Below are 72089 nucleotides of genomic sequence, written 5' to 3'. Positions count from 1 at the left end.
AACTTAATTTCTGATAAATAGAACAGTAGGTATTACTTGACCCAGTCCATCCCCAAGTATCAAAGTCAACTTCACTTGAAACAAACTCTTCCACACATACTGTTTTTTAGCAAATTTCTAAAAATCTAAATTACATTCTTGGGCTACTACAGTCACCAGATCCTTCAAATCTCATTCAATCATCCTTTCATCTTGGCATTAAGCAATTTGTTGAACAAGAGAGTAGAAAACAAGTGCACAACCCATGGAGAAAATGGGGAGAATCTCTCAATAAGATCCCCAAAAGCACAAGCCCTGGTAATTAGAATTCGTAAAAATCACCAATCACCCTATGCAAGTACAGTCTTTATTATCCACCAACATTCTGAAAATTCCAAATAAACTTGTTTATTTTTATAGTACTAGGAATTGAACCAGGAATATTCTACCACTGCTGAGCAGTTATAGTCTTTCTTTCTTTTTTTTGTTAGACAGGTCTTGCTAATTTAGTTGCCTAGACTGAATCTCAAACTTGCCATCCTCCTGCCTCAGCCTCCTAAGTATCTGAGAATACAGGCATGTGCCACCTCACATAGCTGGGCTTTTATATTTTAAGTATCAATTTCCCAGTAACACAATGATATTAAATGCAAATGAAATTAAAACAGCTATAGACATTAGCATTTATATCCCTTAAGTATTAGCAATTCCTTTAAGGATATCTGGACTTAGTTAATAACCTCATTATATAAGTGACTGGTTACTATGCTTTCCTTCTTATACAACTACCAGACCCCTCTAGGCCAGCAGTCTCCTAGCTGGGTACCCTTACCCCTGCAAATACAATAGACCAATAGGTCCTCTTAAAACAAAGATCCTCTTAAAGCAATCAATTTACAGATTCTACCTCTTTGTATATTGTTTCCTGAAATTAATCTCCTAGAGTGCTATGCCCATAATCAAGGTCTCACAATCAAAATCATTACATATTACCTGAAGGTATTTTCAACACATGATGAAAACTGAATGATTCTAATATTTACTTTTGCAAGTCAAGTGATTCCCAATTCTTTTATCAAAACTGTAGAATGTTCTAATAATTTTAAATAGACCATGTAATTTTTTGTGAGTAACTCATGAGTCGAAGATCTGATACTTGCTTAACTAAACTCCATTCTACTTCCTTATGTGACTAAAGTTTCTCAGAGTTTACATTCATTAAAAATATAGAATTAATGCCAGATGTTTTCTCATTCTAAAGTTAACATTCCTAATGATATATGAAGTAACTGGGGTAAGATTAAAAAATTAAAATTTACTTGAATACTTAAAACTAACACATATCTCAACCCACAAGAAATTTTAAAACTTAAAAACTTATAGGACATTAAAAATAAGTGCAAATACAGACATACTTTTCCTGCAAAATGTACTACAAAAACAGGAACAATACAAAATTTCCATTTATAAAAAGTTTTTTCATTGAATGTTTTAAGGTTGGCAATGGAAGGACATTACATCTCTGCTATTTAGATTCTACCAGATCTACTTTTTAAAGTAATATAATTTAATGTAATTAAAACACCATCATGTGCTGGAAATTTGTCTCTTGCAACTGATAAACTTTTTAGAAGAAAATTTTAAAATTTTTAAATTGTGCAAAGTAGGACACAGTTAAAAAAAAGAAAGAACTATGACAGTGCAAAGACTATACAGATCTAGGTAGATATAAATCACTAATAAGGTACATATATATCATCTTGGGATCCTGAGGCTGGCTACTGGATGTGGTTCTGAAACCAGCAACATTCAAATCACCTAGAAGCTAATTAGAAATGCAGAATACAATGCCCCATCCAGATATCCATATCAGAGGCTGCATTTAACAACACCTATACTCAAGCTGTTTAATCAGCAACAATCCCTGGCAACTAGCCCAGAAAACTAACAAAATACACTTTCCTTCAGATATTCTTTGTTCATCTAAAGGAATATTATGCTCAGGTTATCTCAGTGGTTAGAAGTGAATGCTCTAAAATCAGATAGACATGATTCCTGATAGCAATACTTAGGAGTATAAATTTGTGAAACTCAGTTTCTTCATATTCAAATGCCTAGCACATAAATTTACTGAGGATTAACTGAGATCATCAAATAAAAAGATAGAGTGAAAATTTTTTAAATGGGAGCTAAACTCTAGGATTCTTCATTGAAATAACTCATACCTATTCCAAACTGAGAATATTGGTTACTTTTGGTATATCTTAATCCAAAAATTTCTGGATTGTACAGAAAAACAGCCACCTTTTCATCTGATAAATATCACTTGACCAGCAAGATTCATTGCAGTGATATCTCGGGTGGCAAACTAAACAAGAAAGACAAATGCCAAAGTGAGTTTGGAATTAATCCTAGGAGCCAAGGAATCACTGCCAAAGGAGAAAGAAGGCTGGGATAAGAAAGACATTTTGACGCAATAAAGAAAGTGTTGTTTCAAACGTATCCCTGGGGTTATACCACCCAACATGGCAATTACAAATAACTGATTCTTGTATATATCTTTAAGGAATTTATCCTGTAGAAAATTTTGCTTGATTTGCATTAGATAAGAATGAGGGAAAATATTATTTTTTTTGAAAGCTATGTGCTTCTCAAAAGAAGAGACTATATCTTCTTCATGTGTAAGTCCCCAATATTTAGACTTTATATTACATATTAATGCTCAGAAAGCACTGCTGAAAAAAAATGTGGCTGCAACATAATATAGACTATACATTAATTCAAAAGAAAAGGATTCTAAAAGAAAAAAGAATATTTCTTATGATTCCCTTTCTGCTTACAGTCAAAACAAGAAAACAACTTATATATTCTTAAAAACTAAACCAGCATGGTTCATTTTGTATACATACTGAATCTACTTCCTTGCACTAAAGTTAAAATGGTTCTGTTATTTTACTTACCTACAGTTTCTAAATGCTTCTGAAGCCAAGGAAAATACATTCCTGTACCAGTGAGCACAGATGTTTCCACCTGGTCATCCTCTGAAATGGTCTATGTCAGTTCTTCACTGAAATCACTCATAACTATTCCAAACTGAGAATATCAGTTACTTTTGGTATATCTTAATCCATAAGTTTCTGAATTGTACAGAAAAACAGCCAATAATAAATATCACTTGAGCAGCAAGATCCATTGCATTGTAGGTTTTTTAAATTATATATATTTTTAGTTGTAGATGGACACAATACCTTTATTTATTTATTTATTTATTTATTTTTATGTGATGCTAAGGATTGAACCCAGTGCCTCACACATGCACTCTACCCATTTAACAACAACTCCAACCTGTATCTGGCAGTTCTTTTAAAGTAAAGAATGAATTTGTCAAGGCCTGTAATCCCAGCAGCTCAGTTCAGCTCAGTAGGCTAAAGCCAGGTGGATCACAGTTCAGAGCTAGCCTCAGCAACTTAGCAGGGCCCCAAGCAACTCAGTAAGACCCTGTCTCTAAATAAAATACAAAATAAGGCTGGGGAAGTGGCTCAGTGGTTAAATGCCCCTGGGTTCAACAGGGTACCCCCCACACACACCCAAAAAGCATTTAATTATGTCAGAAACAGCCAAAATAAATAATCCATTACTCAACTATTACTATGTTCCAAGCACATAAAGATATTTCCCCTTAGTTTTAAAAAATTCAAGCCTAGAGAAAGAAACAACAAAATGCAAATAACAAATACAGTACAAATAGTAGCTAATATTTATTGAATCTTTACTACATACCTGGTCTATTATTTAATTTGGGGCTAGGGATGTAACTCAGTGGTAAAGTGCATGACTAGTGTGCATGAGGCCCTAGGTTATCCCTCCCACACAGCATCACACACACTCACACTACATACTAATCCCCACAACAACCCAGAGGGGGGCACTATTGTTCCATATTATGTTGAATAAAACTAAGGGAGTGAAATTATGAAACTTGTCACATACACACATACCCACACACAAAATGAGGACAAGGAAATTCAGAGAACACAAAACTACTAGGCATGACTAGAACTAGGACAAGGGATAGGTAGGAGGCAATGATATCTCAAGTGGCAAACGAAACTAGAAATACAAATGCCAAAGCGAGTTAGGAATTAATCCTCAAGAGGCTCAGTGTCTCTCTCTCTCTCTCATTTCCCACATCGACCCAAGCAAAGCATTAAAGCTTTTGATCCTACCTCCTAGAATTTCTACAATACTTCCTCTTCTCTGGAATTCTACAACACCCTGAAATTGTGTTAATCACTGCATTAGCTTTCTAACTAGTTACCCTGCCTAAAATACTGCTTTTCCACATTACTACCAGAATTAAGTCTTTTAAAGTCAATTTCCGTGGTTAAACACCTGATGTGACTCTGAATGCGACCCAGCATGTACTTTGAGGAGTTATAACACAATTTCTCTCTTTTCAAATCCTCAAAAACCAGAATCGGTAACACATGGTTGCCACAGTAACCAAAGCTTCTCCACCTTGCTCTCATTTCCCAGAACCCAAGGTTTTAGAGCATTAGGGAAAAAAAACTGGGAAGGAAAACACGGGTATATCCAAGCACACCCTTTCTGTCTTCTTCTAAACACAGAAGCTCACAATCATATCCGCAGCACTTACCCAGCTACCAGAGCGGCTCCACAGTAAACCGCCTCCCACTCCAGAAGAAAGCTCTCACCGGAAATTGTTAGCCTGGCTTGCTCTGAGCATGCCCAAAAACCTGCCTTCGGAGCATGCGCAAAACCTAGCCCCGCCCCAACTCCTCCTTTGATGGTGAAAATGGAGTTGCCCGCCCCTTGAGCGGGTACCGGCTAACAGAAGTGAACCAGGAATTTATAGGCTGCTGCCTTCCCATTTGTTTGGCCAGAGATTTACATCATTCTGTCCCATCCAGAAGGTGTAAGATTTCCATTGCAAATAGAGATTGTGGAGAGGGGACGGCGGCTGGACTAGGGGAGTAAGATGTCACTTTAACCAAAGGTCTTTTGGATTTTGCTTCGCTTTCCGACGCCCTGTGCAAACGGAAGCATGGCTGATGGTTCTTACAAGAAAAATACATGCATAGTCTTTTAATTGGTTCCTTGATCATTCTTTTCTCTTTTATTACAATTTTAGCTTTTAAGTGACTCTGCTGCCTTCTCTAATATTTGGTCATGAATTTCTTTTTTTTCTTCTCAACAAGGATTGTTCTGGGGACCCAAGTGCTGTCAGCTTTTATAAGGAATGTTGATTACTTTATATGAAATAGGATGGAAGGAGGTTGATTAAACCCTGTGAAATGAGAGACAGTTGAGGAATTCTGGGAAAGATGGCCGTGGACAAGGATTTGTGGGATCATAATGAACTTCTACAATATTTGTGAAAGGGATGTGTGAGATAAGGATCAGATTTTTTTTTAATAGCATCAGGTAACAAAACCAGCACTAATGAGTGAAAGCAAAAGGGAGGCAGCTTGAAAGTCGTCACAAGAAAGAATTTTTGTTCATAACTAGGTCTTCACAAATAATGACTCTCCCAGGATTCTCTGAATTTCCCCTCTGAGAGTGGACCATTTGAGTAGAACCAGAGTATCAAAGAAGAAATTTTAAAGTCTAGTAAAAGTTTATATGTGGATTTTTCAAAATGCTACAAATAGTTGATTCTTTGCTGTCTTTAAACAATATACAGTAATCACAAGAAAAGTTCCTTCTGTTCTTTGTGTCATTAGTTCTTGGCCTCACTCAAACCTAAATGATGATGTGGAGGAAGAGAGCACACAAAATAACATGGTTATTAGCTTCTAGTTTAGAGGCTTGACCTGGCGAACATTTCTTCCCTTTTCATGAGGTATAAAAATATAAACAAAACCCATGAGGACAGATTTTATATGGCTAAAAATTCATGCTCTCATGAAAATAGGGAAGAGCTTTTCTGATTTTTCTAAAGTTCTCAAACACATCTAAATAGCAGATAGAAAAGACAGTGGAATGAGATTACCATCATTACCCTAAGTACACATATAAAGACACAACTAGGGGCTGGGGATGTGGCTGAAGCAGTAGCACGCTCACCTGGCATGCTCAGGGGTTCCATGCTCAGCACCACATACAAAAAAAAAAAAAGATGCTGTGTCCGCCGAACTAAAAAATAAATATTTAAAAATTCTCTCTCTCTCTCTCTCTCTCTCTCTTTCTCTCTTAAAAAAAGACACAACTGATGTGACTATACTTTGTGTACAACCAGAGATATGAAAAATTGTGTTCCATATGTGTAATATGAATTGTAATGCATTCTCCTGTCATATATAACAAATTAGAATTAAAAAAATAAATTTTTAAAAAAGGTAAAAAAATGAGAAAATCAGAAACTAATATCGTTCCATGCTGTACATATCACTTCCCTTTCTCAAGTACAATCTGGCACAAAATGTGTTGAGAAGAGATTCCCCTCCAAAAAAAAAAAAATCCACTGGGGCTGGGGATATAGCTCAGTTGGAAGAGTACTTGCCTCACATGCACAAGGCTCTGGATTCAATCCCCAGCACCACCCCAAAAAAAAAAAAAATATATATATATATATATATATATATAATATTACATCCAATGGCATGAACAAGATTTAAAAAGTCACATAACCATAATGAAAGCACAAAGGCTTTCTAGATTCCAATCTAGAAAAAAAAAACATATCCCAAGGGAGGAGAACAATGTTCTTGCAATTACTTTTCTCTAAGGAGTATCTTAGTATGGTGATGAATGACCTTTTTTCCCCCCAGCACTGCTCTACCACTGAGCTACATCTGCAGTCATTTAATGTTTGTTTGTTTTTGTTTTTTTTGAGACAGAGTCTCACCAAGTTGCCCAGGCTCTCCTCAAACTTACCATTCTCCTACCTCAACCTCCTGAGTAGCTAGGATTATAGGCATTCACTATTGTACTGGCTACAAATTATATGTTTTTAAATCAGGAAATTGTCATTTAGATAATATTATTCCCATGAGTCCTTTCTGTATAAATTATTATAGAGCAAGCTTCACACAACCAATTGAAGAGACATTATCATTAATAGATTATCCTATATTGTAGTTAATTGTATGGGAAAGAAACAATATAGCAAAAATGAAATCATAAAAACAAAGACATTTCACATAGTGATGTAGATTAAAATGTCATCCAACTATAAATTCCCCCAAAATGCATGGACCAAGATCCTACCCAAGATTGAGACTTGAGGAAGGACTGACTGTATCCTTTAAAGGCACAAACTCATTTTTTCTTCTCTTTGGTACCCTGTGCCACACTGTAAAGAAGCCCAGGCTATCTTGCTGGAGGGAGAGTCCATATGAAGAAAGCCCCTGACATATGAAAGACCACATGGAAAGGGAGACTACATGAAGCCAACAGTCAGCACCTTAGTTCCGGACATACAAAGCCATCTCAGACCTTGTAGTCTAAATCAGGTGTTTGCTGTATGAGTGAGCCTAGGTGACACTAGAGCTGAACCTTGGTTAAAGTCTTGACTTAAAAAATTATGAGAAATAAAATGGTTGTTTGTTTGGTAGTGGGGATTGAATTCAGAGGCTCTCGACTACTGACCCATATCCCTAGCCCTATTTTGTATTTTATTTAGAGACAGGGTGTCACTGAGTTGCTTAGTGCTTCGCCATTACTGAGGCTGGCTTTTAAATCATGATCCTCCTACCTCAGCCTCCGGAGCCACTGGAATTATAGGTGTGTGCCACCACTCCCAGCAAATGGTTATTTTTTAAAGCCACTGAATTTTGGAATTTTTTAAAATATAGCAATAGATAACTAAAACACTGTTTATTGATGATTTGCAGGGCTTTCATTTAATGACCATTTTTATTAAAGAATACCCCAGTTTTTCTACTGTGATCAGGAAACAAACTGTGAAATTCAATATTTAAATTTTTTTTGAAACTGATTATTTTGCCAAGAATAATCTTGCAAATTTCCATGAGGACTAGAAAAGAATATATATTCTGGAGTTGTTGGGCATTGTCTGTCAATGTCAATAAGGTTAAGGTGGTTGATAGTTTTGTTCAGACTCTTGTGTATCATTAGTGATTTTTTATAGTGTTACTATCAGTTATTAAAAGGGTGTTAAAAATTCAAAGTATGGATTTGTCTCTTCAGTTTTGTCAGCTTTTTTATATTTGGAGCATATAAATGTTTGGTTGTATGATGTTATGGTTCTGTGTTCTTAAAAAACACACATTATGGTATTATGAGATGTCTTTCTTATCTCTTATAAAACTCTTTATCTTGAATTTAAATTCATCTGATGTTAGTATAGCCTCTGCATTCTTCTTGGCTTACTATTCATGATGTATTTTTATCTATTATCTATTTCTTGTTTTCGTTCTATTCATATTTTTATTTAGTGTAATTAAATAAAATTCCATTAAATAAAAATTAAATTTTATTTAATTTATCATTAACTTTTAGCTGTATTGCTATACATTATTGTTTTAGCAATGTTTCCAGGAATTATGAAATGCATTCTTTAATTTATCACAGTTTTAATAGTTTAAATTGTGATACTTTCTCACATCTCCCCAAGTCTTTTGTGCTTTGTTTTCATACATATTACAGCTGTATACATTATGTTTTTTACCTTAGTCATGTTTCCAAGAAATTAAAAGAATAAATATGTATACATATTGCCTTTTATATTTACCTACATTTTATTATTTCTAGTACTTTTCATTTCTGTTTATGGTGCATTGTCTTTAAAAATATCTAGCCCAAATTCTTCACATTCCTGTATCATGTTGCTTCTCATTATGAAGTAATATCTATTTTCCCACCCTCTGAGTCCGGGCTGGTCTTTTGCCTTGTTTTAATGAACAAAATATATTTTCAGTGAAAGTGATGCCATGCCAATCCTAACCTAACACCTTGGGAAGGTGTATACCTTCTACTTTTATCCTCTAGTTATCTCGTCAACAAATAAAAAAATTTAGAATGACTGAATGACTAAAAGCATTTGAGGAGATAAGGCTGACCCAACCAGTTGAGCTAGCAGACATGTAAAGGAAGCTATTTTGTCAGTTCTACCTTTGGTTAAACAATCCCTGCTAAAGGAAACCACATAAGCAGTAATAAATACCTAGAGCAAAGGACCCATCAGGTTATGTAAAACCAAATCATAGAATAAGGAGAAATAACAAAGAATTTTTATTTTAAACCATTAAGTTTATTACACAGTAAACTAAAACACACAGTGCATCTGTTTCTACCTGATGGATCATCTCCTTTTATCCTGAAGAGGTTCTTTTAGCATTGTTCATAGTAGAGATCTATTGGTATTGAATTTTCTTACTTTTTATTTATTTGAAAATGTCTATTCTGCTTTCAATTTTGAAGAGTATTTATCCTGGATTAGCGGTGTTTGTCTTCTAGCACCTTAAACCTTTCCGTTAACTTTAACCTCTCATTTCTGATAAGAAGTCAGCTATCATTTTAGTCATTTTTACCAATGCATAGCACACCACTTTTTTCTAATTGCCTTCAAGACCTTTTTCCTCCTAATTGATTATTTACAGTTGACTCTGATGTATCTAGATGTGATTTGCTTTGTAACTAACCTTAGTATTCATTGAGTTTCCTAAATCTGTTAACATCTTTTTTGTTAATTTGGGATAATTTTAGCCATCATTGTCTTAAATATTTTTTTCTGTACAATTTATGCCTCTATTCTTCTAGAAATCTAATTATATGTATGTTAGGTCACTTTGTACTGATAGTAACCAAGTCTCTATTTTTTTCTTTCTGATTTTTAGACCAGATAATTTTTATTGGTCTATCTCCAAGTTAACTTTTTGCTGTTTTTGCACTATACAATCTGATGATAGATTTGTTTCATGAATTTTTTATTTCAAATACTATACTTTTTATTTCTTTTAAAAGAAATTTTTCCTTTATATGTTGACACCCATATCTACTTATTCATTATGATTAAGCTTTTCTTTAACTCCTTGAAATTAGTTATAAAAACTATTTAATTTTTTTTTTGCTAATCCTAACATCTGGGTCAGCTCACGGAACTTTTTTTATATGTGATATTTTCTTTTGTGGTTCTCATTTTTCTATCTGCTTTGCATTCTGGCAAAATTTAATGATATTCTACATGCCTATAATTCCAGCAACTCAGGAGGCTAAGGCAGGAGGATCAAGAGTTCAAAGCTAGCCTCTGCAACTAAGGGATGCACTTAGCAACTCAATGAGACCCTGTATCTAAATAAAATGCAAAAAAGGGCTGAGGTTCTGGCTCAATGGTTAAGCACCCCTGGGTTCAATCCCTGATAGCAAAAAAAAATTTTAATTATATTCTGGTCATTTATAGATGATACATCATAGGAAGTCTGGATTATGTTGTCTTCCTATAAAGGATATTCTGTTTTATGTGTCATGCAGGCTAATTACTGGTGAATTGTTTTGATCATATTAGATTTGGTATTATTATTATTATTATTATTATTATTATTATTATTATTATTATTTGGTACCAGAGATTGAACTCAGGGTACTCAATTACTGAGCCATATCCCCAGACCTATTTTGAATTTTGAGAGACAGGGTCTTGCTGAGCTGCTTTAGCACCTCGATTTACTAAGGCTGGCTTTGAGCTCATGATCCTCTTGCTTCAACCACCTGAGTCACTGGGATTATAGGCATATTCCACCGCGCCTGGCTAGGTTTGGTATTTTTCTTTTTTTCCTTATTTCATGGTGCATTATACTTGTACATAATGGTGGGATTTGTTGTTATGTTTTAATACATATGTACAATATAGTGATAAAACTTAGCCAATATCATTCTCGAGTATTTCTCTTTTACCTGCTTTCCTCTCTCCCCTGATCCCTCTCCTCTATTCTACTGATCTCCCTTTGATTGTTGTGAGATTCCTTTCACACACACACACACCTTTCTTTTCCTTTTTCCTTTCTGGCTGCCACATACATTTTTAGCATGAATCAATTTTGGTTTCAAATGTAGGTCTACCATTTTCCCTTTACTCTTTTGTGTGTGGTTCTTTTTGCTAAGGCTTATTTCTGAACTCTTAATTAATTACCTGATATATTAGTGAAGCTGCTGCAACCTGACTCTGCTGGAAACCTAATTTCTTCCAACATTGCCATTTAGCATCATCTTCAGTCTTTATAGCAGTCAAACTCTGCTAAGCCTTAAAGAGTCTCATCTGGTACATTCCTATCAAAAATGCATTTCCTCCAGGCTTTTAGTGTTCTCTCTCTAACACACACACATAATCACATTGCACCCACCATACATAACTCAGACATTCTTGTCCACAAAATTCCAACCACTATGATAATCTTGCACTTTGATAATTTTCTCCTTAACTCAGTATGACCACCATCTTACTTGAGCTTCTTCTCCCTGTATAAGTGTTTTGTGCACCAGGCCTACAGTCATGTCTGAAATTAATACCTGAAAATGTTTAGTTTTTTTAGTTTTATACTCTTTTTTGTCAGGAAAACAACTCCAGTACAGTAGATCTATAACAGTTTCAAGTAAAAGTACTAAATTACTTATATCCTTGCCCATCAATAGTGGTAGAGGCACTTAGGTGAACTTACATAGAAACTGCAACATCTTACATACTCCACAACAATTTCATTGCCCATGGAACCCAAAATTAATTGAAAGAGTAAACCCCAAAATGGATATCTGAAAAATAAACTGGTCAAAATTAGTAAGGCAGTCAGACTTAAGTAATCATATATTTTACCAACAGCACTAGCTTAAAAGTATGGATCTACATTAACTAGAAAAATACAAGTTAATGTCTAGAGTCATAAAAGTTTCTATTACAATCCAATAGGTAGTCTCCTATGATGCTTTAATATTATATGATAGTTGTGAAATGATTACAAACTAATAATGAACATAATCTATTTGCAGATTAAAATGTTCTTCCCTGTATTATCTACAAAGTTTAGATACACCTCAAAATGTCCTGGAAAAGAAATTTCTTAACTCTCATCAAAATGAACTGCCAGGTTTTTTCCTACATTTGACATGACACAGTGTCAAGATTTCTAGTCCTGAATACACACTTTCTATAAGGAAGAGGCATTTATCTTGGCAATTAACAGATCATTTATCTCATTTCATACAGCCAATTTTCTTCATAAGAAAAGAAATGTTTATGTATTTATTCTGCTGACTTTAATTTATAATCTAATCAGGGATCAACAAACTTTTCCTGAAAAGAGACTGATAATAAATATATTAGACTTTGTAGGCAAGTGTTCATTGCTACTCAAGTGCCAGTGTAGCACAAAAACAGCCTAGACTGTGGGTAAATAATATAAGCTAATGTGTTCTAATAAAACTTTGTTTACAAAAGCAAGTGTTATTGTTGGACACCGTGGTGTGCTCCAACAGTCGCAACTACTCAGAAAGCTGAGGCAGGAAGATTACTTGAGCCTAGGAGTTCAGGCCAGCCTGGGAAATATGAAAGAAAGAGAGAGAGAGGGAGGGAGGGAGGGAGGGAGGGTGAGAGAGAAGAATAAAAAAAGAAAGAGAAAAAAGGAAAAAAAGAGAACAATTTAAAAAAACAGTGTCAGGCTGACAGCTATGATTTGCTCATCACTGTTCCAGAGTATTAATTAATGTTTATGCTCACAACAAATGTTTGACTAAGCTGTGTATATACATACATACATACATGAAAGCAATTTTGTTCTTTTTGTTTGCTTTCTTTTATTTTTTCCATTTTTTTGGTGATACATTATAGTCGTAAATCATGGCAGTATTTGTCGTTACATATTTCCACATGCACAATATAACACTACAGTTTGGCCAATATCATTCCCCAGTATTTTCCCTTCACTCCTCCCTCTCCTGGTCCCTTTCCTACACTCTACTGATCTCCTTTTGATTTTCACTTTTCTTTTCCTTTTTCCTCTCTTGCTTTTACATACGAGAGAAAACATATGCTCCCTTGACCTTATGAGTTTAGCTTATTTTGTGTAACAGAATGTTCTCAAGTTTCATCCGTTTTCCAGCAAATGACATAATTCACCTTCATGGCTGAATAAAGCTCCATTGTGTGTATATGCCACATTTTCTTTATTTATTCATCCTTGATAAGCACCTAGTTTGGTTCCATAGTGAACTGTGCTGCTATAAACATGGGTACGCATGTACTACTCTAGTATTATGACTTTAATTCTTTAGCATAAACATTGATTAGTTGTATAGCTGGGTTATATGGTGGTTTCCTGCCTAGTCTGTTGAGGAACCTCCATACTGATCTCAATAGTGATTATATTCATTTAAAATCCTATCAACAGAGAAAAAAGTGTCCCTTCTTCTCCACATTCTCTCTAGCATTTATTATTGTTCATATTCTTTTTTTTAAGTAGTTGGACACAATACCTTTATTTTTATTTATTTATTTTTCATGTGGTGCTGAGGATCGAACCCAGAGCCTCACATGTGCTGGACAAGCGATCTGCTGCTGAGCCACAACCCCAGCCCCATATCTTTTGCATTCTTGATGGCTGCTATTCTGACTAGAGTGAGATGAAAGCTCACTGTAGTTTTGATTTGCATTTCCCTAATTGCTAATGATGTTGAACATTTTTATAGATTTGTTGCCCATTTTTATTTCTTCTTTTGAGAAGTATCTGTTTAATTCATTTGCCCAATTAAGCTAGGTTATTTGAGGTTTTGATGTTAAGTTTTTTAAAGTTTTTTATATAGTCTGGATATTAATCCTGTGTCAAAAGAGTAGTTAGCAGGGCTGGGGATGTGACTCAAGTGGTAGCGCGCTTGCCTGGCATGCATGCAGTCCAGGTTCGATCCTCAGCACCACATACAAACAAAGATGTTGTGTCTGCCAAAAACTAAAAAATAAATACTAAAAAATTCTCTCTCTCTTTAAAAAAAAAGAGTAGTTAGCAAATATTTTCTCCCATTCTGTAGGTTCTTTCTTCATGTTACTAATTGTTTCCTTTGCTGTGCAGAAGCTTTTTAATTTGATGCCATTCTGTTTATTAACTTTTGACATTATTTTCTGAGCTTTAGGAGTTCTAATAAGAAAGTCATTGCCTGTACCTATATGCTGGAGTCTCAAACCTATATTTTCTTCCAAGGATTTGCATAGTTTCTGGTCTAATTCCTGGGCTTTTGATCTCTTTCAAGTTTGTACAGGGTCTAGTCTTATTTGTCTACCAATTTTCCTGGCACCATTTGTTTAAAAGCCTGTCTTTTCTCCCAATATGTTTTGGCACCTTTGTCAAGGATCAGATGACTATGGACTGTGTTGGATCTTTTTCTGTGTCTTCTCTTCTCTCCCATTGGTCTATGTATCTGGTTTTATGTCGGAGCCATGCAATGGTTATTTCAATAGCTTTGTAGTATAATTTGAAGTCAGGTGTTGTGATGATGCCTCCAGCTTGCTTTATTGACTTAGAATCATTTTGGCTATTCTGAATATTTTATTCTTCCAAATGGATTTCAGGACTGTTTTTTCTAGTTCTGGAAAAATGACATTTATTATTATTATTATTATTATTATTATTATTATTATTATTTTAAATATATATATGACAACAACAGAATGCATTACAATTCATATTACATATATAGAGCACAGTTTTTCATATCTCTGGTTGTATACAAAGTATGTTCACACCAATTTGTGGGTATTTTGATGGGAATTGCATCAAATCTGTATGTTGCTCATAAAACCAATTTCAAACATATACAATCATATTAGTAGTGATTTTAGTGTCCAAAAAGAGATCTACTAAACAATAATTACTGGGCTGGTTTGGTGACTTGTAGTCCTAACTACTCAGAAGGCCAAGCCAGGAGGATTGCTTGAGTCCAGGAGTCGAAGATCAGGTTAGGCAACATAGCAATACCCCCATCTTAAAAATAATAATAATTACTGATGTCAAAACACATCTCAATCATTATGATAGTCACTAACTCTTCAGTGTTTTCCTTGAAACTCTAATATACAATTAGTGAATGTCAATTTAGGACTAATTGTGCTGTTTTATAGAGGATAAAGTTGATTACAATGGTAAATGAAATCAGCTATCATGAACTGATTTGTGTTTATTTAATTACAATTATCATGCTGATGACTCTACATATTAAGTCTCCACCTATAGTCCCTTAGGTGCTAATTTTAAAAACATGAGTTTTCATTAAAAATAAGAAAATAAACCCCTCCATATGCATTTCAATAATTCAAATTGTATCATAATTTGACTATTAACACAAAGGAAAATCAATTCAACTAATTCAGATTTAAATTTAAGATTACACAGTGCAAAAGAGGGAATAGTCTTGGAAAGGGAAGTAGAAAAATGTAAGATCCCTCTTAGATGTCAGAAAAAATAAATTCAAAAATGTGATTTTTTTTAAAGGTAGTGTTAACTTGAAGTGGAAAACAAAAAGCAAAAAACCTTTGAAGCAAAGTCAGTCATGTTTACAAGGGCCTTTGGGTTTCTTCGATGTTTTAGTGCTTCTGGTTTTTAAAATGTTGATTTGTGGAGGATGGGCACAGGGGATTGAATCTAGGTGCTTAACCACTGATCCACATCACCAGCCCTTTTTTACATTTTTTTTTTATTTTGAGATAGGGAATCCATAATTACTAAAGGCCTTGCTAAATTGCTGAGGGTGACTTTGAACTCAAGATCCTCCTGCCTCAGCCTCCAGAGCCACTGGGATTACAGTGTGCATCATGAAGCCTGGCCTTAAATGTTGATTTTTATAATCCTTTCTTTTTAGCTGATAAGAGAAATTACAAAACACAGAATACTTGCAAACTACAAAATAAAGGATACTTACAACTAAAGGTGCTTTGTTAAATGATCAGAGTTTAACTTAAGTTTCAAGCAGTGACTCTCAAACTGGGAGAGTGATACTATCTTATCAAGAGAAGTTTAGAAATGCCTGGGGGCATTTTGTTGTTGTTTCACCATGACTGAGGAAACTAGTAACATTTTTTGGCCAGGCCCATAGATAGTATATAACCTTGAGCTAGAAGGAAGAGTCCAAACCAAAGTACCAATAGAGTTCTGTCAAGAAACCCTGGTGCAAAGAAGTAATCTACCAAGGTCTCTTCCTTAACTGCAAGGAAAACACAGTTGCAGTTAAGTAGGAGAACAGAGCAGGTGCCGGGTGCAGTACTGCATGCCTGTAATCCCAGTGGCTCTGGAGCCTGAGGCAGGAGGATCCTGAGTTCAAAGCTAGCCTCAGCAAAAGTAAGGCCCTAAACAATTCAGTGAGACCCTATCTCTAAATAAAATACAAAATAGGGCTGGAGATGTGGCTCAGTGGTCTAGAGCCCTTGAGTTCAGTCCCTGTTACCAAAGAAAAATAGACCACCCAGGTGACTTGTTTGTACCAGTACGTCTACCTAAAATGAAAAGGGATTATATGCAGTCAAATTGTTTTATTATCCATTTAAATATAATTCTTTATTTCTTTATGTTTGTCAAGAAGTAAATATATTTAAGATAAAAATGAAAAATAATAAAAGAATGACAAGTGTAGGAACCTAATGATGATTTACACTTTTTGATTACAGACTTGAGATTCATCTTGAATGACAATGCAATCCCTAGCTATTGCAACAGAAATCTTAACCTCTGAGTGAAAAAAAAAAAAAAAAGAGGGATGTTGAGATACCTTCAATCATCTTTTCTCACTTCTGCGTCAGTATCAAGAGAGGTTGGCCAAAAATATTTTAAAACCTAAAACATACGTTTAAACTTGGCTTTTCTTTAAAATAAGTGCAAATGTATGATATGGCCTAGTGTTAATTTACAATCCCTACTTTCTTATGCTGCGACTGTCTTTAAATGTGCCCAGTTTGAACTGAGATGTGCCATAAGTCAGATATCAAAGACTTATTATGAAGAGTGTAAAATAACAGTTATATTTTTATTTTGATTACAAGTTAAAAGGATGACATTTTGAATATATTGAATTATGTAAAATGTATTATTAAATGAAGCTCATCTGTCTTACTTTTTAAAATATGACTTCTAGAAAATTTAATTTACATGTAGAGTTAATATTATATTTCTATTGGTGGTTCTAAGGGATCAGTGAGAAATAAGAGAAAGATCATGTTCAGATTCTCTATTTCATCATTTGGGTTTGATGTTATTCACTGATCCTCTTATGTATTCCAAACCATTTCAAAGTCCATGTGGATTTGGGTAAGACTGAGCTTTCATACTAATCGCAGAGAACTTACTTTCCCATATATGTTTGATCAGTGTCCCCCAGTGAGTATAGTCTTCATAATAGTGTTTATGATCCTGTTTATAATTTTATACTGCATGCATCAGTTAAAATGCTGAAGATTCAGGAGGGCTTGCTTTGCTTCAATGTATGCTCTGGTAGACTATATGTTATCCCAAAGAACATATTTTCTCCTCCACTCTCCCTGTCTCCTCCAAGAGGTGCTTGTGATCATCCAAGCACACTTTGGGAGGATGTTATCAGCCTTACTTATTTCAGTGAGAAGAGAACAGTTTCCAGAGTAGGCACTATCTAAAAATGGCTCCTTAGTGATGAAAGCATTTATTGCCAAGACTTTTGTTGCTTTGTCAATTGTCTATATTGGCTGTAACAGCCAGGATTTTGCTGTTTAATTATTTAAACCACATAAATGGGCAATCTTTCATATATTATCTCATTTTCTTCTTAAATAATGAACTATACAATTTTAACTTTGACCCATATTTGTATAGATGAAATATCTGAGACTCAGAAAAGTTAATGATTTGCCTATAGTCACACAATTAGACTTCTGACTCTTACTACAATCCTTTGGGCTATATTCCTTACCTCTGCTATTGTTCTGGTAAGGAAGTAATTTATATTTCTGAAAACTAAATGGATCAAGCCAAACAGTGCAGGGCTGGGGATGTGGCTCAAGTGGTACTGTGCTCGCCTGGCATGCGTGCGGCCCGGGTTCGATCCTCGGCACCACATACAAACAAAGATGTTGTGTCTGCTGAAAACTAAAAAATAAATATTAAAAAAAAGCCAAACAGTGCACTGTGGAAATTGAGATGTATAGGCCACATGTCCCCATTATCTGTTCTGCATTTATTTCAACACACCAAATATTTGACCTCCATGAAAAGAATGCCAAGGTAAATTAGGCAGAACCAGAAACAGGAACTCATATACATGCCATATATTAGTGGCAATTTCAGATGTTTGAGTTTCTTTCTTTGTACAGTTGAAAGTGGAATAATATTTGTCAGGGCTAGACAAACAGTAGATGCTGGCAGAAGACCTTGCCTTGTATATGACTCACTCCCATTAGTACAGTACACTTCGATATGACTTTTTAATTGTGGGGAATGCCTCAGCCCTACTGGTCATGTCCAGCCTAAAACTCCATCTTCCCTGGATTTAAGGACAAGATACTTGTTTAAACTCCACTTAAGTTATATGATCCCTTTACTTAAAATATAATATTTTCTGCATTTTTATTCTATTAAGTCTAAATCCTTATGCTTGATTTTCAAGGAATTTCATAATCTGACCTAAGCACACAAATATGTCATCCTTTATAGAATTCTTTCCTCTTAGCAAAATGAGGTGTCTTTACTGTCCTTTAAACATATTTCTTTCTGCTGAGTCTTTCTTATGCTGTTTAATTCACTTGCCTTTTATTCTCTTTTTAGAATCTGAATCCTATGTACTTATCCAGGTCTAACTCAAATCCCAAGACTCATCTCTTACTTTTAACTCTTTAGTGTTTACAATTTGTACCAAAATACATTTTTGCATTTATTTTGTGGCAGGGTAGGGCCCTTGCCACCCTCCCACTACACTAACTCTTACCAAAGAGGAAACTGGTGTTACCAAGAAAGACCTGTTTATTTTTTAGGAGTTCCCACTCTTGAGATTATAATGAGGATCTAGAGTCACCTCCACCCTTGGAGATAGATCCAAGATTGGGGTCCTTAGGCACAGGTGTAAAGGTTGATCCATTGCCTAAACCTCTTACACTGGCACAGAAGATGATGTACACACACACACACACTCCAAAACTCAGAAAGGAAGGAAGGGAGGGAGGGAGGGAGGGAGGGAGGGCAAGGAAAGAAGGAAGGAGACCCTTTGAAATCTATTGAGAAATGATATTGTTCTGGTCAACCTGAAAGAAAATGGATATTTGTTGTCATTTTCTGACTTACAATATTGTGACCAAGCATAGTGCTCTTATTTTTATTAATTTTTTACTAAGACCTTTACTAGGATTCACCTGGTTTATAACTTTCTACCTTTAAATATAACTGAATCTGCTGGGAGGTGGTGGCAGAGTCTGTAATCCCAGATATTTAGGAGGCTGAGGCTGGAGGATCGCAAGTTTGAGGTAAACTTGGGGAACTGAGCCAGACTCTGTTTCAAAATAAAAACTAAACTGGGCATGGTGGCACACACCTGTAATCCCAGTGGCTCAGAATGGTGAAACAGGAGAATTGGGAGTTCAAAGCCAACCTTAGCAACTTAACGAGGCCCTGAGTAACTCAGTGGGACCTATCTCTAAATAAAATACAAAAGAGGGCTGGGGATGTGGCTCAGTGGTTGAATTCCCAAGAGTTCCATCTCTGATAGCAAAAAATAATAATAGTAATAATAATAATAATAATAATAATAATAATAATAATAATAATAATAAATGAATAAATAAAATAAAAAAGGGGCTGGGGATGTAGCTCAGCAGTAGAGCACCCTTGGATATTTGTACTAGGAAGTACAAAAAAAACAAATTTTTCAATGCATAATACTTTTTTCCTAGTTTATTTCATTCAGAATCTCCCTGTTTTTGCTATTATCAATAGTTCTTTATTCTTGCTAAGTATGTTTCCAAAATTTATTATCTATTTTCCTATTGATATACATTGGGGATTTTTTTTAAGGAAACCAGGTTATATTTATACAGTGGAAAATTATTAAGCAATGAAAATAAGAAGTACATTCACATTCAACAACTTGGATAAATCTTATAAAAATACATATGGAGCTAAAAAAGCCACACACCAAAGAACACATGTGTATGATTACACTGAATAAAGTAACAAAACAGGCAAAACTAATCCTTGTTATTAGAAGTTAAAATAGTGCCTAACTCTGGGGGAGTGGAGGGAATAATTAGGGGAGCAATGAGAGAGGGCTCATGAAGGTGCATTTGATGTCCAATTTCTTGACCTGGGTTAGGGTTTAGTGGATATGTTTACATTGTGATAATTCATTGTGCTATATGTGATTTTCTTTTGGCTGTTATATTTAATAAAAGAGAAGTTCTATTAACAGTAAAAAAAAAATCAATCTCTACATCCATGGAATAGTTAGTAATCAAATGTCTACTATATGGTTAATATGAGTATAAGGGTTCTGAGGCATGACATGTTCCCACAGTCCAACATTGGGGATTTTTTGACTATTACAAATAAAACCACCATGAATAGTTGTGCACAAGTCTCAGTGTGGATGTATGCTTTTATTTCTCTGGAGTAAATATCTCGACAGATGTGATTTAATTTTTAAAGCAACTGCCAAACAGTTTTCTAACAGTTTGTGCCATTGTTTGTACTACATGTTATAGTCTGCAGTTCTAAGAGAGATACCATTGTCTTCATCTTTGTCAACATTTGTTATGATCAGTCTTAAATTTTGTCCATCCTACTGTATGTGTAATAACACTGCAGTTTTGATTTACATTTCAAATTATGTTGGATATCCTTTCATGTGCACATTCACCATATTTGTATCTACTTTGGTGAAGAAAAAAATCTTCTGCCCATCCTTTCAAATTGGGTCATTTTTCTTATTAGTAAGTTGCAAGAATCATTTGTGTATCCTAGATATCATTCTCTTGAGAGATATATGTTTTGCCAATACTTTGTCCTAGTCTGTCAGCTTACCTTTGCATTTCCATAACAATGAATATAGAATAGACAGTTTGTTGTTGTTGTTGTTTTTAGTACTGGGGATTGAACTCAGGGGCATACCACCACTGAGCCACATCCCCAGTCCTATTTTCTATTTTATTTAGAGACAGGGTCTCACTGAGTTGCTTAGTGCCTCACTTTTGCTGAGGCTGGCTTTGAATTTGCAATCCCCCTGCCTCAGCCTCTTGAGCCACTGGTATTACAGGTATGTACCACCACGCCCAGCATGAGACAAAGTTTTTAAGTCTGATCTATTTCTGAGAGGAGAGAGAGAAAAAAGAGAGAGCATGAGGCTGAGAGAGTCTCTGCCAAGCAGCTTTTTATATTTTCTTCCAGAAGTTGTAGAGGTTTAGCTGCTACATTTAGGTCTGTAGTCTATCCCTACCAGTAGTGTGTGAGGGCTCCCATTGATCCACATCCTTGCCAACTTATTATTACCTTTTTGATTATAACCATCTTAATAGATGTGAAGTAGTATCTCACTGAGGTTGTACATTTCCCTAATGGTGCTGGGTATCCTTTCATTTGCTTATTGGCTTTTGCTTATTTTCTTGGGAGAAATGTCTATTCTAATTTCTTGCCATTTGTCTTTTCATATTGAACAATAAGAATTGCTTATATATTCTAGGTAGTTATATTCTAACTACATGAATTGTAAATATTTTCTTCTATGATTGTATTTTCACTTTCTTCGATGGTAGCCTTTAAAAGTTTTAAATTTGATGAAGTTTATTACTTTATTATTTTTTCTTTTGTTGCTTGGGCCTTTGGTGTCTTAACTACGAAGTCATTGTCTACTCCAAGATTTACTTATGCTTTCTTACATTTGGTTTTGGTTCTTACATATATATGTGTTGTCCATTTTGAGTTCTTACATTTATGTTTGTGGTCCATTTTGAGGTAATTTTTATGTGGGGTAGGGTTCAACTTAATTCTTTTGCATTAAAGACTACATCATTTTGAAATATATTTTCATTTGGAATGCAATTCTAGGATGTCAGTGTTTTTTTCTTTCAGCACTTGAAAATATTGATGTACTGTTTTCTGGTTTGCATGGTTCATGAATGAATTTTGAGATTTTACTCTCACTCCTTTGTACATAATGGTATCTGTTTTCTGTAGATGCTTTTCAATTTTTTCTTAGCACTGGTTTTAAGCATTTAGTGTATATTTGTGTCATCTTTATCATTTTTCTTGTTCATTGAGCTTTGTGAATCTGAGTGTTCATCAGATATGGAACATTTTTATTTATTATTTCTTCAAATGTGTTTTTCTCACCTCTTTTAGGAACTACCATAACACATATATTGGACTGGTTGAAGCTGTGCATACTGATGCTCTGTTCAGTTCAGTCTCTTTCTCCGTGTTTCATTTTGGAGAGTCTTTATCACTGCATATTCAGTTTGCTGATATTGACTTCTTCAATGTAGAATTTGCTGTTAATCTCATTCAGTGTAATTTTCACCTTAGCCATTGTTTTATCTGAGTTTGAATTAGATCACTTTTATATCTTCTTTTTTCTCCTTTACATGCTTATGCTTTTCCATAGCATCTTGAACATATGGTATACAACTGTATTAATGTCCTTGTATAATAACTCTATCACAATGTAATTAATGATCATTTCTATTAATTTTCTTTTCAACATGGGTTATATTTTCCTACCTCTTTGCATGCCTCATACATTTTTATTGGATTCCAAACATTGTGAATTTACCTTGTTGAGTATTGGATATTTTGTATTCTTTTAAATATTCTTGAGCTGTGTACAGCTTTTTACTGAACTATCTTGGAAACATATTTTGTATTCTTTTAAATATTCTTGAGCTGTGTACAGCTTTTTTCTGAACTATCTTGGAAACATTTTTATCTTTTTAAGATTCTGCTAGACAGGAATTACCTTCAATTTTGGGCTAATTTTTGCCTTTTACTGACTGTGTTACTTGATGCCCTTTTATTATAGATTTTTCATTCCAGCTGGTGATTACAAAAATTGATCTCCATGCCAACAATCACCACCACCTTCTATCCTGTTCCTTTCTGAAGATTCTTTCTCTGGCCTTACATGTGTGCCCATTGTTGCTTAGCCACAGACTTCAGGGGAACTCTCCATAGATGTCTAGAGAGCTAGTACATGTACACACTCTCTCTCCCTCTGCAGTTCTCTACTCTCTCCTTTACTCTGATCTGTGACTTCTAGCTGCATCAGTCTCTTCAGACTTTAAAATCCATCTCTTCAACTCAGGAGATTTTCTATTTGAGTTTCCCTTCTCTGAATGTGGCCTGAAAAATTCTTTCCAGGGAGTAAATTGGGATAATCCTAGCACTCATCTCTCATGCTTAACTTTATCTTAGAGGTCACTCTTATGCTGCTTATTATCTAATATCTGAGAACTGTTGTTGTTTGTATTTTGTCCACTTTTTTCCAATGTTTCATATGCGAGGATAAATCTGTTGCCCCTCTTGGAGAGATTTAGTCCTCCATAATGTTTAACACTATTCTCTGGCACATCATTTACAATAGATGAGGTTCTTCCTGGTAACGGCAGTGTTAGGCCTTCTGAATGCTCCTAGGCAAGTGCCTTCACAAGTTTCCAATGGTATATGTTATTATGCGGCCAATTAATTGTTTCAGATATGTTTTTCTTGTCTCATTTAGATTGTACTCTGACATTAGGAACCCTTTATACTTACAATTTTATGTCCCCTCCACCCAAACTGGATACATTTACCTTTAACAATTACTCAACCCTTACCCCGTAAGAATTCCCTTTAAGGTATTAAAGAATAATGCACTTGAGATTATTTATCTCCATGCCAAGAATCACCACCACATTCTATCCTGTTACTTTTCTGAAGGTTTTTAACATAACCTTATATTAAATATCAATGCCACATATTTAAATGCTATGAGTAAAAGTGAATGCTGATTCATCCACTAATTGTATGTATCCTGGTAGAAAGAACTCCCACTACCTTATTGTGGCCAGTTGAGAAATTTTCTTCTCATTATCCACCAGACTAGTTAATATGTCTTTAAAGCAATAAGTTTAAAAAATGATACTGATAAATCAAAATATTGAAAACTCTACAAACTAAGCAGCTAGTTATTCAGTAACTGGAAGCACTAACTATGCATATAAAATTATATCTGATTATGAGTCAAAGTAAATATCAAGAAGGTAATATGCAATTAGATCATTTTGCTATTCCGATTTTTCCACCAATGAATTATCATTAATCTCTATTTTATAATAAGAAAAATTCTACAACATACCATATTCTATAATAAGAAAAATAAGAAAAATTTAAAACTAGTTTTTAAAGAACTGCTTAAATATTCCAGTATCATGTAACCAAACAACTACCCTCCACAACAACTATGTTTTTATTCAACACAAACATTCAGGGGTACATTCCTGGAGTTGAGGATGCATGCTGCTGAGAGGTGGACCTTAAATGCCTTGTTCCCATAGCTTATGTCCTCTCAGTACTATTTATATATGGGGGCTTAATAGTTAATATATGTGTTTAGGTTAATAGTGTAGTATATTTATAATATCATTGGAACCATGAGTTTATCCAACAAATCATTTGTTAACTCTCTCATACATTCTAGGCATTTCCCTAGTCACTGATGTAACAGTAGTGAACAAAACAACTAATTTCCTGCTCGTGTTGGAAATTGTGTTTGAGGTTGGGTTGGAGCAGTCAAGTAGATAAACAAATGTAAGGCAAGTAGTAAGAGAAGTCTAAAGTGGTAAGGCAAGTCTGAAGAGAAAGAAAGGCAGGGTGATGGGCTTGGTAGTCATGGCAAGAGGCTCTATTTTGTGTAGGGTGGCCAGGGAAGGCCTTTATCACATGAAATGCCACTGTTACAAAGACATGATAAAGTGAGGGGGTAGTTAGCTAGTCAGATGATTTGGGGAGTTAAGGTTGAGGCAAAGTTGCAAGTGTAAATGCTCTGAAGCAGGGGTGGGCTTGGTGTATTTAAATGGAACTAACAGCAAGAGAAGAATGTTAGGAAATGGGGAGAAAAGGATGAGGGGAGTCACATTGATTAAGAGCAGTCCATAATAAGGCAGGGCAGTCCATAATAAGGTCATGGATTTTTTTTCCTTTTTTTTTTCCTGATACCAGAGATTGAACCCCCAGAGGCACTTAAACACTGAGCAACACCCACAGTCTTTTTTAAAATATTTTATTTAGAGATAGGGTCTCACTGAGTTGCTTAGGGAATCACTACATTTCTGAGGCTGGCATTGAACTCAGGATCCTCCTGACAGCCTCCTGAGCTTCTGGGATTACAGATGAGTACAACCAGGCCTGGCTAAATTCATTGCCTTTTATTTGGAAATGGGAAGCTACAGGAAGATTTTGAAGAGAGAGAGAGAGACAATCAAATTTATATTTAAAAATATCACTCTAGTTGCCATCAGGACAATAGATATTGGGGGAAAATGAGGGCAGAAGCAAGGACAGAAGAAGGCTATGGAAATCATTCAGGTAACTTATGATGTGGGTTTAGCCTGTATATTGGCTTAGCAGATGCAGAGGAGTGGTCAGATTCTGGGCCTGTTTCAAATGCTTATTTGGAAAGAAGGAAGTCAGAAAAATAAATAAATAAAATGCTGTATAATTTATATCAAATTCTAGAAAATGCAAAACAATCTATAATGACAGGAGATGTTTGGAGACAGCCATAAAAGGAGAGGGGAGGGATTACAAAGAAGGATGAAAGACTCTTTTGATTTTGGTGATAGTCTCATGGGTATATTCATGTCAAAACTTATCAAATTGTACACCTTAAACATTTGCAATTTACTGTAGGTCAACTATATCTCAATAAAATTATAAAAATAAAGACATAATATTGTCTAATGGACTGGAGTTGGAATGTGAGAGAAAAGAGATCAAAGATGGTTTGTAAGTTTTGGGCTTTGAGCACCTGGATAATGGGAATTAAATTGTCATTCTTATTTCTGAGATACGGAAGACTGAAAGGAGCAGATTTTGAGAGAAAAATGAGTTCAGTTTTCAACATGTTGTTAGAGATGCCTACTAGATACATTTTATAACATAATAAATACATGGTAGAAAAGAAATGAAGAATGACTCAGTTCCTCTCTATGATCCACTGGTTCTCCAGAAAGCACAGAAGTACACTGGACCAACGGGGACTTCTCATGGCCCCTGTAGACAAATGTTTGTGCACACCTTTTTTCCATTGTTTTCTTTATTTAACATTATGAACATGGTGGACTACATTCTTTTCTCTAAGTTTTAAAGATTCAGTTAATTTGGGGAAACAACTGATGGGTTCATTTTTGCAGGTTGATGAATAACTTTAGCAGAGACTATAGTAACAAGCCCTTGGTCACAGACAAATGAGAATGGCTCCACCAAGGATGGGAGCATTGCAGACACTCTTCCTTGGGCTGGCTAGCTTGTGCCTTTCCCCCTCTTAACTGTACATATCAGTAATTCAGCTATATTATGATTTAAATCAGATTTTGCTCCTTTTGTCAGAAAGTACAACATTTGCTTGTTAGTTGATGGGTTGTGATGAAATGGAGTCTACTCCTTGGGTTTGAAACTTAGCTCCATTACTCACTGGATGTGTGACTGCCTCAATTTACTCTAAAATAAGTATTGGAATAGGACCTACTACTACTGTAAGGTACTATTGTTATGAAGATTAAATGAATTGATATGTATAAAACCTTCAGAATAACAACTGGAGATAAAGAAAGTGTTCAAGAAATGTTAGCTAATAGCTTTCTTCTCTGACACTCCGTTTTGACAGTTGGTTCCCACTAAGTTGTGGACTTTTTCGGACCAGGACCAGATATCTTGTCTTTTGATTTTCATCCACTCCCACACCATGCTAGGGCTTTGTCCAGCATCTGGCAAGAATGGTAGCACAAAATGAAAGTTAAAAATATGCTGTTGAATTAAATGATTTCTTCCCTTATGGATAAAGATAAGAATCTCAAGATCTTAGCCCGAAGACTACTGTCCATCTCTCTGCCCTCACTTGTCCCCGCCTTAAAAAAAGCAGGCCATAGTCTCCAGTTTACACCCTCACTCACAGTTCCATTCACTTTCCCACTTTCCCCTTTCCTAATCAGAGGGATCTTGGGGTGGGGCTTCAAGGAACCTCTAGGAGTTTGAAGGGGAGGGAGCTTGGAACCATAGACTGGCTCTCACAAGTCATGGGTGGGATTTGGTAGTTCAGAAAAGGAGGTACCAGACCTGGAATGGGGGATGGGAGTGATGGTGAAGTGGAGTAGGCTAGTTCAGGATGGACCAGAAATGAGACGTTGAGGAAAGCCAGAAAGGACCAGTTGGCGGAGTGGCGGGGGATGGGTGGGTGACAAATGGAATCACGCAGAGGGTGGCTTCTGAGGGCACAGAAGCAAAGGCAGGTGATTGGACGAGAAAGAGTCCTAGTTGCCACGGCAGCGACTAGAGGAGAAGGTCTTCAGTTGAGGAGAAGGTCTCCACTAGAGAAGGACGGGGAGCTCTGGCTCCGTGCGTTCCCCTGTAGAGCCAGTGCATCGACCCCCATATATCCCTGCTGACGTGTCAACCGGGAAAGGCTGAGGCCTTCCCGGGCACCGCCCCTCCGCGCCTCGCTACCCAACCGCCCCCTGAGCCCCGACGCCCGCAGCAGCCTACTCCACAGCGTCACCGGCTCCCCGATGTGACCACAACATGGCTGCAGCACCGGGGCTGCTCTTCTGGCTGTTCGTGCTCTGTCCGACCTGGCGAGTGCTGGGCCAACTGGACCCGAGCACCGGCCAGTGCTTCTGGAAGCACAAATTCTGTGCAGACGACGAATGCAGCAGTGAGTGCGCAGGCGGGCGGGCGGCCTGGGGTTTCCGCGGTGGCTCTTCGGGGCTGCATGGGGCTCCGATCCCCCCCAGTCCCCAGCCCCGCAGGCTGGGCTAGGGGGTCGCAGGACGATGGGTGGGGCGCAGGAGTGACAAGAGCCTCGGGACCCTGAGTGTGTCCCCTCCGACTCTGCCGGCACCCCGGCCAGCCCGCTCGGGTTGCGGGGGCTTCGACTCCCACTTGTTGCCAGCGTTTTATTTTTCTCTACTGACTGAGGCGGGGTTGGGAAACAGGATTCCCCAGGGACAGCTCTCAGTTTATTGCCTTCCAGGATTCGCCTAGGATCTCAGTGGGTGATGGGGTTGCGCGCCACGCGCCTGGGGCTCCCCACGCTGTAGCAGAGCGCTTTTCTGCCCCCGCCACAGGGACCTGGGCCGGTGCAGTATCAGGGCAGATGCTCTCCAGGGCTCGGTGGCCCTAATCCCAGTGGCAGGTTGATGGTGGGGCTCCTTGGGAAAGGCTCACTGGCCCCTTTGTCCTTTTGCTGCACTGGGGATTGGGCTGGTTTTGCCTTTTAACAGGGACTAGAGTTTAGGCTTGGGAAGAGCACTGAGTCCAGGCACGCATTGTGTTCCGAGGTCTCGGCCCCGACTCTGCTTCAATCCTGTCATTTCTGTGCATAGAAGCCTCCCTTCATATTTGAGGTAGGGTAGCAGGTGGGCCAGTAATCTTTTGCTTTTGAAAGAGGCCAAGGATCTGCACTGGCCACCTGGGAACTGCAGCCTTTTCTGTGCGCAGGAAGTGGACAGAATTTCTTCCCAGTCCTGGATTGGAGGTGGGCAGTGGGGAGGATGTAGCCATTCAGATTCAGATGAAGAGGTTTGTTGCAATAACAATAATAAATACTCCAAGATTTTTATAAGCCAATTCAGTTTTAGACTCAGTCGCTAGTGTTGTTGGAACCTCTTTCCTCTATATATTTACTGGTCCAGAATACTTCTTATGGCCTCCCGCTTGGTTTCTAGTAACCTTGTAACTTGATGACCGTGTTGTCCATAAATTGTAAGCAGTACATATTTTAAAATATTCATGCTAAAAAGGTCAAGAAGTTTACCATTGAGCTCTTTATGCCTAAATTGGTGTGACCAAAAACAAATTTTATAATTTGAATTGTTTGTTCCACTCCAATAAAGAAAAAAGATGTCTCCAATATATGTTAAGCAGTTCCTAGAGGTAACCCTAAGGCTGGAGTAAATAAACACTCAGAAAAGCAAAGCAGCTGCCATGATATTTCCTTTCAGTTTTGGGTGAACAAAATCAGGCTTCCAGCATGGTAGAATGTTTGCTATTCTTGGCTATCAAGCGCTATCCTACGTGGGCTACCTGGACAATCTCATCACTGATGCTTCCTCGGTACTAAGACATGGTGTTGGTAAGGTTCAGTGGGGTAACATAACTTGAGAAATGGCCTGTGTCCAAACAGATGTGACCAAACACAACAGGTGGGTCTGTTGTGTTGTAGGAAGTAGTGAGGTGTGTATGTCAGGTGTCCTTGTGTGCCTTCCAAATAAGTGCTCCAAAAAAAAAATAACTAAATAGGTGCTCCATAGTATGCATTATGTTGTCACCTAATATATTACTGATTTGTAAATCCTCTATGACCTAAGGGGGAACAAGAGAAACATTGCCATTTCCACTTGTGATGAGAATTCCCCACCTTAAAGTGTCTCTCACCTTCAAGTTGGCCTCTTAATTATATATGAATTAGGATGCTGACAGTTTTGAAAATAGTCCTATTTTAGCTTCAAAATAACAAGTTACCCTCTCCAAATCTGTGTTTGTTCCTCAGACATATATTTTTATAAAACACACATTCTTGTGTATTTTACTGCTAATTGGCCTTTAGAAAAAGTGTTATTTCCATTTCTTCTTTGTGCTTTGTACATACATCTATTGTCCATTTCATCTTAAATCAGAAACTGTGTATTTGGTCAACCAAAAGAAAAATGTTGCTTCTACCAGTTTCTAGATCAATTGTGATTCTAGTCCTGCATTTTAAGCATGAAGGTATTGCCTGACCTTTTCTCATGGTTAAACTTGTTCCTTGTCAGATAGGATACCCACTTTTGATTTTGTTTATTAAAAAAAAATACGAATGAGGATGTTTTGAAACAATCTTAATGTTGGATATAGTCAACAATATTTGCTCAGAGAAAATACATTTCCTGGTAATTTACCCAGATCCTGAACACAGAGACAGCAACTCTGCTGCAAATGAAATTGACAGTGTTTATGGCTGCATGGTAGCACTTGCAGCCACTTAAAGGTAATGTCTTTTAGCGGTTAGTTCAAGTTAATTAACCCCTTGGGGGTTCCTGGATATTCTTCCCTCTTCCCTCCCTATTACCTCTGCATGAAGCCATACTTAAGCCTGTCCGTGTCTACACTTGGATTTACATATTTGCAAAATGAAGCTTTTTATGATTATGAATCAGAAAAAAATTGAGGCCTGCAAGAACCAAGAGTTTCACTGAAACCAGCCATGATTGGTGGTAGCCACATTGCTTTTTATTTCTCAGCACAGAGAAAAATAGAGAAGCTTCCTTTTCCCTTGTCTAATTGCAGGGAATATTGTATTTTATAGCAATAAAAATCTCGAAGAATTTTAGATACTTTGAGCAGGTGAATTAAAAGTGATTCCAGTACTGGAAAAACTTGATTTTTGTTCATAGTGGGATTCATATTTCCTGATGGGTCAATGTGGATTGTGAAAAATCAAATTCTAATGTTTGTTTTCCTTTTTTCAATGTTCATATACAGTGTTAATGTACCGAGGTGAAGCTCTTGAAGATTTCAGAGGCCCAGATTGTCGTTTTGTGAATTTTAAAAAAGGTGACCCTGTATATGTCTACTATAAACTGGCAGAGGTATCACCAGAACTTTGGGCCAGAAGTGTAAGTAAAAGTTTGACAGGTGTTATATTCTTACTTTTGATGGGTTTTTCAGCAGTGTAGATTTAAATGACTGATTTCTTGGCGTCTTTGTAGAGTTAACCTAACCTCTCTGCCAGGCCCTGTGCTCCTAACATGCCTTAGGCCTGGCACAGCATAGAAAGTCAGTAGACTTTCTGAAACAGAACTGAACTGGTTGTGGTTGCTACCCCTCACATCAAGTTTCAGAAGGCTCTACACATCATAAAGGTTGTCATGGTGAAAACCTGACAATTCTTAGCTTTGTTGCTTCAAAAAGGAAGGATTCAAGGACATTAGAGTTAATCCTGTAAATTAAGTCTGAGATAGTAACTCAGGCATGCATATTTAAAGTTGATTTTTTGTGTATTTTACCTAATCATTTGTGCTGTTTTTACTCTAAAAAAGCAGAATATTATGTTCATTATGTGCTTTTTTTTTCTTTTTTGCAACTTCTGGGTCATCCATTTCCTGCTTTTCCTATAATCTATGCCTGAAGGTTCCCCCAGGGGTTCTACTTCTAGCCAGTTGTATGGATCTTCTGATGAAAGACATGACATTGTTTATATCATGCTTTGATATTTTAAATGGGGAGATTCACTAGGAGTGACCTCATTGAAAGACTTATGAGTATTGTCCTTTTCATTTAAATGTGATATGTGGATTGTTTACTTAAAATAGTAGCAAGGGTCTTTGATGACTGTAGGAATGTTCCAGTTTAGAGACATTCCCGGTTACATCCCTGAAAGTTCTCACCCTAAATAAAATACCACACAGCAGAAAATAAGAGTAATCCCTATGGGAAAACTAGTTTCATTTTGTTGCCATTTCTGATTCTTAGGGAATGATCTTGAAACTTGGTGCCTTTAGGTACAAACTTTATATTTAGACAGAGTCCCAGTTGCAGTACTCCATATAAAGAACCATCTATTGTTTCTTTCAAGTATACCAAATAGGATTCGTAATCTTTAAACTTGGAACTGTTTTTCCATGTACCTAAGTGGCATTTTTCATATAGTAGTCGTCTTTCTCCCCTTCTTTGAACTTTTGGATAAATGGGCTTGATTTACATTTTCTCCTTTCACATTGTAGCCTGTTAACTATGTTCATCCCTAGGACTCTTGCCATTCTGGGTGGCAGCACTCATCCTGTCTTCCTGAGGAGCCCTGCTTTCAGCACCTGACCAGAAAGGATCTTTGCCGAATGATGAGTGTTTGGGTGGCACTTTCTTTGCATTGCTCCTGTGGCATTCATTTGTCTTCTTTGCCTTCAGTCAGGTTGTGTTTTATCTTAGCTCCCTATAAAGTGAAAAACTCCGTTAGGAAAGGACCCCTGTCTAATCCATCTTCCTTTTGAACATTTCCTTTCAGGGCAGTGGCACTTAAGTACATTTGTTCTGATAGTAGCTTATGCAGAATTTGTTCTCTTGTGGCAGTTCTTTGCTCCCCACCCACAAATCAAATCAGCAGCACCTCGGCAGGGATGATGTATGGAAGCAAAATTAGGTATAAAAATTATTTCCAGTCATGAGCCTCCATGATTCTGCATCATTTTTTTTTTCATATCACAAGAAATGGGATACCACCCAGTGTGTAATTATGGAGCTTTATATAATCTATGGTCTCAATTGACACAGATTAAGAAGAGATAAATGTGTTTCCTTTCTCCATACATCTCTGTTTTTTTTTTCCTTTTCCAAATTTAACCTTAATAGAATTTTCATCAGAAGGGAAAAGTGTATTTCCCCTCAGACACGCCTCTCATGTCATGAATGTTATACTTAGGAAATTAAAAACTCTTTAGTTTTCAAAATGATTCTCCTTTTGAGTTTTTAGTTTTCATTCTGCAATGTTGTTGATTTTCTAGAGTCTCAGACTTTATCTGCCAGTGATGAAGCTTTTAATTGCTCCGTCTTGTCTTATCTAATCTTCATGGCAGTATTCTACCACTAATACTGGCTCTCAGATGGTTTCTAGATATAACAAGAACATTCATGAATGGGGATATTTTAGAGTTAGTGATAAGATGCCTTTTTTAATTTTCTTTTTTGGGCGTTTGATTTGCCTATCAGTTTCCTTTAATTATTGGCAAGAATCTTCTGTTCCTTTTAGTCAGTAGTTAGTAATAAGAGTGTCTTTCTCAAGGGGAACTTTATATACCTTTTGTACACTTTATGTAACTTCATATAATTTAGCTGTTGGTGCTGAAAATAAATGGGGTTCTTTTCTGCAGAGGATTTATTTTGGGTGAAACTGAAGCTTGATATGTGGTTTAGTATGCATTATATTGAATATTATTTTCTCCCCAAGTACTTATAAAAGTAGATTTGGAAAAAGCTAGGAAAGCATATACTATCAATACATTTGCTATAGTGGTAATACATTTTAGAGATTTTGTATTGTTTTTACTTATTAATTTTCATGACTGTTGTGTATTGGTTAAGAAAGACATAAATATTGGTTTATGAGCAATGCTACAAAATGTACAGGTAAATTCTTGCTAGAGGTTATTTGGAATTGCATTTATAACCAGCTTTGATTTATATAGTTTTAACCATATAATATACAATAATCTCCTATGCAGATCTTTTATTTACTTCAGAAGTCTTAACTTTATATGATCTGTCTTGAGAATTAAGCTAAATGTAAAAAAGAAAACTTCAGTGGTTGGAAATGTTGTTTTAACAGTTCTGTACTTAATTTTTATTTGGAATAATAATCTCAGTGTAATTGTTATAGCAACTTTCTTTCTTGGTTATACCATATACCTATCTATTATGTGTATATTTCCTGCCACTTCTGAGAATCTCTTATTTATATTCCTTGTACAGAATTTATTTTATATTTGTCTCCTTTGCACTATAGGTCGGCCATATTTTTCGATATTTTCCGAAAGATTTCATCAAGGTAGTTCGTGAATATACTAAAGAAGAGCTACAAATTTCAACAGTTGTAAGTTATGGATTTCTTTTTTGTTCTCAATTGTAAACTGGCTTATAAATCCACCCATTATATTCAGTTAATGGCTTCTGAAAGTTTTATAATGTGTTTATAACATTTGTGTATCAGATTTTCATTTGAAATCAGACTACCTATAAAAAAAAGTTTGAAAGGCATTCAAGGGTGATTATATTATAATCTGAGAGTTTTCTAATATATTGAAACAGATATTCTTATAGAAGGCTGTTTACTCAACTATAGGGCTTTTCTCTTCTGTTTTATATGTGAAAAATAAATAATGTAATATATTTGTACTTGGCTATTAAATTTAAGAGGTAAATAATTTCATTTTACAGGCAAAAGGAGGTATTCCAACTTGAAAACTACTCATTGGATAGTTATTAGACATTTTAAGTATATTTAGGTTAAATTAATAAACTCTAACTTTTATACTAGGCTAGAAATACGTACTTACAAAGGTTTTCTTATTCTTAGTCATATATGGGATCGTAGTCATGTTATAGATTTGGAAAAGGGGACCTGAGCGTTTCAGGTGATGTTCAGTCTCAGATCTTTTAAGGCCCCAACTGCTTCCTTTATACAGCATTCCTGTATTGTGCTCTGACTTAAATTGATTTTGTGACTGAAAGGATTTCGTGTTCTAGAATTCTCACTTCAGCTGATTATTTTCTAGAGTTTTAAATTGTGTAGTAATTGATGCCCACCAACATTGAAACATCTTTGGGCAGCTCTTTGTAGTGGCTGTAGAATATGCAAGCTGCTAGGCTACGATAGTTCTTAGATTAGATGGGGTGAATGGATAAAATCATCCTGTTTGTTGTTGCTGTTCCTAAAATTTCTTCATAATCTCAGGGGCCATAAAATCACTTCTGTTGCTTGTCGGACTTCATTGTTGGTAAAGAGAGTTAGTTCTTGGGATTTAAACTGTGACAGCAGTTCACTGATTACAGAGAACTCATTTGTTTTGAACTCTGCCTTTTCATTATGTTTCCCATTACATGCATCCCTCATGGCTTAGAAATGCATGTGATGGGGAGAGGAAATCACTCATCCCTACTACATTGAACTGCCTCCCCGACCCCCAGAACCCCCACAGAATATTATGAAGATTTAATTAGGAGATGGAAATTTTTAAAAAAAATTCCATTCATACTATGGCTCCATTTATATGTCAATTTGCTTACTAGTGGCAAGAAGGAAGACTAAATAAATATATAGATAGTCCTGAGAGAGGTCTTAGTGACTGTGAAACCCTGATGAAGAGGAAGGTGTATAACTTGTTGAATCTTGTTTTCAGTTTGTTCTTGTGGTAATAATAATGTGAGGAGCCTCCTTAATATCATTCTTTATTCCATCAAATGTACTTGTATCTCAGTAAGATACTTTAAAACTGATTCATCTTTCTCAATGCTGCAGGATCTTCCAGCTTCTCCTGAGCAAATGATTAAGAATTAAATTCCTGAAACATAGGTGTAGATTTTAGAGCTTGAGGATCCTACAAGTGATACCTTGCCTTTCCCTACTTATGCTCAGAGCAAATTGAGAGAGACCCAAGAGTCAGGCTGTTGGAGACCAAATTGTCACCATTTTTACTCATTATGCTTTTTAAAGAATATGACCCATGTTAAAAAAAGAAAGAAAGAAAGAATAGACTTTCTAACACTGTAGTCTAGAAAAAGACAGATTTACTCAGCCATAGAAGGAGTTAGCCAATGGGGGTTGGAGGAGGGTAATCTGGTTGACCCCAAAGATTCTTTAGAACCAATCCTGAATTTGGGAGCATGGATGAGTTTGCTTTTGTGACACTTTGTTATTGACACACTAATGTTTTCCTTTTCCTTAAAGGAGACAGATTTTGTCTGTTTTGATGGTGGAAGACATGATTTTGATAATTATAGTGTAGAAGAACTTCTAGGATTTTTGGAATTGTATGATTCTGCAGATGAAGATTCTGAGAAAGCTATAGAAAAAGTGGAACAATTTCCTGAAGTCTCCCAGGATGTTGAACCTGAACCTAAACCAGTAGTAGCAAACTCAGAGCAAATTGAAAGTGCATTCTCAGAAAACACTATGGATCTTGAGGAACAATTTCTGGCTCAGAAGAACCATCCTCATGCAGATAGTCAAACAGATAATGCTCAAGGTGAACAAACTTCATTTGAACCCTTTGAAGAAATACTACAAGATGAATTGAAAGTGCAAGAAAGTGAAAACAACAAAACCAGCAACAGTTCTCAGGTCTCAAACGAACAGAAGACTAATGCTTATACACTTTTGAAAAAAGAAATGACATTAGACTTGAAAACCAAATTTGGCTATACTGCTGATGCACTTGTGTCTGATTATGAGACGACCAGACTGGTGACTTCATTAGACGAAGATTTTGATGATGAGGAATTGGATGCTGATTATTATGCATTTGATAAGGAAGAAGAGGAGAATGAGGAAAGCTTTGGGGAGCTCCCATTACTAACCTTTATAAGTGAAGAAGGCATGAAATTCTCAGTGGAGTTTCGAGTGGAGAAATATTCAATAGGTGAAGAGCAAAATTCAAATGAAGAAGATAAGGTTGAGGTAACTCTGCCCCCAGGCATCAAGGATGATAAAAATATACTGACAACCTTGGAGGATACTTTATATATTGGCACAGGTGGTGATGAGAAAACAGATATGATGGATTTGCGGAATTCTTATTCAGAAGAAGAAAAAGAAGATGAGGAAGCTTTAGTTCCAGACAGAAAACAGAAGAAACCACAAGCAGCAACAGATTATATTTATCCTGAAAGTGCAAAATATGGTCTTTTTGTGGAAACCTCTAAGACAGATAATGATGAAGAGCCAAAAGTGGACATCGAACTTCATATTAAAGGAAAAGAGACAGATGTTCAGGAGCCTAAGAAGCACCTGATGCAAGATGTTTCAGAATTAGAGGATGAGAAGATAGAAGGGATGATTGCATATACTTCTCCCCAAAGCAATAAGCTCAGCTCATTGCCAGCTGTTGAAAAGGGCAAGGACACATTAAAATCAGCCTTTGAAAACAACGAGAATGACCTAAAAGAAGCAGTTATCCATATCTCAAAAGAAGTGAATGAAGAACTCTCTTCACCTGGAGAGAAGATTTTGGAAGATAGCTTAGAGAATAAATCTCTACATAAAGCTGTAGGGAGTCTGATGACCCAAGAACAGAGTAAACCACCAGAATCCTTGGGTATTGCAACATTCCTGGGAGATAATCAAAATGATGCATCCAAAGATGGAATGGAGGAGCCAGGTTCAGTAAGTACACCAACCCTGCACATAGACTCAGTGGAGCATCAACCTCAGGAAATTAAAGAGGGACTAGTTCTGAAAACTGAAAATCAATCTGGATTCTTCTCTCCAGATGGAATTGGTTTGTTAAGAGAACTGGAAGAAGAGGTGCCCAGTCCCAGAAAAAATCTTTCTTTTCAACAAGAAAGAGATGAGATTGTTACAGTTAGTCATGTAAATGAGAAGATAGGGCTTTCCAAGGACGAGGGTAAAGAGCAGTCCTCGGCTGAAGAATTGACTCAGCATAAGGCAACACAGGGGACACAGGAAATTAAAAAAACAGAGCAAACTGACGAGGTAGAAGTACCGGGTCTCCATACCGAAAGGCCAGCAGCAGTAGAGGAGGATCATTATCCCCCTGAAGAGCTACTGGAGGATGAAAATGCTGTAAGTGCAAAACAGTCAAAAGAAAAACATTCTGGGATTCAGAATGTTAACCAGCACGTTCTTGAGAAAGCAATTTTAGAGACTATCAATCCTGATCTAGAAACCAAAGAAAACAAACAAGAAACGAGTATAGTTTGGGAGATTTTTAAGAAAAGTGAAACCACAGCCAAAAGGGTAGACATGATGGACAAGGAACGAGGTGATATGGAAATGGGAAAGGAGGAAAGTCCTCTGGCAGATGAGGAAGCCCAGGGACTCTTTGATGGAAGTGATGAGGAAAACACTCAGACTTCAGGGATAAGTGAGGTATTTCAGGATAAAGATTCTGACGATCTTGAAAAAGACAACCCTAAGGAACATCTGAACACTTCAGGGTCTACAGAAAAGGCTACTGGAAAAGAAATCTCAAAAGAGGACCTTGAGGACATAGGGCATATCACAGACACAGAAAGCCAGGGTCCTGCTTCTGCAGACCTTGAAGATGATATACTTCCACAGAGTCCACATATAGCCCTAAAGCCAGAGCTTAGCGATCAGGAGGAAGACTTGCCCATAATCCGCAGCTTCTTTACAGAACAAAAGTCCTTGCAACGCTTCCTGAAGTACTTTGATGGCCAAGAACTGGAAGCCATGTTGCAGGAAATGTCATTAAAGCTGAAGTCGGCACAGCAGGAGAGCCTGCCCTATAATGTGGAAAAAGTTCTAGATAAGGTCTTCCGTGCCTCTGAGTCACACATTTTGAGCGTAGCAGAGCAAATGCTTGATAATCGTGTGAATGATATTAGAGACATAGGAATAAAGGAAAGTAACATATTTGAAGAGGCTGCCGTGCTGGATGATATCCAATACTTGATCTATTTTGTGAGGTACAAGCACTCCACAGTGGAGGAGACTGCTTCATTGATAACAGCGCCTCCTCTAGAGGAAATCTGGGCTAAAGCTGAAGGTAAATAACTGCCTGCGGCTTGAGCTGGAGAAAAGGAGTTGTTCCATCCAGGTGTTTTTGTGATTTATTGTAAAGTTCTGTTCAGTTTCCATGTGCCTAAAGGAGAAAGAAGGCTGACTCAGGAGCCCCATATGTTCCTTTATTCATTCTTTGGGGCTAGAGCATGAAAGGACATTGCTTATTCTTTTTTTCCTTTAGGACAGTTGGGATTGGTTAGCATGTTCAAAGAGAAATTTTATAAAAAGCTAAAGAGAAAGATATAAATGAGAAACTAATGCACAAAAGTAGACCTGTTAACAGTACAGATTTTATGTTAAAATTATAAAAGGGCTTTATTAAACATAATTTCTTAATCATAAAATATCTGTACTAGATCATGTGGGTGTGGAGTGACTAGCATAACTTTTTTTTTTTTAGAATTTAATCTCTTTTTATGTGGTGCTGAGGATCGAACCCAGTGCCTCACCTGCACTAGGCAAGTGCTCTGTCACTCAACCCTAGCCCTAGAATAACTTTTAATGGATAGCTTGCCTGAATTCCCCTCCCCAGCATTTATTTTTTGTGGATACCATGCTATTTCCAGTCTCTTGGGGGAGAGGTCACTTATTCTGGTTTTACTCCACTGGGTTCTAAGGTCCTTGCATGCATATTAATCAAGGATGGAACCAGGATGACAAGCCTTATAATGTAGTGCTTGACACATAGAAGCCTTTCAATTAAATATTCGTCAAACTGACAATGAGCCAATATCCTGATGAAAGCTTTCTGTTTCCTGGTTTCATATTTGATCATCTCTATCTATTGTTTTTCAAAATGAAATATTTCAACTGAGAGTATATGATAAGAATTTCAGAAGGACATAAAGCCATTGGAAAAATTTACTTCCCAAGAATGCTATTTTTACCTGATAATTTGGGGGAAGAAAACAGTTGTACATTTAATCAAAGCAGATATATTTTGGATAAGAATGCAAAGTACAAGTGAATGTTCAGGGTAGAATATGAAGCTGTAAAGAGATAATCTTTGCTCTGGATCCTATTGGTCTATGTCCTGAGCTCAGGAAGGAGATAGGTTCACCATTTGGCTCCTAGGTTACTTTGAACATATTTGAAAGGCACATTAGCAAGCTAGACTTACGGAATTCCCTTCTCTATACTGGCTCGGTGAGACCAGCACACTTGTAGATGAAAGAGTTCCTGTTATTTCTGAGCAGAATAGACATTTCACATTTTTGTTCTGGACCAGAATTCTCTTCTGCACATTTATTCATGTGGGTGTATGTTGGTTTGCCAAGGGAAGGTAAGTTATTGAAGCCTCTATCATAAATGTATTTGTTTATAAAATACTTTGGATTAAAGGCTTCTTTATAAATTTGACTGTATAGTTTAGTCATCCTTTAAATGGGATGAAAACAATTAACCCTCCCATATCCTTGCCCAGTTGTTCTCATGGGCGCATGCCAGGACATGGAGGGCAGTGTTGAGGTTTCTGGAGCTGTGTGCTGAGGGGGAGTGCTGATCATTGGGCTTAAGTGGGGGTAGATAGTGTCATACAGCTGGCTCAATGCATTCTTCTCCCCTGTAGAGATGCAGCCACCCCATGAAGATGATTTTCCTAAAGAGAACACAAATAATCTTAATAGAAATCTTCATGAAGAGCCTCGCCTCCTGAGTCATCATTTAAATATGAACCATCCTGAAGAGCCCAGCCTCTTGAGTCAACCTGTGACTGAGGACATGGGTGTCTTAGAAGTGTCTCAGATCCCAAATACTGAGAAAGTAGACCCAGGTAAAGCTTGTCAATTTTTCTCTACAAAGTAGAGGCATTATCATAATGAAGGCTTTCAAGGATATTTGTTGCCAAAGGTACAAAATAGAGCAGAGAGTGATATAGGTACATGTGAGTTCAAAAAAAAAATCTCTTAAGTGAGAGAAAATAAAGAATAAAGATGACTAGAAATCAAAAATAGGCCAGAGACTGTAACTCACCTAAAAGCAAATGTTTAGCTATGACTAGCTTGTGTAAACCATTTACAACTAAAATATTTTTCTTCAAAGGCCTTATGCTCTAAAACTAATTTTCAACCAGAGCAACAGCACCAGAAACTCTGGGGGTGGGACCCACATTCTGTGTTTAGCAGGCCTTCCAGGAAAGTCTGGCCTGGTACAAGTTAGCTTGAGAATCACTGTTCATAGTCTCATAAATTCTGTGTTTTTTCCCTTTTCTTCTAAATGGAATGTAATATACCTCAAGTCCTGTTTTGACTTGCTTCCTGGATATGGTAATTAAACTTTTTCAAATGCAGTCAATGGTCCAGATCTTTATACTATATACTTACAGAAAACAGTACAGAACTGCAATCCATTTTAGACTGACACTTATGAATACTTCATCATAGTGCACAGTATCCAGTGGGAGATGAGAAACAATTTTTTAAAAAAATCCCCAATAATGGCATCAACAGCATTCTACTTTTGTGTTGCTCACTCTCATTTTATCAGTAAATTAGATGATGACTAATTGTTTTATTTTATCCATCCAGTATGGTGCTATGAAGCCATAATTACTGTATTTTGTGTTTTTAAAGGTTCTGGTCTGTAAGCATAGCTATAGCATTATCCTGCACCAGTGCAGGGCTTAGCAGCACTGATCCTGACCCCCCACATCTGCACACAGAGTGTAGGAGAACTCATAGCAGTGCGGGATTCAGTTAATTTGGGAAGGAATAACATATCAGTTCTCCCATTTTCCAGAAGACATTGCATCCATATATGAACACTACTGACTTATGAACTGTGTTTAACTCCATAAGGTTCTGAAAATGAATAACGCATCATTAAGATTTGTTATTTTCATGCTCCAAAACTTTCAAGATTAGGGAAAACTTGGCTTACAAAATTAAGCATGAATTATTTCCCTGGCCTTTTAGGTTCCACCACAAAATGATGTCAATCACCTTTATAGGTAAAATCTTCCCAAATGTCATTTAATGTGTCTCAGGTGCTGAGATGCTGAGCCAATGGGCAGACTTCACCAGCAGTCAAATTCATAGACCAATAGTGAATGGAGGGCCTGGGGTTGTAGCTCAGTAGTAGAGTGCTTGTCTAACATGTGAGGCACTGGGTTTGATTCTCAGCACTGCATACAAATAAATAAAATAAAGGTCCATCAAAAACTAAAAAAAAAATTTTAAAAAGTACGCAAAAGCTTAAAAAAATAGTGGTGAATGGAATCGGCGGACACAACATCTTTTTTTTTTTTTTTTGTATGTGGTGCTGAGGATCGAACCCTGGCCGCACGGCCAGACGAGTGCATTACCGCTTGAGCCACATCCCCAGCCCAACTGGTCCAACTTCTTAATAACTGCATGTTGGACTCCTAGCTGTTTAATCAAACATATTCCAGGCTCATGTAACTCATACTGAAATTCCACCCCTACAAACTCTCAGGTCTAACTGGAATTCTACCTCATTCACAGAGCCTCAATGCAGGTCTGTACCCAATTCTCTTTAGTCTCTCTTGGTATTACTGTGTTCTTTTTAAATAGCTGTCATCTGTCCACTCAATAAATAGTTGTTGAGTATCTCTGCCAGGTGCCAGATGCTGTGTTAAGCCTTGGCTCATTCCACCTGTAAATCTGCAAACCAAGACTCCCTCTCTTTCAGCTTTCCTAAAATTTTTAACACAAAGTTTCACCAGCACTAAATCCATGTTTGTTGAATGTGACCCTGTCTATATATCTCTGGTTTTAAAAATTTTCCTTTAGTAAATATTGTTCTGGTAGCAGTTGTATGGCCATGGAAGTAGTGGAGAGTAGACTGGAGATTGTTCATTTTATAATTGAAGGGTCTGACAGCTCTAATTAGGATTTTGAAATTTTTTTCTCTGTGTTAATTGTCTTTAGGAGAGCCACATATTCCAGGCACTGTGACTCATATATTTAGTGAAACACTCGATGAATATTGAAACTGAAGAGAGACAATTCTTATTCTATAGCATAAAATAAAATAGCCATTTCCCCTTTCAATTTTAGAGCTACTTATAACAGAAGGTACTCCTGTTGATGATGCTGATACAGAAGAAAAACTAAAGGAGATAAAGGTGGAAGAGCCACCAGATGCCACCCTTTTGGACAACATGCTTTCCTTGTTATATTCATACTTGCTTTATTTCACTAAGATGGTAAGTTTGACATAGTTTCTTCAATTAGAATGTTGATTATTTATTAGTTTTTAAGTGGCTTCTAGTCATGAAGTGAAGAACTTAAAATGTCTTTATGAAAAAGATTCCTGACCCTTTGAGTAGATAGCTCCTAAAACAAAAGCCATAGGGGTGTGACTTAATGGCTACTTAGTTTAGCATATGAGGAAGATTTGCTGTCTACCAAGGCTGGACATTTGTACACCTGTAAAAACTTGGTTCTTCCTCTCAGAACCTTTCGTTCTTGAAACACAGTAAGATAATGGCAGAAAGAGAGGTATTTATTTGATGGTAGAACATTATTGTCCATAAATGCATTTATTATGGTTGGAAGGGTGATCAATAAGGTCAGAAAGTAGTTGAGATGTGTTTGAAGCACAGGCAAAGGGCAAACAGGAGTGTGACATGTGGTTTGTTGTTGATTAGTCAGGCTGGGGTGGAGGATGGTGGGGGAAGCTGGCAGTCAGAAGAAATGTGTTCAGAGAAATGGAAACATGAAGAAAAGGATATTTGGGGAGGCCAGGAGAAGGTGAATAGTTGGTGTTGTATAAAGTGTGTAGTTGGAGGGGAATGGTCTGTTGGAGAGGCCAGCAAATCTTAAAGGAAGTCATGAGCCAAAGTAGCATTAGACCATTAATAGTGGGGATCCTTAGAAAGTTTTAAGAATGAAAGGAATTAGGTTAGATCTGTTTCTTAGAAAGAGTCACTTAAGGCTGACCTTTCTAAAGAAAATCATGATCCAAACAAGACATTTAATCTGCCTAGAAGCTTATCTAAGCATTTTAGGACTTACCTCCCCCTCATGGTATTTGTTGATGTTGGACTTTTAGAGTTTAATTATAGGAATGAGAAAGCTTTTAGAGCTTGGAGGTGAAGATGGTCCTAGGGCCATTGTGACAGTAATCCTTCTCAACTGAAGTTGTTCCCTGTAGGTTGTGTTATTTCAAGACTTGTGTAAGAAAAGTGATGTTGTTGTTTTCCTTGTAAAATGTATAGATTTTTGTAGCCAGGTAGATCTGGTTTCAAATCCCAAGGTTATCATTTAGAAGTTTGGGCAAATAACTAAACTTTTGAATATCAGATTCCCCATCTGAAAAATGTAGATAATGCTTACTCCAATCTAAGAATTAAATGATTTGACAAGGTAAAGTGTCTGGTGAGGTGTCTGGCATTTTGTAGGGTTTTACCCCCACACACCCCCTAATTCTCATGTAGGCAGTCAGAGGTGGTATAAAGACAATGAATACCTGGGGAGGAGAGACCACCAGGGTGGAAAAGATGTGATGGGGAGAAATGAATCATTTTTCAGTTGGCTCCATGTTTGTTCATGGTGGTGGCAGCCACCTGGGTAAGGAGTATGTACAAGCCAGGCAGTTAGAATAATGATATTTCCAGTGATTAAAGCCCAGTCTTCCACAGTCATAATTTGATTATCAGAATGAATCAACATCACTTGGAAAGTTTACAGCCTCACGATATGGGAAGGATTTCTTTATTCATATTTTTAGGTATGCACAGAGCCCTCCTCTAGGTCTAGGTCGGGGTACACAAATGTGGTGCAGGTATGCTCAGTGATTTTGCAGTGATAGGTAAGACATTGACGTGAGTGGCAAAGAAGAGGCACAATGTTATGAGACTGATTTGAAAGGAGCCTTCAAAAAGGCATTTTGATGTCCCAGTATGTACAGGACATTGTGCGAGGACTAAAAGAGTCTAACAGGTGTAAGGCATGATTGTGATTTTTGAAAGTCTTAAGAAAAGGACTTAACAAATATATGCAAAAATTATGAACAAGTCAATGTAAAATCTTAAACAAGTAGTATGATATCTGATAGGACTGGAGAGTAATAGGCTCTGATGTGTTTGGGAGATGTGCACCAATCAGATTCATTGATCAATGGAATCTTAGTAGAATCTTAGTGTTAGAAGAAACCTTGGAAGGCTGTTAGTCTAGTTTCTCACTCAATGGTGTAATTTTCTTTACTGTGGCCCTGACGAGTAGTTATGAGACCTGTACACCAGTATTTCCTAGCAGGAGTCACTCTCTTACAAGGCTATATGTTCTTCTGTTGTCTAGTTCATCCTTGTATTGACTCCAAATTTTCCTCCACATGATTTCCTCTATAAAATTGAATTCTTTTCTACATAGAAATCCTTTAAATATTTGAAGTTATATCTTAATTTAAAAATTATTTTTAGTATTTTTATCATGGAAACTTTCAAATAAGAGCAGAGAGAATAGTAGGGGACTATAGGTAACCATAACATACTGTACATTTCAGAATACTAGAAGAAAAGATTGTGAAAGTTTTACCATAAATGATGTTTGAGGAGGTAGATATATTTAACCTGATTTAAACTTTACATAGTGTATACATGCATCAAAATGTCATGTTACCTACTTCAATAATTATAATGTTTATTTCTATGTACTAATTAAAAAATAAATGTAATTAGAAAAGCTTTAAAGAAAAGCATAGAGAATAGTATAATGAACCCACGGGCCATCACCCAACTTAACAGTAATTCCTTGATAGCCAATATCAGTGAGTTTTTTTTTAATTTATTCTAATTGGTTATACATGATAGCAGAATGCATTTCGATTCATTGTACATAAATGGAACAAAACTTTTCCTAGTTGTACACAACATGTGTAGTAGTCCTACATGTACCTCGGGTAATGAAGTTCATCTCATTCCACCATCTTTCCTATCCCTATGCCCTCTCGCCTGTCCTACCTCCCCTTTGCCCAATCAAAGTTCCTCCATTCTTTCCATGCCCCTTGCCACCCACCTCACCCCCATTATGGGTCAGCATCCACTTTCAGAGAGAACATACAGTTTTTGGTTTTGGGGATTGGCTTACTTCCCTTAGCCTGATATTCCCATTCACCCGCAGATGCCATAATTTTTTTCTCTTTTAATGCTATAAGTAACATTTCATTTTGTATATGTACCACAGTTTCTTTATCCATTCATCTGTTGAAGAGTTGTTTCCACAAAACTATGGAATGCTTCACAAATGTGGGTGTCATCCTTGCTCAGGGACCATGCTAATTTTTTCTGTATTGTCCCAATTTTAGTATATGTGCTGCCAAAGCAATCACACTCTGAGTTTTAACAAATGTAGAACCTATGTAAAAACTACCATAATCAAGATATAGAACAGTTTTTTCACTAGAAAAGGGGTTTCCTTGGGATCCTTCCCAGTGAGTTCCTTCACCACCTGTTCCAGGCAACCACTGATAACTTTTTTTTAAACTATAGATTCATTTTTCCTACAGTACTATTTCATATGTATGCCCCTATAAGTGGACTCATATCTAGGAGTGCAATTGCCTCCTACGTCTAATGTATGTTTTTATCTTATGTGATACTGTCAAGCCATGCTAATAAATGACCACAATCATTTTATACTTCCACCAGCAATTTAGGAGACTTCCACTTGACTTCATCTTCACTAGCACTTGGGCCATTCTAGTGGGTATGTCTTTGTGAGTTTATTTCCTGATAATTAATGATATTGAGTGAACTTTTTTTTTGAGATAGGGTCTCACTAACTTGCTTAGGCTCTTGATAAGTTGCCAACCTCAAACTTGGGATCCTCCTACCTCAACCTTCTGAGCTGCTGGGATTACAGACATGTGCCATCATGCCTGGATCAAATACTTCTTCATGAGCTTGTTGACCATACTGTTTTTGTATGTCAACTCTCTCTGGCTAGCTGGAATCCAGACTTCTCCCAGCTCAGTGCCAACTGTGGGATTGGTTAGCTTATAGTTGTTCTTGGCCCTCGCAGGTACTGCTTAGAATGTAGCCCCAAACTCAAGACCACCTCCATGCAGATTTCTGGAACTCTCTTTCTTTGTGGCTCCCATCTTTCTGGTAGTTTTCTCTACATGTTTTTGGCTGCTTAATCTCCTGGAACTCTGGTCTCTTTCTCCTCAGTGAGACTGTTAGGCCCCATTTGGGTTCCCCTTCCCAAACTGAGGTCTAGAGGGTGCCTCAAGGTAGAATGCTCACCTATTTGTTCTCCTTCTCTTAGGGGTGACAGTTGCATGTCCCTTGTGGCTTTCTATATGAAAAATAGCTCTTTAAAAATATATTTTGACTGTGCATGGTGGCACATGCCTTAATATCCTAGTGGCTCAGGAAGCTGAGAGATAATCATGAGTTCAAAGCCAGTCTTAGCAAAAGTGAGGTTCTAAGTAACTCAGTGAGACCCTGTCTCTAAATAAAATACAAAATGGGGCTGAGACTGGGGATGTGGCTCAGTGATCAAGTGCTCCTGAGTTCAATCCCTGGTACCAAATATATATATATATATATATATATTCCAACTTTCTGGTTGCTTTCAGTGGGAGAACAAGTCTCATATAAGTTAATTGATTTCTCCTTTTGTTGTAACTTTTTTCAATAATTGAAAAAAATATGTTTGTGGGACTTCTAGGATATATTGTAGTTTTGGTGAATAAATGACATCCCCCTGGTACAACAATTTAACCTGTTTTCTCTATTGCCTTTTTTTTTTTTTTTTTTGGTGGTGCTGGGATTGAACCTCGGGCTCCATGCATTCTAGGCAAGTGCAGAGCTAACAACCTCAGCTTCTCTCTGTTGCTTTATATTTCTTGGAAATTCATAGTCAGGTTTAGGTTCAATTCTTTTTCTTATGAAAACTTAATAGGAAATATTGCATTGACATATGCATATCCTCTCCTTTGATGTTGACTACTAGTCAACAGTGACGTTGGTGAGATTTGCTAATATATTATAGGTTGCAAAATAGCAATGGTCTGAGTTGCTGGATTTTTCTTTCTTCATTTAAAGGATGGGATGCCTACACAAATAAAAATTTGATTATTCTTTTTTTTTGGGGGGGGGTATTGGGAATTAAACTCAGGGGCATTTGGCTAGTGAGCCATATCCCCAGCCCTATTTTGTATTTTATTTATATACAATGTTTCACTGAGTTGCTTAGCAATTCCCTTTTGCTGAGGCTGACTTTGAACTTGCTATCGTCCCTCCTCAGCCTCCCTAGCTACTGGGATTACAAGTGTGTGCCACGGCGCCTGGCTATGATTGATTATTCTTTACACAGTTATTTGGTTTGTATAGTTAAGGCAGGAGATAAATATTTGATTCCTTTTCTTTATTTAAACACTTTTCAGAATAGTAAGGTATTCTTCTAGCTTATCAAATGATACCCAAAGGGGCTTGAAATCTTTTTATTGTTTCATTGTTTTTATTTGTTGCCATAAAATTAATTAGTTCTTTCATATATTTAAGTTTTTGTCTTAAATAAATTTTTTAAATTATAAAAACCAGGTTATCTAAAAGAAAAGAATGATCCAGAGGGATTCTAGCCAGGTGTTAGACAATGTGATGATATAGGGCCTGTTACAAACTGGAAAATTTAAAGTATGCTCAATTTAAAGTATTTAGATTCAGGCTGGGGTTGTGGTTCAGTGGTAGAGCACTTGCCTAGCATGCATGAGGCACAGGGTTAGGGTTAGGGTTAGGGTTAGGGTTAGATGGTTAGGGTTAGGGGTTCGATCCTTAGCACCATATAAAAACAAAATAATGTGTCCACCTGAAACTAAAGATACATAAATAAATTTTTTAAAAAAGTATTTAGATTCATTATACTTGAAAACACTGCAAGTGAACAAAAAATATGAGACTGTCAGTATCCTTTCTCTTGAAGAAACTATTGGAAAATATTGAGGAGGTGGATTTCTGACGAGGAGGTTGGTTTAGAATTGCCATGATTCTTTGTGACTGTTTTGTTATAAATTTAAGGTTTCCCATTTCTTCTAATTTGTCTGTTTCAGCTGTTTACTACATTGCCTGATGAGTATCAACCTGGGCCTGATTTTTATGGACTACCATGGGAGCCTGTAGTTTTCACTGTTTTCTTTGGATTGGTATCCTTTGTCATTTTCTTTTGGAGAACTGTTCTTGTTGTGAGTAAATTAACTTACTTATACCTTAGCACATAAGCACAAGGATTATCTTATATAGTCACTGCCCCCCCACTTTTTTTCCTTTTCAGTTGCTAAAACACAAATTAGTGGTTTAAGTCAAACTAACCTTATAAAATAATTTAGTGTGGGTGCAGTTGGTAGAACTGGTAATTCTTACAGCCATCCTGACCAGTAGTTTCATACGTATCATAAGTCTTAAAAGTGGGATAAAAGATGGGATAGGTTAGATAAATATCCTTTTATGTAGCATATATGTCTAGTAATCTATATTAAAGAAATAACTATGCTTTGAAGATTTTGGTAATGTTTTTCAGTGGAACAGTGTATTAGATTGAAGACTTAGCACAACATAATTCATTTAGGGGATATTGTATGTTCGCTTAATGGAATAGTAGGCAGATTTATCTATTTCAAAGCTTTGAGGTACAGAAAATGCTCACAATTAAATGTGAAGTGGAAAAAAAAGCAGAAACTAAGATTTAAATGTTGATGAACTGTATGTTAATATAAACACATATAAACAGGGGAAAATGCTACAAAGAAATACAGTAATATGAGAAAAAGGAGATAAGATAATTTTCCCAGTCTTTTATATATATTTTTCCCAGATTTTATGATTTGATCATATGTTCAGAAAATACCTTTTTATTTGGAAGTATAGATTATGTGTTGTCCAAAAATCCATTAAATGTTTTGTTCATTAAGTCTTTTTTTTCTGAGCAGAATTAGTCTATCTCTGTGTATGTGTGTACATATATGTATAAGCGTATATATATAAGCTTATACATACATATGTTTGTACTGTAGGTCATTCTGTTTCATAGTTATTTAACATAATTGGAAGAAAATTATTTTAGGTAAATGGACTTTGCATATGAAAAGCCTAACAGTTAAAGAGGCCAAAAGCATTGGATACAAATCTTTTCAAATCTGAGTGTTCTTTTTCTGATTTCTTAATTATATCAGACATATCATTGTTAAGATAAGTTTCCTCTCCTTGTACAATTGAGTGTAAGATCTCTTAAAAAGCATTCCCTTCTTAAATAGAAGAATCGTTTGCCTGGATTCCTCTGAGGAATTTTCACAGTTCAATCTCATTGAACTTTTTCTCAGCTAAAAGGAAAAAGGAAATAGAAGGATAAAGAGAAGGGAAAAACATGAAAACCCTTTATATTTCTCTCTTGTTTCTTTCATTTCAAGAAAGAAACAATACCTGTTTCTCTTTTCACTAGGTTATGTGGGATCTGGTTCCTAGCTGTTGCTCCTCAGTTTCAGCATTTGACTTTGGAGCTTTAGTCTCTTCCTTAGATGACCACTTTTATGCTACTTCCCATTTTCCTCTGTTGTCATTTTGAGTAAAAGGTTAGCAAGGCTATGACATTAAAGAAATGCCATTTCTTTCTGTGTTGGAGTTTTCTGAATGCAATTTCCTATTACGAAGATCCCATGGATGATCCATGGACACATCTGAGTATTCCATCACCATTTATAACATTTGAAAGGACAAGTATATGCTAAGTTACAAAGAAATTTAGTGATGTTTTTAAAAAAATTTCTGCTTAGGTTTTATTATCAGGCAGTTTATTGCTGTCTTTAGGAAATGATTGTTTTTGTCCTTTCCAGAATATGTTAATTGTCATTTCTCTTGTTGCTTGTGCATTTTCTTCTAGCAGTCTTCCCTTTCAGATTTCTTGCTATATATTTAGTGGTTTGTAGAAACAAGATGATGTAGCCTATTAGTTTCTATATTCAGCCAATAGCCAAATTTAAATTGGAGTTCTAAGATGTTTTCTGGTGAGTGAAAGTGGCATATCTTAGTACAAAGATTATGCCTTTAATATTGTTTCCTCAAATTCCTTTTGAATAGTCATTGTTTCTAGACTTTGTCCTGGTTATTTAGAATTCTCAAGTAAATGATTTTGAGTACACACACACACACACACACACACACACATACACACACACATCTTTACTGTGAAATAAGGTACATATCTTAGTGTTTTTATGTCAGAGCCTATTTATGAAATATAACTACCAATTAAATTTAAAATGCTTGTTAACCTTTACTTATTTTTAATCCTATAAATTTATTATTCTGAACCAGAATGTTATTAAATTCTCACTTGGTTATGATTCTGACTGTTGTTTTAGGAATGCTGTTTCTATTGAGCAGATGTTTGACATCAAATTTAATCTTTTTTCTCTCTTCTAGGTAAAAGATAGAGTATATCAAGGTAAATTTTTAGGTTTCTTAAACTTGTATTGTATTGGTGTTTGATGTGTGTTTTATGTATGTTAGAAGTAGATACAGTGACTTTTAATGTCTATTACTTTTTTTACCTCCTGAAAATTTTACTATTCCTAGGTTGCTAGCATGGATAACTGAGTAGATGATGATGGTTCCAACTCTGAGATAGGAGATAAAGAGGAGGAACAAATTGTGGATAGGGAGATGATAAGTTTTAATTTGGGGCAGATTAACTTTGAATATTGATGTAATGCAGATGTATTATATTTGAAGAGTATTTCTATGCTAATGATTTAATCATGCATTAAGTAATTGAATAGATAATTTAAAGAATGGTAATGTGAATCAGTATGCTTTCATTTCTGTTTTTCTTTGCAAAGAATTAAATGATTCCATTTTCTGAAAAGAAAGTGTTTTGAGAAGGGAGGAATATCAAGCTACAACACTTTACTGTATTTCCCATCTGTGAAATAAGCTTAAATTGAAATATCATTTTGGATGGGAAGGGTACCTGGGATTGAACTCTGGGGCACTCTACTGAGCCACATCCCAAACCCCCTATATTTAGAGACCAAGTCTCACTTAGTTGCTTAGTGTCTTGCTCTTGCTGAGGCTGGCTTTGAACTTGGGATCCTTCTAGCTCAGCCTCCTGAGCCACTGGGATTACAGGTATGCACCACCGCGCCCAGTAAAATATCATTGTTCTTATATTTTTCTTAAATTTTAATAATTTTATACTCTAATTGCTAATAAGCATAGATTGCTTTTTAAAAGCATAATAGTTATGCTAAGAAGTATTTCCTCATAGTACCATATAACATGTCTTTGCTTTTAGTAGATTGAGTAATTGGATTTCATTTAGTGATTGTAATAATCTTGTGTATTTCCCCCTTTTAGTCACTGAACAGCAAATTGCCCAAAAGATAATCAATTTCATGAAAGAAGATGGAGAACTGATACAGAAATTTTCAAAGTATGAAGAGAAGGTATAATTATTTTTTTGTTTCTTTCTCCCTTGGTTCTAGCTTGAATCATTTCTACCTGTTTTAATTTAAAAATCATATTTTAAAGTTTTCACTTCATTATTTCCTACAAATCATCCAAATTCTAAGCAGTCATATGTATTAAGTACTGCTTTCTTCTGGAAAGGGTCACTTGTCTGGAAGTAACTTGTATAGTAGCACTATAATTTGTGTATCTTAATTCTGAATGCTTTATTTACATAGATAAAGGAATCAGAGAAACAGATCCAAGAAACCATGAAACAAAATATGATTCTTTCTGATGAAGCAACTAAATATAAGGTAAAAATCCCTTCTTTGGGGGGATTTACATTCTAAACTCAAAAGTAAATGTAATGAGTGAGTAATCTTGACACCTTTTTTCCCAGGATAAAATAAAGCTTCTTGAAAAAGCTAAAGAATTTCTGGATGAGAGAGCTAAAAGTCTTCATGTTATGTTAGAATCTGAAAGAGAACAGAATGCTAAGAATCACGACTTGGTAAGAGTTTTGCTGCTAAGTGTTGCTTTAATTTGGCTTTTGAAATATTTTGTAAAATTGGTTAAGTTGAACTTAGTCCAGCTGTTAACTAAAGTAAGATTAGGAGTCAAGGAAGTTGAACCCACATCTGTGCCCATTTTGTGGAACTTTTAAGTACTGATACAACAAATTATTTTTATGGGCCTAGGAAATATTTTTATTCTCAACCTTGGATAATTTTCATATTGCTTTGCTCTGCCCTTGGAAACATGCAGATCAAGTAAAAAACTATTGTCCAATTGAACAGTATTTGTTTACTTTTTACTTGAAAGAGTAATGAATTAATCAATTTTCTGTACTTAAAAAAAATTTTACCTACATATTTCATTTTCAATTTCTATAAGTTTCTGTAATTACATAAAAGTTGCAAAAGATAGTAGAGAGTGTGTTCTGAAATATCCTACCCCCAAGTAAGCTTGATCACCTAGCTGAGGTAGTATTTATCAGATTTCTTCACTGTAAAAATTCTTTCCAATCCTTTTCATATTATATTCTTTGGAAGTTACCATGCACAGCCCACAGTTAAAGTATGAAGAGTTACGAGCTCAGGATGCAGCTCATGGTAGAGCACTTGCCTAGCATGCATGAGGCCCAGGATTCAATCCCAGGCATTGCAAACAAAGATTGGGGAGTTATGTCCACTTCCTTAAGGAGCGAATATCTTTATAAATTTTTGGGAATTCTTCTGTATGTGAGATTAGTCTATTCTCCCTTAAATTTTATCATTTTTTACTTCAGATAAGAAAATTTTAAAAATGATCTTGGGAAATTTTTTTCTCTATCACTAGAAAAAAAATTACTAATTTGAACTGGTTTATTTGAAACAGTAATTAATTAATTTTCTATGCTTTAAAACATTTTATTATTGCATTATGATTTTCTATACTTTGACCTTTTTTTCTGGTTATCTCATAAACAGTAAGGTTGTGGATGCCATGAAATATTTATGACTTCATTTTCCCTCATCTCTTTCAGTTCTTGATTTTTTGCTTAGTTCAAAGCTGGATCCCCTGCATTACTGAAATGTAATGAGATGGCTTGACAAATATTTTGTTGTGTTTATCTTTTTTAGTATATATATGTGTGTACACACACACACACATACGCACACACGCACACACACACACACACACACACACACATATCACTATTTCTACTGAAATCCTAATGCATATTTTGTGTTCTGTTTTCACCTGGCAGATAATTGAAAATAAGAAATCTATAGAGAAGCTTGAAGATGTCATTTCAGTGAATACTTCTGAATTTTCAGAGGTAAAGCTGCCAACTCTTGCTAATGGGATAGTTGGCATAATGGGATATTAATACTACATCTTAGTTTTGTTGCGGACCAAAAATTTGAAGTGTGCTAAAATGTGCAAAAAATGAGAACTATATGATGTCTGGTTTGGGAAAGTATAACTTTGTTTTTTCTTTGGAATTAATTCACTAACTCTAGTGTTTTGCATTAGCTTCAAATTGTCTTTAATGAAGCTAGGCTTCGTGAAGAGAAGGTGAAGTTGGAATGCTGTCAGCTTCAGAAAGAAAATACCATACTTAAGACGACGAAAGAGCAGGTAAAGAAAATTTGATGTCATACATAATGTAAACTAGAGAAGTGAATATCATTATCTTGTATCTTTCTTGGATCTGTTTCTGAGGTAAGGAATATTCATGTAGGACCTTTTCTAGATATGCAAAGTTTAAACATGCTCCCTAAATTGAGTGCATATATATGTTCTCCATCTGTTTTGGATTTTTGGATTATTGCTTTTCTTATCAAATGTCAATCAGTTATTAACTTGCATAGCCTCAAAGAAACTTTTTAAACCAGAAAATTAAGTATTTTATGATCCTCTTTTGAGTAGTTACTGATTCACTGGCCAAGGGAAGATTACATGATAAGGAGTCTAAATTTAGGAGACAGTCATATGTGCCCAGCCATTCCTGCTGGAGGTAAATTATTTGAATTGGCAGCAATTTTCTGGGGAATGCAATAAACAGGGTCAACTTCCTGAGAACTCTGATGTTCTTACTGCAGCTGTGAGAGTTGGGGCCACTCTGCCCTCTTCCTTAACCAAGGTCTCAACCCCCTCAATTGAGGCAGGCCACCGAGGAGTATGGTTCTCTATTTCTTTGTCTAAGTCTTGTAGTCCTGATGTATCCAGTGCAGAAACCCCTCCCTAACCCACAGGAATTCATGTGTTTTGACTTTTCAGTTGCAGCAGGAAGTCAAAGACTGGTGTACATCACACGCTGAGCTCAGTGAACACATCAAATCATTTGAGAAGTCCCAGAAAGATTTACTTGTATTTCTTAATCACAAAGATGATACTATTAATGTAAGTTTATACTCCAAATGCATGTTTCATCTCATGATTTCTCCTGAAATCTTCTGAATTAAAATCGAGAGTCTTCCAACCTTTTGCTTCTTTTCTAGGCTTTGACTAATTATATCACACAGTTGAATCGGTTACAATGTGAATCTGAATCTGAGGATCAAAATAGAGAAGATGAGTCAGATGAATTAGCCAACGGAGAGGTAGCAGGTAAGATCAGTCTCAGGGAGGTTGAATCCTTTTTTTGCTTTCCTGTCTTTAATTAAATATTTATACAGATGCCACTTTTCAGCTGGCTGATTTTCTTCTTAAGCTTCAGGGTTGTAGACACATATCACTGGATCTATAGATATGTCTGTTGCATTGGCAGAGGTGGGTTGCTGGGGTATAATATAGCAATAGGCATGTGAAGAACACTGACCTTTTCTATCCCATTGAAAACTAGTAAGTACACTGCAGCTACAATAGTCACATCCTGTACAATACTTAGAGTATTGAACATTGTACAGTAAGAGAAATTTATTTTTTATGCAGATGATAGTTGATTTTGATACTCATCATCTCTATGGCTCTGTGGTTTTAAGGTCCACAGTCAGTCTTAAGAGTCCAGAGGTAGTTGGAACCATAAACTAAGGCTGTGAGAACAGAGGCTAGAGACTATCAGAAAGCTAGAGAGAGGGAGTGTAACAGTGTTTACTGATGAGGAAAATATTTCCAGATGTTTTCTCCCAAGTTGGATATTGCTTACATAGCAAGTATTTCAAACCACACCTGGTAGTAGATGATTCAGGGAGAAAATAGAGGATTGAATCTTTCTAAATAAGACACTTACTTGCCCAGGTGAAGATAGATCTGAGAGAGAAGAATAGCTTTTATCTTACAAGAATAGCATAGATAACATTTTAGTTGTGCAAACTAGAAATTCACCTTTTTTTGTTTTGTTTTTAAGACAGACACAGTACTTTTATTTATTTTTATGCTGAGGATCAAACTCAGTGCCTCACACATGCTAGGTGAGCACTCTACCACTGAGCCACAACCCCAGCCTGAAATTCACCTCTCTCTCTCCTTTTTTTTTTTTTTTAAATCTAAGCTTGCAATTCTCTTAAAAGTCATTAGTCTAATCAGTTTAGTTATTTAATTGATTTTTTTTTTCTTCTGGTGTTTGAACACAATCATTATTTAGTTTGGGGAAGTTTGGAGAATATAGAGTTAAAAGTAAGGAAAGAAAAAGCTAAAGTCTTTTGTTTTTTAGGTGATCGGAACGAGAAGATCAAAGATCAAATTAAGCAGATGATGGATGTCTCTCGGGTATAGTTCTTTGTAAGAGTCCCATAGTGCCTGTCAATTCTTCCTGTGCCTCACTTTTAAGAATACCTCTCTTTTCTGCAATTTTTAGACACAAACTACAATATCAGTAGTTGAAGAGGATCTAAAACTTTTACAACTTATGCTAAGAGCCTCGATGTCCACAAAATGTAATCTAGAAGGTGGGTTCTTTTTGAGAAGAAATTGCCATGTTGGAAAGACATAAAATTTTATTGGAAAGATAAAGAATGGCTTCTTGCTTTCATGCTTCTTACTTTTCTTGGCACTACTCCCTCAAACAAGTTCTTATGTCCTTGTACACATATAGAGATAAGCTGTTTTATCCTTTACAGACCAAATAAAGAAATTAGAAGGTGACTGCAATTCACTACAGTCTTCTAAAGTTGGACTGGAAGAGGAATGCAAAACTCTAAGGCAGAAAGTGGAGATTTTAAATGAACTCTACCAGAAAAATGAGATGGCACTACAAAAGTAAGATTTTCATTGTTTGTTATTGTTATCACTGTGTGAACTAATAGATAATTTTATGTTTTCTTAAGATTATTTACAATTTCTTCTAGTTGTAATAAGTAGAGATTTGTCTTTTTTCCTTTGTGTTTTGTTTCCTATAAGTTGCATTTTTCTTTCCATTGTCAGTCTTAAGAGTCCTGAGGTAGTTGGAACCATAAACTAAGGCTGTGAGGACATCATAATCAATTGTCAAATTCATATGAAGGCAGGAAGTGGTAAAATGGTATTAACAGTCACTGATGTGGAAATACCTCTCAAAGTTCTAGACCCTTTCTATGATCTCCCTATTTATTTTAATTACCTTTCATTGTGATCAGTTATGTAATTCTAATGTTTTGAACTTGTATCTCTAACTCTGGACCTTTAAAAATACTGAGTGTTATTGATGGTACAAGTTTTGGACTTGAATATCTCAGATGTTCACACAAAATTGAACTGTGGCAAGGACCTTAGGAGTTATGATTACAGAAGTACTTGTTTGTAGAATATATTTATATATTAATCTTCTTAGTGTGGAGCTAGTTATTTTTTGAAAGTTCATTTGAAGTTTTTAATCCACAAAAATACTTGGATTCTCTAAAAATAGGTTGTGTCAGATTTTATTTGTTTGCACCTGATTTTACTCTTCGGTATATATATATATATATATATATACATATATATACATATATATATATATATATATATATATATATATATATATATATATATATAATCTTGTAAAGCAAAGACAGACCTTCTTACAGACCTAACTATTTTTAGGTATTTTGACTTCTGTTGCCTAATTAATGCATTAAATATTGAAACCTTTCCATTAACTTTTCTAAAATTCTGTGATCTCCAAGCGACCTTTTTAGAATCTCAAATTTTTGTTCAGGCCAGTTCTAAATTCCTGGCCTGTTTCAAAGAAACATTTCTCATTTTATCACTTTTTTTTAAAAAAGAACACTTGTTTTCTCTGTCCCTACTAGTAATCTGAATGACCTAAATGGCAATTAATTTTTTTGTAATGCAGTTAAATTGTAGCACTATTTTTCTCAACTCCTCCAAAATTCATTCAGTCATCATCGGTGGTTTTTACTCTTTTTACTCATCCCCAGGTACTATGTTAGTTCATGCCTGTGTCATCTTTTCTGTTTCTAACCTAGATCATCTGTCTTCATTCTCCATTTTTTATATTTGTGTATAACTTATTTCAAATTCTTAGTAGTTTTCTCTATAGCCGCTTGAGTGGACTTTCTAAAATATAAGTCTGTCCATGTCAATATGTCCGTGTGGTTTATGAAGAATTTGCTTTCTATTTGATGATCTGTTCTTTTTTTCTTCCTTGTATCTTTTTAATAGTTTAAATATTTTTAATTATTTTCCTCATCCCCTGTATAAGCTTGATGTAATCATAAATTATAATGGAATTATAATTATATAATTATAATTTTATTCATCTTCTCATAATTTAAAGGCCATGGTATATATTCTGGATTTAATAAAAACCTGACATAGATTAATAGGTTTATTATTTTTTTTATGGGCTTTAAGTAGCTCCTGAATCAGATAACTGTTGTGGCATTGTATGTTAGTACTTTATATACTGTGAACTCCACAAGACATTCATTCAATTTATACACATATTTAAAGTCTCTGTAGTTCTGCATTCTACACTGTTGGTTTCTTATTTGAAATTATTTTCATTCTATTTGAACATTGTCCTTTCATGATAGATTTGATTAGTGTATCAAAGGTAGTACAAGGATAAACAGAGAATAGTATTTTATTCACTAAATATTGCTACCTTTATAATCTGTATTAGGTTGACATGAACTTCATGATTAGAGTTAAAACCAGTTTCCATTTTTAAAGGATCTTTCTTTTGGCTACTGAATTTTGACTGTTACTTAGTTTTAGCAATTTAAAAATATCCAATTAATTACCATCTGTTTTAAATTTTTTCTTTAAGGAGTCCATTATCATTGTTGTTTGGTCTTATCCCTCTTCTAGTTTCTGTAGTCCTTTCTCTTTTTTTTAACAGTTGTATTGGGAAGTGCCTAGGTGTAGTTTTCCCCACCCCACCCACTTTTCCTCTTGCAGTTATGTTGCTTGGGATGAATTTTTGAGTCTTTTTCTAAATGTTGATTTTACCTCATTCTCTCTTCTGATTATAATAATGCATATTAGAATTTGATTTCCCCTGCCTCCTACATTCTGGATTTACTTCTTCTGGATATTTTCTTCTGACTTGTCTTAAAAGTGCTAGGATTTATTTTACTTCCCAAATCTGCTGCTAAAATCATTCATTGAGTTTAGGATTTTAAAAAATTCAGGGTTTAAAATATTATTTTAGTTGTAAATGGACACAATATATTATTTTTATAGGATTTTTTTAAGAGAGAGAGAAAGAGAATTTTAATATTTATTTTTTAGTTTTTGGCAGACACAACATCTTTGTTTGCATGGGGTGCTGAGGATTGAACCCGGGCCGCATGCATGCCAGGCGAGCACGCTACCCTTGAGCCACATCCCCAGCCCGACACAATATTTTATTTATTTTATGTGGTGTTGAGGACTGATCCCAGTGCCCCACACATGTGGGGCCTGTGCTTCACCACTGAGCCACAACCCCAGTCCTATTTCAGTACTACAGCTCAAACCCAGGACCTTGAGCCATGTGCTCTACTATTGAGCTACCTCCCCAGACTCCTTGCTCTTTCTCATAAGGGACTAGGGTCTTACTGCTTTCCAAGCTATCTTTAATCTCATAATTCTGCCTCTGCCTCCTGAGTATCTTCGACTGTAGGTAGGTCACCACACCCAACTATTTATTGGTTTTATAGTTTCTAATCCTTTGACAAAATTCATAATCTTTTTTTTTCCTCTTTTGTGGTGCTGGGGTTTGAACCCAGAGCCTTGTGCATGCAAGGCAGCATTCTACCAACTAAACTATATTCCCAGCCCTGAAATTCATATTCTTGACTTTACTTTTTTGACTATATAAAGCGCAGTGATTTTAAAACATGTGCGGATAACCCCATTAGCTGGTTTCCTTTTCTGTGGCATTTTTTCTCACAGAATTTTGTCTTATGGAGTGCCTGGTCAGTTTTGATTGGCCAACATTGTTGTGAATAATTATAGATGAAATTTGAGGACTAAGACGAAGTTATCTTCTTATAGAAAAGTGTTGAGGTTACTTGAGTAAGTTTGTCACTTTAAACTTAGTCAGCAATTAAGATAATTCAAAAATTACTTGTCTTTTCAATGTTTCAGTATTGTTCCTTTTGGATTTTTTGCCTGTTCATCACTTAAGTGTGCAGTACTTTCTAATCTAAACTCAAAGACTAGGGCTTTTATTAAGGGTCCCTTTATTGGTAGCCTCTTTTTTCCTCTAAGCCCAGGAATTTAATGAAGGCTTGGTTCAGACTCATATCTTTGTGTTATCTTTAATAGGAGAAAAGTACCTTAAAGTGCCAGCCTTACTTGTAATTCTGAGTTTCCTTTTTCTAATGGATCTTGGCCACATACGTATATCTTCACTGACTTTTTAGCTTGGATCCCTTCAAACACAATTTTATATTCTTATAAAGATGTTTTGATTGTTCTTAGTGCTCTCAGACTAACTCTTTGATAATTGGAAACAAAATTCTCTCTGTCCTTCAAGATTCAGTTTTCTCCATATTCTTTCTTAAGCCAGTGGGGAAAATTATTATATTCCTTTAGGCATCATTTATACCTGAAACAGTGAGCTCTTTTATTCTTTAGCATCTTACAAGGTAACTAGTATATTATAGCCACTCATAAAATACTTGCTGAAGAATTAAATGAGAAGCTATATAAAAATATATAATTCCCTTTTTCTATTTGGTATCAGTAATCCTTTTTTACTGTAGTTCTGATTTATGGAAAATTAAGTTTCAAGTTAATTATCTTTTGAATTGGAACTATGGCTAAAGTAGTACAAGGATAGCAGAAAATAGTATTTTTTAAATCCTTAAATGTGGCTACCTTTGTGTCAGTAGATGAACATCTTGAGTTTCATGATCAGAGTTAAAACTTGTCAGTAGATAATACTCTGATAGTGGGTCAGTTTAGCTTCTTTTTCTGGTTGATAGACATTATCAAAACTCAGATTTGTCTTTTTGCTTAATTTACAATTCTTTTGAAATAGATATCTAAAGTGTGAAAAATGTTCTGTGGTTAATTGCATAGCTAAAAGATATATTCTAGAAGATTTTTTCTTTGACTGACTATATGTTTATTATGGTACCAGTCTTGGATTGAGAAAAGAGTTCCTCCATGACAAAGATATACTTAGTGTCCTACCCATGGCAGAAACGAGAAAAGAATTATCCCCTGCTTTATCCTAATATGTTTAATTATGTTAGGTTGATCAGTCCTGATCTTCCACATTGAAGTAAAGTGAGTTTTTATTATCTTACACACAGGAGACTTGCCCTTGGGGCACATGTTGTCTTCACATTTATTTTATTTACTGGTAAGTAGAGAATTAAGAGGAGAAGTTAGAAAATGTAACTGATTTGCCAGAGTTTGATTTATGAAATTGCAGGTTTGAATTCCTATTTTATGTGCCTAAGCATTTTATAGAATTGTGGGAAGTGATATTCACAAAGAGAAACTTTTGATTTGATAACTGGTTTTATTTTAGGAAACAGAGTCAAGAAGAATGTGAGAGACTAGAAAAAGAGCAGCAGCTTTCAGCTGCAGATGAAAAGGTGGTTTCCGCTGTACAGGAAGTTAAAAATTACAAGTGAGTTCAGTTTCTAAAGGAGGGTGTCAGTGTCTAATGAATTATTGTTAGCTTTCTTTTTAATCTTTTTTTTACATTATGTAGATAGAAGAAAATAGCATGGAAGTATAAATAACAAGAGGATATGAACACATTCAATTCACACAGGAGAAAAAATAAATTTCAACTTAACAAATGAAAAATGTTAACAAAAATTTACTTGTACCCAGTGGGCAAGACCATAGGGAACTTGGTCAATGCAAACAGTTCTGGGGGTTTTGTATGTTGTAGTAATTCTTTAAGAAATCAGTTTGCTGTGTGTTATATCAAGACCCACAAAAGTGTGGCATTTGATAGACCTTGGAAATCTTCTATGGATATAATTTGAAAAAAAGAAAAAGTTTTAAGGAGGAAGATATTTCTAGCAGAATTACTTGAGAACACACTGATGAACAGTTAAGGAAATTATAATTTATCAATTCAGAATCTCTAGCAATTAAATGATAAAGAAGTTATTAGTATTAGGTTTTTATTTTATTTATTTATTTTTGGTGCTTTACTACTAAGCTACATCCTTAGACCTTTTTTTTACTTTGAGACACAGGGTCTCAGTTGCATAGGTTCCCACTTAATTGCTGAGACTGACCTCGAACTTGTGATCCTCCTGCCTCAGCTTCCCAATCATTGGGACTACTGGCATATGGCATTGCACCTGGCCTGTAGTATTAGTTTTGATCACACTGGATTCATATAACTATAGAAATGTTTTTCTTATGTATGATAAAAGTCTTTAAAAGTATAGCTGATGGAATAAAGGGAAAATGGTCAGAATGTTTCAAATTTTATTCAATTGTTGTAATTCTTAGGCAGAGAATTGAAGAGATGGAAGAAGAATTACAGAAAACCGAGCGCTCATTTAAAAACCAGGTAGTAATTAATACTGTCCTGTAGTTGCAGAATTCTTTGATATCTAATACAGACAATTATAGGCTATAATAATGAATTCCTAAAAACATTTTTTTAATGTGTTGTCTTTTTCAGATTGCTATGCATGAGAAGAAAGCTCATGATAATTGGGTAAGATTTTTTTCCCCTTTTCTTTATTTTTTGCATAGCCTACCGCAACTGAATTTGAATATTTTCTCTTTAATAGCTCAAAGCTCGTTCTGCAGAAAGAGCTATAGCTGAAGAGAAAAGGGAAGCTGCTAATTTGAGACAGAAGTATGTGATTTTTGGTATCTTACTGTATGTTTTATAGTGTTTTAAGGTTATGCTAGATATTATCTATGATTGCTGTTTCATAATTCAGCCCATTCTTTCTCAATATTCAAGACTACTGGAAATGACCCAAAAGATGGCAATGCGGCAAGATGAACCTGTGATTGTAAAACCAATGCCAGGGAGACCAAATTTACAAAATCCTCCTCGGAGAGGTAGGGGGCACTTTGTAAAAGGAGCTATTTTATTTCTTGGTGCAGAATGTATGTAAATTACTTTTTATTTCTGTGTTTAATGGTTATGAAATAATCTGAATGATTTGCTAAAGCAGGAGGTGTGGGGGTTGGTGTCAGGGAGAAGGCTGCCTTAAAGTAGTAACACGGCATTGTTGTCTTTAGGTCCACTGAACCATAATGGCTCTTTTGGTCCATCCCCCGTGAGTGGTGGAGACTGTTCCCCTTCACTGACAGCAGAGCCAGCTGGGAGACCTCCTTCTGCTACTATTAATCAAAGAGATATGCCTAGAAATGGATTTGGTGAGCATTTACATGTTGCTTTATAGTAAACTACTTCAAGGTTTTGGTTTTTTTTCCCTTTTGAATATTCTAATGAAAACATAGAATTTGGGCCTGAACAATATATAGAAGATAATTTCTTACTTTATCTTAATGAATGTTTTCTGTAAAATCTGTTCTAGAATAGAAAACATTTTTTTTTTCCTCGAGGTCCCTGTATTGTTTTTTTCTTTTAAATTTTACACTGTGAAGTGTAAACCTTTATCTTTAAATTAAATCTCTATGGTGTTCCTTTTCCAAATATTATAAAAGTAGCCTTAAACTTTATGTAGCATACATATTTCCAATATGAAATACTGAGTCTTATTTCCAATTCTAAATAGGACTGTAGTCTTGGTAAGATTGGAAGTCAGGTTATACAGACTAAAGAAAAGCCAACTTACACATACTTCAAGTCTGTAGCTTAAAGTTTAGGACCAGTACGTATTAATTTACTGTTCTATCAACCCAAGGCAGTTCTTTATTTTACTTAAGTCTCTTCATAAATTGTGATTTATGTATTGGGCAACCCATTTTTTTTAAATATTTTTAATTGTAGATGGTGTGGTGCTGAGAATCAAACCCAGTGCCTCACACATGCTAGGCAAACACTCTGCAACTGAGCTACAACCCCAACCCCTGAGCAACCCATTTTTAATGTTGCTTTCTAGTTATTGTTGAACCCTGACCTGTCCACCAGTGGTTTATTTCTTCTGAAAAATACATACAAGGGCTCTGATCTTTTTTCCCAAGGGTCAATGGATGGACCTTTACCTCGTACTCAATGGTCTTCTGAGGCATCTGGGAAACCCGTTGCCTCTGGTAAAGAGACCAAGTAATTTCAAAGAATCTATAATTGTGGATGCAGGATTTTTATTCTCTTCATGTTAGAATAAGTCTGAATCCATTCTTTGATCTCTAACAGACCCAGGATGTGGTCCAGCTCACATGAACAGCAGCTCCAAAAGTTCTTCTCCAGCTAAGGTGATGGATGAGGGCAAGGTAAGTTCTGTAGTTACTGTGAATCACGTGGTCGTGCAGGAACATGTTGCTTTCCTACAGTACTTGCTCTTTGCTTTATCCTTCTTTGTGTTCTATTTGTACTATCCCATTTGTTTTTTAAAAAGCAAACTGTTCCCCAAGAACCTGAGACAGGTTGAGAACTGAATTGGGTTTTATTCTGTGCATTTCTGGGAAGGATATTCAGAGCATGACACTGATCTTGTTTGCTTTAAACTGCATGCAATATTGAGCTTACTTTTCTCCTTGGAAATGTGGCTTAAGTGTGTACAACTATAATGAACTACAGAATGTGAAAAGTTATCACTCTAACTTTATATGGTGTTTTGTGTTGAATGTTCTAAGGCAAAGTAAATTCATTATAAATTATATAATTCATCATTTTTATTTTTGTTTGGAAGAATGCTATTTAAGAATTCCTCCATTTGTGCAAACCCTATTTTGAGTGATTTGAATTAGATTGGTATCAGATTTTCTGAAAGTGAAATACTGTTTCAGTGCAACAATGATAATCTGAAATGACCTCTTGAGCCAGTCCCAAGCAATGGTCTCATTTGTTCACATAAGTGCATTCTCTTGTAACTGTGTTGCTATTATATCTGGTAGGTCTTCTGCAGCTCTATAATAAAATAAATTTTTAATTGTTTAGTTTCAAACTCACTACTCATAGGAAATGATAAATCAATACCTCAAATGGTGTACAGTAAAATGAAAGTAAATATTAAAGCCTTGTCTTCCTAATTTGTGTATATAGCATTGTGTTGGAAAATACTTCTCAAGTTCCAGTGTATACATATTCCAGGAATATACATTTCTGGAGAAATCTAAGGGCAGCTTAGATAAGACCTCCAAACCCCTTTGTAGTAGAAGATTTAAAAGAGAGCAAACACCCGTTGTTATAGAGGAGTAGAGGTGGGAAAAGCATGGCTTGGAGGCACACCTGGGATTGAGACCCTTTAATATGCAGTGTGGCCTTCAACAAATTATCATAATCCATTTGCTTTTGTTCCCTCTTATTTAAAACAAGACAGTCTACTTAAAGATCTCAGAGGTTGAATAATTATGAAAGACTTACTGAAGATACTCTGAATAGTAGCTATTATTACATGGGTACAGAATGTATTTTTCATTTTATTCTGTTCATTCTTAATATGGAAGTAATGAGCTACTGTGATGAAAGGGAAGTGATGGGGAGGGGGGGGACTCCCTTTGAAATAGGTTGTAGTGAATACAGCATGACATACTGGTCAGAAATCACCTCTGTTAATAACCTCTGCCAGTCCTCTTGCCTTTCCCTTTCCTGTGCAGATATAATCACTAACAAACTGCTCCCTCTTGTGGAATCCTTCTAACTTCTGTAAGCTGTCAGTGGGAATACACAGGAGGGGTGGGTGGAGTTTTGTTGCACTGATGGTATTCTCTGGACAGGTGCCTGTTTTGGGTTTTAGCTTTTATCGGTGTTGGTACTTTGTCTTAATACATAGGAATTTTAAAAGTTTTAACTGCTTTCAAATCTTAAATTGCAGGTTAATATGGCTATGAAAGGGCCCCCTCCTTTCTCAGGGGTACCCTTCATGGGCCCCCCTATGGAACCCCCAATGGGACGGCCTCCACCACCTACCTTTTGGTATGGACCGCCATTTCAGCTCGGTGGGCCTTTTGGGCCTCGGCCAATTCCTCCACCATTTGGTATGATGATCTGAACAGTAGTGATTGACTTATAAATCACATTCATCTTTCATTTCTATTGCTTGCTAAAACAGTTGGTTGCTATCTCAGGTCTTAACAATGAAAGGATACAACTGAGTACATTTTAACTTTTCCTCCAGTTTTCTGTGATATATGGGACACTACATAATCTTATACTGAGATAGGCAATAGCTATCTCATAGACAAGGATAAGGGGATGTATAGAGAAAAGCCACAAATATTACTTCTGCAGATGTTTGTTGAAAATATGTTGATATGCACTGCAATAGATGGAAAGGTGGATGAGACACATGCCATAACTTAAAATTTTGTCACAGATATGAAAATCCTATAACATAAAGTTTGTAATCACCCATAATGGAAGCATAAGCAGTAGGTTATAGAATATAGAAAAGGAAAAGTCAAACCCTCCTTACCTTGAGAAAAGTCAGAGGGAAGTGTTAAAGAGGAGGATTTAACAGTGACCTAATAAATGTTGCTGATTTAATTAGGTGGCTGTGGAAGGCCTTTTCCAGGGGGGCATGCACCTTGATTCTGATGGCATGTGTAAAGTCCATGCTGAAATACTTCATGAATTTTTAATGGATACAATAATAAATAGTGGGATTTCCTTTTATCAAAATTTCTTTGATGTAGTAACGTTCTTATTTCATAATCTATCATCTTGTCATGGTAATATAGTACTTCCAAATATAAATGGAGCTCTTTTGAGATAGAAATAATTCTGCAATTATATAGTAGGGAAAGAAAAAAGGTAAGCCTGGAGCTAGGTAGAGCCATGTTTAAATCCTTAATATGTTGCTTCATGGCTGGTTGGCCAGGCTATAACCTAAACTTGTTCTATTTCAGTTTGCCTCATCTGGCAAGTCAGGATGTTCACCAGTTGATGTTCTAGGCTTGGGAGAAATTAAAGACTATATTAACATACTTGAAATCACCCAAGTTCAGAAATTTCTGGGTATTTACATCACTTCCTTTTTATTTTCCAGGTCCTTGTATGCGTCCACCAATAGGCTTCAGAGAATATGCACCAGGTGTTCCACCTGGACAATGGGATTTGCCTTTTGACCCTCGTGATTTTTTTCCAGGACCTGCACCATTTAGACCTTTAGGCTCATTTGGCCCAAGAGAGTACTTCATTCCTGGTGCCCCATTACCACCTCCAACTCATGGTCCCCAAGACTATGGGCCACCACCTGCTGCAAAAGACTTAATGTCTTCAGGCTTTAAAGATGAACCTCCACCTACACCCGATTCTCAGAGTAGTGAGGGCTGTTCACAGGCCTTAAAACAGGGCCCATAAAATTAACCTCTGACACTTAGTCAGAAAGTGGACTATGAACTATTCATTGTGTTGAAGGATTATTGGCTTGAAAATATAAAAGTTTATTTTAAATGCCTTATGTTTTTAGAATGAAGCTGCCTTGGTGCAGTATACATTTGGAGCCAAAATATTTTCCCCCTAAATATCCCCCACTTAAACTAGAGTATCCTTCCAACTTTAAAACGTGCAATAAGGAATACTTTTGTTTTAGTTAATGTAGCATATACAATTGCTAAATGATTTAGAATGTCATAATTATGGACATTTCCTGTGGAAATGCTTTAAGAACATGTATTTCCATTATCCTATTTTTAGTGTATTCCAGTTGATAACAGAGAAATGGTGTTTTATAACCTTGATTTTTCTCTTTAAATATCTGGTCACAGAGACTGTTACGCTAAAAATGTTTACTCAAAGATCATAAACTTCATTTTCCTTCTTGCTGAAGTTCTTTGTTGTAATAGTTCATAAAAAAATTGTTTATTAATATTTCCCAAGTGTCTGTTGATTCATTGGATCGTCATGAGACTTTGTGCCATTGGGGAAGCATGTAAACTCACTCTCAGAACTGAAGATGGTGACTTGGCAGCATATTTCCTGTTGCTCACTGTTAAGGAGGCTGGACCTTGGTCAACTGTGGACTTATACAGAGGAATTTCTTTTACTTGTGAGAAGTCTTGTGGCTCTATTTTTGTAGCACATTCATGTACTTTTTTCTAACCACTGTTCATGTGAGAATGGTTTTCTGAAAATGAGTTTACATTAGTAGCAAGAGTTGTTTGGCCTGAAGTTCTACTGCTTTTGCCATTATTGCATTATAACAGTAAAATATAGGGCGGTATGTTGTGTCTATAAAAAGTAAGGAAATTAACCAACAATAAAAATTAATTTAAAAAAAATAATAAGGAAATTTCTTTAAAAAAAAATGTACACACACACTCTTCTCTTTCCCATACCTTGCCACTGATTTTCAAGGAATATGATAAAAAAATTAGAAAAGTATAATCCTCTGAGAAAGAATGAATGAAACTCTAAGGCTTATAATGTCTTTAATCAGCAACTATGGGCTGAATTAAATTCTTTTTTTTTAATAGATACTCAAATATATTTTATTTAAAGATCAATTAAAGCAAGTCCTGAATCTGTAACTACTGTCTTTAAAACAATGTTCCTAACAACTAGCTCTCCAGAGCTGTAATTTTAATTACAGCAATTTTAACAGTACATTTTAAGAGGTTTAAGATTTAAATAAAATTATAAAAGCCTGGTACTTATGTTTACTGCTAGACCATATTCTTCTATTCTTTACTAGAAAGTAATAGGATTGTTGAAACCTAGAACATATCATTGTTCTTTTTATGTCCCCTAAGTATTCTCAAAATAGGGGCAAAAGCTTCAGTGTGAAACAAAATCTCTGTGAAACAAAATCTCTAAACTTCTGAAGATGACTCAGAATCAAAAAGAATGAGTCCGTTAGGAAGAATTCAATCTACATAGCCTCCATTTAATATCAGAAGCAGCAGCTGTGTGTAAGAGGAAAACCATATAATAGCTTATGCCATTTTTAACCATGTAAAATAAAATTTAAGTCACAAACACCAATTTTGAATGTATCTTTCAACCTCTACAGGACACAAGGCAATGCTGAAGTTACTATAACTTCTAATTTTAAAATAGCATTTAAATAAAGGTGATGTCAGCTCGGAAGATAGATTTTCAAGGAAAGCCAGATTTATTTTTTTATTCAAAGCAACAGTAGTTTTCCCTCTAAAGCCTTTTTTGTATTTATTCTATTAGTAAGCTATAATGCATTCTACGTAGTTTATCTGAGCAGTTCTGAACCCACCCATAGTTGCCTCTCCTTACATCCATCTGATTGTACCACTTCTGTAGCAAAGCCCAAGGTAGCTGCCCATATACCAGTTGTGAGAGAATACTGTCCCTTGATTCAATTATACTTTTGTATCTCAAAAGTTTTAGAAGTCCTCTCCAGCAAATTGTGTTTGAGTTTAGTTACTAAAATCATTTCATTTGTGAAGCAGTAGTGTTTCAACCTGAAAGTATTACTGCTATAGTTGTAATTATTGTCCAGTGACTCATCCTCTCCCACACTAGAAAGTAAATTTAAACAACTAATTTGTGAGATACAGATTGTTTTGTGTTAATTGCTTCAAGATAAAACCACCTTTTTTGGCGGGGGAGGTTTGGTCATTCAGGTCTGAATTAAAGCTAAGCTAATGACATTGTTCAATTTAAGTTTGTTTAATGCTGATGAAAGACATTCATACAAAGCATCCTCCTTTTTTTTCATATAACCCCATTCTTTGGTGGCAGCTGGGGTTGTGGCTCAGTGGTAGAGTACTTGCCTAGCACAGGCAAGGCCCTGGGTTTAATCCTCAGCATCACATAAATAAATAGAGGTTAAAAAAAGCATTCTTATGTGAAGGATGCTAAATGTCTCTTCATATAAATTATCACTTTGAGGGGCTGGGGTTGCCTGCGAGGCACTGGGTTTGATCCTCAGCACCACATATAAATATAAAGGTACTGTGTCCATCTACAACCAAAAAAAAAGGTTTTTTTTTTTAATTATTACTTTGATATACATGTTTTATAGTCTATGAAAAAACAGAAAGAACAATGTATCAGTTTTGCTACATTTTAATAGTAGATTTTAAGGGAGCAACTTCAACATCAGTAACATCAAACAAAAAGGTACTGAGTACTCCACAGGGTACAGATTGCTGCCAAGCACCTTGAAAAGCATGACATGGAGAAGATGAGGCCCTTCTCTGGAGAAGTTTACAGTCTGGAAATTTTGACTACTCAGAGTTTCAGTTGAGTGAACATTTTATTAAGGCAAATTCTTCATTTCCTAGAACTACTGTAAACTGAACTATTTTTGCACTTGTGAAATTAACCCAATCCAGATGAAAGAAAAGACTAAATTTGGTTGAGAATTCTTTTAGCCTCATATAGTTTTATTAACATTCATCTAGTAAACAAAATTGACCTAACAGACAACTGAAAAATTAAAGACTAGATGTCTTGAAGTGCAAGGGCTAAAATAACTGTTATTCGTTTTAAAAAGCAAACAGATGGTATGATTAGGGTTTACACTAGTTTAAAAATAGGCCAAGTATTGCATTCCCTTCATGCATTGTTCATTTAAAATAGTGAATATTAAAATACATGGGTTCTACATGTAACCCACAAAAAAGCTCCTCACAAAACTTTTATGTTCTGTGTATCAAATATCCACCTTGTGTACTATGAAAGATTTATTTATGTCTCATCATTAAGTTAAAAGTAATGTAAATGGTGAAATTACAATAGGCTAATGATCTGCATATTTTCATATGAATGTCAATATATCTAAATAGGAAATAAATGGCAGTTGTATCTACCTATATTTAAAAAAAAATAGAATATCTTTCCAGATTTTGCATACCCATCACTTTATAAAGACAAGGTATGCAGGTTTTAAGGTTTCACTATCAGTTGTCAGAAAAACAGCAGTTGTTCCTGCAGTATCTCATTAGCATCTGACTCAATTGTATTTAGATGACATGATTTAAACCCACCCAAAAATTTGTAATTATTCTGAGAGAGATGGTTTTAATGTTAACCCTAGAATCATTAATGTTAACCCTAGAAACAATAGCAATGTGATGTAGAACAACTAATCAACATGACTAAAAATATGCTTACTTTCAGAAAAACAATCTGGTCATCTGGAAAAAAATCACAGCTACAATCTGGGGGGCACTCCCCTATAAGATATTGATCTGGTCAAGGCACACTATTTCTAAGTAGAACTATCAGATAAGGGTGAATTTAGTCCAGCTCTAAGGAACAGCCTATAAGACAGACCATAACTGATCCAATTTCCTTTCAAAGCAATCTGGAACTATCCTACCCAATTCAATTCAAAAGTTTGAAGTTAATTCAAATCAAAAGACCATATTGGAGCAAAAGTGAGCAAATGTGTAAACTCTAGCACATTCTTATTGCTGTATTTTAAAGTTTGAAGATGAGCATACCTACTACAGCAGTATTGTTCCAGGAAGCAGGGTAGGAACAGTGGTAAATTAGGAAAAAGACTATTAATTGCAGAATTAATAGAAAAGTAAAAACATGTTCCAAATCTACAATAAACCTTGTATCCAAAGGAGTCATAACAATGAGGTGCTGGACTTTAGTTCTGTGGTACAGCTTTGCAATGGACTCACTGGCCTATAGGTACGGCTCACTTCCTGCCTCCTGAAGGATGAATATGCTACCCAGAGCTATGATGGTTTCTACTGAGTGGTATAATTCACAGAAATTCCACATTACTCATGTCAGAATCATTCCTTGTGCAAAGTTTGATGTAGATGAAGATAAAGTGGTTTCTTGGTCAATAACTGCAATTTCTTTTAAAGTCAGTGGGTTTCTTGTATCTGTAACCACAATAGAAAGATGATTGTTTAAAATACTTTGATGATTGATTTACTCCAATGTTACATTCTAGATAAGAGGGACTAAGAAGAAACATGAACTAGTAACCATTAGTACAGTATGAATCCTATATGTATGTCACTTACAGTTCTATTACAATTGGCCCAGGTTTAATCTCATCCATCTCCATGAAAGCAAAACACTTGGTGCTGGTAAACCTTTTTTTAGGCTTGTAGTGTTTGAATTCAAAGAAGATAGCTGCACCTAAGGAATTAAAACAAACCACATAAGCCAGAGACTACACATTTCTTATGTGTCACCAGAAGCCTATGATTTTACAAAGTAACATGTGTCAAACAGTCTGATGACACAACTGTTGATAACTCACTGTGGCTGTCACTCCAAGCTCTTCTACCATGTCTGAGTGACATTTCTCCATATCATTTAATTCTACAAAGTACAACAAAATTGTATAGCAAGAATGTAAGTTATGTACACAGGTAGAATCATAAACTACCAAAGAATATAAAATATTAA

General features: G+C 35.8%; 1 protein-coding gene and 1 non-coding gene across 2 annotated transcripts; one reads left to right on the top strand and one right to left on the bottom strand.

The window, feature by feature from the left end:
* Positions 1 to 27710: 27710 nt before the first annotated feature.
* LOC143641218 (transport and Golgi organization protein 1 homolog) lies at positions 27711 to 67149 on the top strand. Its single transcript, XM_077108549.1, has 28 exons — positions 27711 to 27843; positions 30651 to 30784; positions 33664 to 33750; positions 35605 to 38404; positions 39989 to 40192; positions 42438 to 42586; positions 48436 to 48567; positions 50801 to 50822; positions 51734 to 51822; positions 52063 to 52140; positions 52227 to 52337; positions 53577 to 53648; positions 53846 to 53950; positions 54593 to 54715; positions 54814 to 54922; positions 55968 to 56023; positions 56112 to 56202; positions 56374 to 56512; positions 61206 to 61307; positions 62153 to 62213; positions 62328 to 62363; positions 62440 to 62507; positions 62619 to 62719; positions 62903 to 63040; positions 63812 to 63880; positions 63984 to 64060; positions 65605 to 65767; positions 66778 to 67149. The coding sequence occupies exons 1-28, from the start codon at positions 27711 to 27713 to the stop codon at positions 67089 to 67091; spliced, it is 5763 nt and encodes a 1920-aa protein (XP_076964664.1). The 3' UTR covers positions 67092 to 67149.
* On the bottom strand, positions 45605 to 45711 carry LOC143641237 (U6 spliceosomal RNA). Its single transcript, XR_013155264.1, has one exon. It is a non-coding gene; the product is annotated as a U6 spliceosomal RNA (small nuclear RNA).
* Positions 67150 to 72089: the final 4940 nt, after the last annotated feature.

Source organism: Callospermophilus lateralis, unplaced genomic scaffold, assembly GCF_048772815.1.
Source record: "Callospermophilus lateralis isolate mCalLat2 unplaced genomic scaffold, mCalLat2.hap1 Scaffold_91, whole genome shotgun sequence".
Taxonomy (NCBI): domain Eukaryota; kingdom Metazoa; phylum Chordata; class Mammalia; order Rodentia; family Sciuridae; genus Callospermophilus; species Callospermophilus lateralis.
Note: the sequence above shows the minus strand (reverse complement) of the source record. Positions and strands in the feature narration are given on the sequence as shown.

Excerpts from the sequence above, each read along its gene's own strand:
- LOC143641218 (XM_077108549.1), top strand. The coding sequence starts at position 27,711 with ATGGCTGCAGCACCGGGGCTGCTCTTCTGGCTGTTCGTGCTCTGTCCG. Across the intron at positions 33,751-35,604 it reads AGCTACAAATTTCAACAGTT|GAGACAGATTTTGTCTGTTT; the intron begins GTAAGTTATGGA and ends TTTTCCTTAAAG. Across the intron at positions 65,768-66,777 it reads GCCAATTCCTCCACCATTTG|GTCCTTGTATGCGTCCACCA; the intron begins GTATGATGATCT and ends TTTATTTTCCAG.